The sequence below is a fragment of the Struthio camelus genome, chromosome 1 (genome assembly GCF_040807025.1).
Source record: "Struthio camelus isolate bStrCam1 chromosome 1, bStrCam1.hap1, whole genome shotgun sequence".
NCBI classification, from domain to species: domain Eukaryota; kingdom Metazoa; phylum Chordata; class Aves; order Struthioniformes; family Struthionidae; genus Struthio; species Struthio camelus.
Genome location: NC_090942.1, coordinates 146,359,743 through 146,431,831, shown reverse-complemented (window position 1 = coordinate 146,431,831; position 72,089 = coordinate 146,359,743). Strand labels below are relative to the sequence as shown.

The following is a 72,089-nucleotide window of genomic DNA, read 5'->3' as shown; positions in this document are numbered from 1 at the left end:
TGTTTGCTTTTTAAACTAGCAGTTTCCAATAGAGCAATCTAATTCAGGGAAGAGAAAACCATCTTGGGAACTTAGCAGGAGAAGGCAGCTGTTTGCCTCTTTGTCACAGCTCGGAGATGAAGTGTGCCTTGGAGTCCTGCTGTTTCTCCACCAAGCTGTGTTAGTGAGAAAACTCTTAATGTGGCTTTGGCACCTGTACAGGGTATATCCCTTCTGGAGCCTTCAGCTGTATTTATTCTCAGTTTCCAACTAAAGGAATCTTCAAAACAATACATTGCCTATTTATTCTTCAAAGATACAGTGCATTTAGAGGAAAGTACAAAGAATAATGCAATTAGAGCAAAGAGTAAAGAATAAAGAACAGGATAAGAGTAACAGGCCTACACAAAGGAAGCTATAAGGTTCCCCAGCCTTTTGCCCCCAGCTCTCTCCATCACTGGAAGAAAGAAAGAGTTTGTCCTGTTCAGTGACTATCTTCTGTATGTTTGCCAGCATGTCAGCTTTCCACTGACATCTGCTTCAGTCAAGCTCTTCTTTCCAGAGTCTTCAAGCTTTAAAATCTCTTTTCATCCTTTATGTAGAGCAATCCATTCAAGTATCTGCTGAGTCAGACAGGGTATTTTGTTCTGTATTGTTAGCTCAGCTTTTGTAATTTTAATTCCTTTGAAGTTATTTATGGCAAGTGTCTTAGCTTCATCGTTTTATTTATTTTTTCTACTTGGTTTCATTAAAGAGTTCTTTACACCTCATCCTACCACAAGAAACCTGCCATAACCAAAACATACAGTGGACTGCAGCCCACTTCATCATGCTATCCCTGAGAGCAATGCCCTTTTCTCTTCAGTCTCTTCTTAGAAGTCTTCTTCAGTCTCAAGTCACTATGCCTTTGAACACATCACAGAGCAGATACAGGGTAATTCTTAGTGCTGCAGTGCCAATCACATCTAGATCAAGTAACAAACAGTAGACATGGTTAGACCTTTTGACTACATTTTAACATATGTAATGTTACAGAATTTGGTGCTAAAATATCACAACTAAATTGTGCCTACATCACAGCTACACTGAGTGTATTATGAAAATATCACGCTACCATCAGACTTTCACAGTAAATTCTGTTTTGATTCCAGTTTCTTGCAAGACCCGTTTGTTTTGCCTTTCCTGACTCTTGTTATGAGAGTAAACTGGCTTTACTTTTCTTTAAGATCTCTCCTCTCAGACCTTCAGCATCTTAACTTTACTGTTGACAGCCATCACTCCTCCTGCTTCTTATCAGGAGATAAGAAGGTAATAAATGCTTATTTTTTACCTGCCTTTTAACACCTGAAAGTGCTTGAGTCTTAGCAAGGCGTGTGACCCTCTTTCCATCACATATCAGTCAAGAAGGATATGTTTGTTAGAAAAAGTCAAGGGAAAGCATGCTGACCTACACACAGTGGCTGTTAAGTATTAGAGCTATTTTTCTGAAAAAATATCCTTTTTCAACTAGCTTCTCCTCACAGAGAAAAATAAGTACAGCTTTTGCTATTCAACTGGCTGTACATAGTAGAAATATTTTATATAAGTTCGGTATTTTACAATCCTTAATTTAGAATTTGTTCAAAGAGACTACAGTAAGAATAAACCAAGCTGCAGGCAGGATTGTTTTTGATTAAACACATGGGAGCAGCAACGAGTAGGAGGGAGAAATCAAAATAGCCAGGGTCCTGTTTTTGCTACAGCTCCGTCTAAAAGCTTTAGAAGGCTTTGCGGGTACAGGCCAGAGGCATGAGTTGTGTTGCTTCCCCTCTGGGGAGGATAGGGACTGGCAAGGCGTGAATTGAGCAACTTGCTTATTTGAGCATTATGCTGGAGACATTTTGTAATGCCGACAGTTGCAAAAGGCAAGGTTTCTGTTACATTATGCAAATACTCTGTAAGTGTGCATTCCTTCCTATTCTGCCACTCACAGGGTAGAGAATTAGGGAAACAAACTCACACTGAAAAGAAAGAAGCACAGAGGTGATGCCAAATGAATAAGAGAAAAACTTTTGTAACTAGGACAGTGTTGTGAATACAGACGATTATTTCACTGACACTCGTTGGATTTGTGCCCTCTTTTTCCTAAAGCTATTAAAGAGGTACATTCAATGTGTGTATCGCTACACAAGCAGTTCAGCAGCAGGCTTGGTTCTTTGCCGAGGTTTGCTGGTGGAAACTATTTAAGCTTTGATTTCAGACAACTGCTGTCAGAAAGTCTTTGGATTTTAAAGTGGGGGTGCATGGCCCTGGGCTCAGAGGAGAGTATGTCCAGACTGCCATTGGAAGAGCTTAATCCGTGTTGCTCACAAATGACTTGTGTCAAGAGGGCTTCTCAAGGGCCTGTTTAGAGTAGATTTGGTGTTCCTGTAAGCTACTGCTGAGGAGATAAAGAGCCTTTGGATTGTCCTTTCAGCAAAGAAAATGCTTCACTTTGGCATAGCTGCCACTGTTGGCACTGACAGGTAAATGCAATTGTATTGATTCATTCTTTGAAACCCCATTCATGATTTTGTAACACAGCGCGGACAAGAGGAAAGAAAATCTCCTCCTCTCAGACAGTTCCTTCAGAGATCATGGCCCCTACAAAGTACACAGCTTGTGAAGGTTGGCCCTATGCTACCTACTCATGGTCACTTTGAATTTGTCATCTTCATGCTACTGCTCCTCTCTATATCAGCCTAGTAAAGGTTAAGATAATTTCTAAATAATCAAGAAGAAGGTTGTAGGGGGATTTACACGAGCTGAATGCCTTTTGATCTGATTCTAATCTTACGCACATCATTGCAGCTCCTTTAACTTCACAACTGCCACTTCTGCTTTATGCCCATAGGAATGAGAAAAAAGTAAGCCCGTTAATTAACAATAAGCTTGAACTAAGCAGCAATTCCTAACTGATGGACCCCAAAACTGCAAAACAGTGCACTGTGTTAACTCTCTTTTTAAGTGTGGAAAGCATGTCACAGGGAGAAACTGCTTAGTTCATGTAGTTTACACCAAATCAGAATTAAAGCATTTTATTGATTTATTAATAAGACACATTAACCGGCAATCAGTGAATTATATATTCAGAATCAATTTCAGTAACACATGAGGCAAACCGTAATATTAGATAAACAGCTGCAGATTCTAAGCACCCTTCTATAACTGAAAAAATCGACACTGGTATTTGAAATTTTAGTTGTTGACAAATTTATGCTGTTTCCTCTCCTTCAGATGAACAATTTTGCTTTCCTTAAATTAAGAACAGTCATAATGGGACTGGATGACTCTGAGGAATGTTAGTAAGGAGTGGTTTCATTTGCTCAGTTTCAGTTTAACTTCCAGTAGGGTCTCGGTACTGTCTGATGTCTCTTTGCTGGGTCTGCTAACAAACTTATCCGTTATTTGTCTAGTAACAAGTGGGTCTGTATCTGCATCATTCCTTGACATTAATCCTAGGATTATCTATAAAATAAAATAAATTTAAATTATTATATCATTTGTGATTCAAACTTTTAGTTCCTTTTACCCAAGTTGGAAGGTGGGAAAATATGCCAAATGTTGTTCCTAGAAATAATTCACTTTGACTTATCTGTTAAATTATCATTCATTTTGTCTTCTATACTTCATAGCCTTTTATGAAGACGTGTTTCTCATTGCTGCAACATTTCATGTTGCTGAGTGAAGGGAAAAATGTTCGTTCTGCTGCTATACTTGAGTATTTCTGAAAATAAATGGAGGGTTTTTTGGCTTTGAACTGCTAAGCCAGCGTTTAACATGAACAGCCAATATACTACAGTATACTATATTTTAGAGAAAGGACATAAATGTATCACAGCAGAAAAAGATTATATATATCCTCTTACAGCTGCCTATCTTTTATAAATCATACATGTATAAAAGCATATGTGTACACAAAAGCAAAGAGCAAAGTTGTTGCAGTTAATAACTTAGGGGTCAAATCCAAACTAGATGGATTTTTTAGTTTGGAAATAGTTTTTAAATTCTTTTAAAAGACATAGGTTAGAAAGGCTTCCAAAAGACCGACTAGGGGATGAAAGATCAAAATCAAGTCTAGTAGTAATTGCTTTACAGTTTCTCTTCTGTTGCAAATATTGTTACTGTTGTTGTTGTTTTCAGGGGTATGTACTCTCTACTGTAATAGTCTCTCTGTGATTTGTTTTTCACATTTTGAAACAGCACTATTTCAGAATAATAAAATGAATGACTGACAAAGTCGACCTTTGAGATATCTAAATTATATTCTGGGTGCATTTTGTTTTATTATAAGAATTCGTATTTAATGGTTATTTTTCATCTGTTTAAAAATATAACTTCTGGTCAATCTCAAACACGTTCAAGGAGAAAACAAACTAGCAAGACCAAAATCATCACCAAAATCAATTTTAAAATGGGCCTAATCACATTGAGAGGAAAAATTCTTCATGATTCTTGCAGGTAATCATCTCATGTTTTGAAGCATGAGATTTAACATATCAATATTATTTTAAAGTAGAGGAGAAAGTGAGACAAAAATATTCAGAATAATGCAGAGAGCTCCCCTGTCAGAGGAAGAAAGGGAGAAACAATAAGACTTATCTGATATGTCTGTACTGGTACATTGCTTAGGCCCAAAGTGTGGTCCCGACAACGGCATGTGATGCTCCATACCATTTAATGGTATATGGCTTTGGCCAACCTGCAGTCTGCTAAGCAATGCTAAGGGGCTCGCAGGGGACAGGGACGGTTCCTGCTGGGCTGTCTCAGTGCAGCCATCCTATTTTGGAAGGGAAGAGAGGTTAGCTGCATGGGTGTTTGCCAGCCAGCCTGTAGGCTGGAGAATGGTCCTTGATGCTTTTTACTACTTGCATAGACATATAGCCATGCAGTCTAAGGACAGAGTGGACAATCTTTATCTTCCAGGCAGGTCTGCTACACACATACACTATAGATTTCTCCCAGGAGCTAGATTAAACTATACCTATTAAAGAGCTAATTTCATCAAAAAGTACCAAGTCAAAGAGTCTATCTACTAAGGCTTTTTCTCTGTGTACTCATCTAACTTACTAGGAACTTGAATCCTACTTTCAGCTCAATTCGTCTAGCTTCACTTTCCAGCTATTGATCATATTGTGCCTTTGTCAGGAAAGCTGTAAATCTACCGAGTATCAATATTTTTCATATGTAAACATTCAAGTAGTTTCCCAAATCTATCTTTGTTCATTTTAACATCTAAAAAATTGTTGAACCTATGTTCATAATTGCATTTTAGTATGAAAAATTTGGCTTTTCTAGTATATAGCTGTTTTATATGACACATTACTAGCAATTTCGATTTGTCAGCTGATCAATCTTGTGTTTAGAAAATCTGCACATCTGCCAGATTGAGCCTAATAATCCAGAAAGAATTAATTCTTAGCTGAGTCAAAAATATATGTTTTTCAAATGATTTGCAGAGACAGACTTAGTTCCTCCTGCGTATTTTGAATGTTATCTCTTTAATAGTTGTCCTCTAACCAGCATGTCACAATAGGTTACTTTTCCCCCATATCCTTTCTAAATCCTTCTGTAGTTTGTTTAGAATGCTTCCTCTGATTTTCTCTCTTAGCACTTTATTTCATTAAATAACTTTCCCCGTTTTTCTAAATTCTACCTATTTATTTTTGGTGTAGGCACTTTCTGTAATTTGTTTGTTGTACACTTTATCTGACACAGACTTCACATTTTTAGGAAACACTACCAATTTTGTTTCTGTTTCTGTGTTTTAAAGAACACTGACCTAGTTCTTTAAACCATTTAGAAAAACTGAAATTCTTCATTCCCCTTCTGCTCTGTTTAATGTCGAGCTGTTTTGTTTTTCTTTTTGGCTTCTTCCTTTATCCCCTGTCATTCTACAAGAAAAGAAGATTTTGTACAAAGTTTGGTGAAAAGAGACTCGTGGAATTTCCCTTCTCCCTCAACTCTTTCTGAGGAATTTATGATAGGGAAGAATGATCCAGACCTTTCACTGGCTGCCTTTGTTGGGTGTGGAGAAAGGAAGGTCACATCTGGAGAGGCACAATAATTTTAAATCTGTGAAGCTGAAACACCATGGAAAGACTTTCACTATATGAGGTTAAATATGCTTGAAGGGCAAAATTTTCAGCCGCTGGCAGAAATCTCTGCTCCACAGAGCTGCATGATGAAACAAAGAACTTTGTTATCTGCTCTCTATTCATCTTACCATTTGCCTTTTGCACACATGGTTAATCAGTGCATCATCATCATCCTCATGTGTGTTTCTGGAGTGACAGGTCGAGAAAGGCTGACCAGGTTTTCGACTTTCGGGCTATTCCAGTAGCCTCCATCTTCTAGCTCATTTTTTAAAACTAATTTGCAAGTAGCTTTCACAGAGAAGACATATCACAGACATTTTTCCTGGCTGTAGTGCGATAATACCAGTATGCAAAACAATAAGCATGATTTTCATGCTAGCTAAATACATTATGCTTATAATTATTATTACTTAGTCACAGTCAATTAGGGTTTTAATATGAACACGTAGCGTCTCCCTGGACTGGATTTGGAATCTAATGCTAAGTACTGGTCTAGACTTAGGAGATTTGCTGGCTTAGCTCGATCTGTTAGTTGAGTAATATATTTTACTGATGGAGCCATGCTGGAAGAAGGCCTAGTAGTTATACCAACACAAATGTCCTTTTGCCAGTATAGCTTTTACCCTTTGCTTAGGCAAAAGCAAAAGCTATGGCAGAGAAATTTTTTTTCACTTTTTGGGTTTTTTTAATGTTTTGGTTGCTGTGTCTACATTAGAAGGGTTTGTTTTCATTCCCTGGGTATCATAAGCCTATAGGTTGGTGGAGACAGACAGTAAACTTGTCTGTAATTGCATCTGTCCTGATTCTGACAAATTACAGCACATATTGTCACACCTGCTCTACAAGCCATCTGGGCACAAAGACTCTTCAATAACCTGGGAATCATCTATGGAATGATTTTACTGCAAGAGAAAAGCAGTTAACAATTTTCATCTGAGTGCACAAGAAGAGTCCTTTTTAGGAGCAGCTGAATAGACTGACTCTTGGCTTTTGCTGAGACGTTACTCAGGAGCACCACAGCAACTCAGTTTCTCTAAATCTAACCACTGCTTTGCCACAGAGCTCGTTTCTCTTCCCTTTGCTTCTCCCCAGTTTTACTCTGATGCAATTAGAGCTGATCTTACCATTCCTTTAAAGTGTCTAGACGATCCCAGCCTCATGTAAATACTACAACACTTCACAGCCACTGTGAAGTTATTGTCTCACCTAAAATCCTGTGTTAGAGTTTTGGCAAATAAATATTACCCCAGAGCATTTTTGGATCGGATTTCATCATTATGTCTGGTTAGGGTCTAAGCCAAGCAACCTTTACCCTTGATAGCAGCTGTTACCCTGCTCAGGTCAAGTAAGCTATGATTTCCTATCTTCCTTAAGCTAAAATATGTATTGAATCAAAACTCTAACGCAGGTGAGCAGAGAGTCTGTATAAAGATGTTGAAAACACTTAAAGTTGTTGTGTAGGATCAATATCGGTTTAACTGTGTGACTAAAGATCAACTCCTTGCTTACTTTTAGCAGGCACCTAACTAATATATTAAGCATAAAGCATCCAGTAAATAACAGCTCCTTTTCAAAAGAATATTGGTATTTCCTACTTGATTTCAATTTTAATTTTGAATGGAATTCATGCCTTGTTTCTTATTCTCATCTATGTTTGTTTTCTTTAGGGGGAGGGAAGTGGAGGTTTAGGTAGCTGAATGCAGCGATGCCATTTCTGAAAATAAGGATAGATGACTGCTTCCTGAAAGATCGCCAACAATAACTAGTTGAGAGACAGTTAACCCTCTTCTTCTTGCAAGTGATTTATGAGACAGAAAACAGCATTTAATGAGGTCAGATGGCCCTGAGGAAGAGCAACAATACAGTTAAGCAAAATAAGCAAAAACAATAGGGAAATCTCAGGGAATCTGGCAGACATATATATTAGAGAGAAAAACTAAAAGCCCTTAGCAGAAGAAATGAGTCTCTGGAATGATATTACTAAATAACTCAGCTCTACTTTTTCCTCATATACCACTCTATAATTTCAGATTCATTTGCCCTGCATTCCACAGCAAAGATTATATATTTGACTATGCTAACATAGCGTTTGTTTCACATATTTTTAAACCCAAAACTACACAAATTTGTTCCACTATTTTATTTTTGATTCTAGCAAAAACTAAATGGTGCTTTATTTTATAGTAGCAAAATAGAAGTCTTGTTTGTGTTTTGATTTCACATTTGTAATTTCCAAATCTAAGATTTTTTTTAAGTTTTTCTCATGTTGTGTTTGCCATTTTTAAGATGAAATAATCACCTTTTCCCCTTTAAATTGTTTCCTGTTTATAGGACTAGAAAAAAGAATGTAAAATCATCCAAGACAAAGCCTAATGTTAAAATATTTTTTCTTCTGATATTTCTACAGTGGAAAGCTTACCCCTGCTCTTCATTTTTGACTTTGCACATCGCTTACACATTGCTTTGTTCATTATTTCTTTTAATCAGCTACTGAAATTAAAAACAGATAAACTCTCATAAATGAACCAATAATTCAAAAAACCCTCCTCAATAATATATCCAGCTATAATTTCTGAGCCAGCTCAAAATAACTTTTACCAGTTTGTAAAGGCTAACAACGTGTAGGTCTTTTTTTCCAGTTGCCTCTGACTCAGCCACTAGATTTCTGAAGCACAAAATTCACTTGAAATAGTATATAGACAGAAAACATGCTTTCTAAAGCTGACTTCAGAGAGAGAGAGAGAAAATTTAAAAAAAAAAAGTATTTTTTTTCTCTCCAAAAGACTAAATATTGTCCTTTCTTTCATGTTTTCCTTTATTGCATTTAATCATTTCTATTTTTACAGTAGCAGCATGGACTTATTAAAAAAAAAAAAAAAAGTCTTTTCTTATCTTGCTATACCTTTTCTAGTGAAAGCTCTTCAGGTCCATAATGGTCTCTTATCTTTTTTTTAACATTTTCCAAGACTGTGGAGTGTATCAAAGCTGCCCTGAATTTACAAAAAGTGACTCATATTCTGCAGCTTGATTCGTCTGGAGTAGTCATCTCACTAACTCCTGAACTTCTTTGTTGTCCCATTGGTAATAAAAGGTTTCATCTCTTGAGCTTAGATTTCACCGCTACAAATTTCCATTTTCCAAGGAAACCTTGTTTGACGCCCCAAAAAACTTTTAAAAATTGGGACTGCTAAATCCAAATAAAGAGGATTATGACATAAGAATATTCCCTGGGACCTCTCATGTAGTGTTTTGATCAGTTGTTTTCTATTTACACTGTGGACACATGAGTGTCAGTTTTAGTCACACTGATGTCCTACAGAAGAGCACACTGGGGTAATTGTCCCAGTTTGTTCCCAACATCTGGCTGCCAGCAGAGGCAGACAGATAGCATATTGAATGGATGTCTGTGCTGCTCAGCAAAAATAGCGTATAGCTATAATGGAACTCACTCCTTGAACAGAGGCCATATGGTCATGTCATTCTGGTGCTGTGCCTGACTTACTGAGTCATGCTGAGAGATTAAGACCACAGCTGATAGAGACAGTAGTTGGTATAGTCCCAGTCCAAACTGTGGAGTGGTGAGGCAGCACAAGCTTATGATGATACAACACAAAAGCAGGCACCTGGGGATCCTGTTTTTCTGCCTGTGGAGCAGGAAAATGGGCACAGGCCTGATCTGATTTGACTTGAATCTGGTGTGATGGGGATGAGCCAGACCTACCATTCATGGTGTACCCAGGTAGCCAGCATAGGACATGCAAGGCTGAAGATGCACGAGCAGGCAGACTCCACAGCACGTGTGGTAAAGTCAGCCCTGAGTGCAAAGATCCCAGTGTGCGCTCAGGACTTAGGGCACATCGTAGATATTCAGATATCCCAGATCAATGTGTTGCTCCAGACTTTGCTGATGAGAGGGCTGAATGCTTCTTAGTGTCCTCAGTCTGCACTGTGTGGTCATTATACTTCAGCGAACTCATTGCTGGGCTGTTCACTGAGTAGATGTACTACCTCTGTGCTCTTTGCCTTTTTGACAGCCTCCATCCTTTTTCTTGGAGAAGAGATTATTTTTTTCTCCCTTGTCACTTCATGAATAGCAAACAAACACCAATATAAAATCAAAGGAGAAACTATAGAGCCTACTCAGAGAGAAAAATATATCACTGAATGTTCCAACCCTGAAACCAGAGTTGCTCCCTCCTTTAACACTGACTGCAGCAATAGTACTGATGCTCAAGGCTGATGTGTATGGCTCAAAATGGTCTTGATCAGAAATACATCACGTATTTGTTTGCACACACAGTTTGTCCTATAGCGAGGTCAGTTTTTCATCACAGTGGTGGTCTGGCGTCCCACAACAATGCGGTGGGTGTCTTTTGAGTCATTTCAATGTCCTGCAGAGCAACCTTCTCCCCCACAAAATAATAATAGCCCAGGTTTACTCACTTCAGCTGCCCAGCAGATGCGTAAGCAATCATGTTTTTTTTTATTTTTGCAGCATTTGTTTCTTTCTGCGTCCAGTTACTATACTTCATGTATTCTAAAACGTTTCATTGGCCGATGTTTTTCTCACACAGTTGATATTTCTCTGGTCATAATTATTAGCATCCTCCTGACTCTGTTAAATCACCTTGGCATATAGACTTTTTAGATGCAATTTATCAATTTTCTAGGACCTATTTCTTCTTTTCTGTATATCAGATTTAGTATTTCTGTCTGAAACTAATTGAAAACTTTTTTTAAAGGTAGACCTACCAAAGCAACTACTAGTGATGTAGATGTTCCTGATATTTATATGTAAATCTTTTCTAAGTATTTTATATGTGTACGGACATGGAATATTGAGCTAATATTAACTATACTAGACTACCTTCTCCCTCCATTGTCAGTAAGTGAATTTGAGATGGAGCTTAGTTTTAACTATACTGATTGTCCTTGAAACAGGTCCTGATTACCAGAAGTCTTGGAAAATGTATCTATATCTGCTGACTGTCTGGTAACATGGATGTAAAAGTCAGTATTTGTCTCATGGAAAATTGAAATTCCTTTCAGACTGTTTCTTATGACTCTTCTTCTGAGTAGATAGACTTTGTGTCAGGTTAATATATCCCTATAGTAGAAATCCAGCTAAGAATGTGAAAAGAAGTGCCAAGTGCCATAGACTTCCCTGAAGTCTCGAGATTAAACATCTACTCATTTAAAAAAAAACGTGGCACCTCTCAGAATAGTAGGAGTGTTTAGCATAGCTATTTTCAATTTTACTGGGCTCACTCCAAGCTTCATTGCAAAGGAAGCAATTGCAAATCTTTTCAATATCATTTATGGGGCGATTCAGGAGAGAATAATTACTTCAGTGGTATTTAACCATAAACAATTAATTCTTAACTAAGTGTATGGAGATGATATTAAAGACAGGAATTATAATGAATTTGCTGTTACACTTTCCTCCTTTTCCTCAGACAGTCAACCTTTGAGATCCTTCTGGTCATTTCAACTAGGAGAAGAAACTTATGGGAGAAACCATTGCTATTCTTTGGATGCAGCTCTGTTTATTTGCAAAGAATATATAGTCCTATTTCTCTGAAAACATCAGCAGTTTTAAAAAAGGAGACCATTGGAAGCATCGTTTCAGGCAGCACTAAACCCACGAAGGTCTGCAGATTTTTTCTTAGGAAGAAAAGCTTAGTATTCTTTCTTATGTCTCTTCTTCCCTTGATCGTCTGCCTTTTTTTCTTTCTTAGTGTGTGTAGGTTCTCACAGCTCCTCACACAAACAGGACATGTTATTTTGCCAGTCAGTGCAGTGATCCTCTGAATCCTATAAGAGATCCGAGAGGAACTTTCTTGGGACCACATGATTCAGGCTTCACATAGGCATTGCTGTGGGCAACAGAGCACCACCAGACTTCCTGATTCATTATTTAGATGGGGAGTGGTCTATCCAAGCAGTGAGGAGGTTCTCGGATGTTAGGGAAGAGAGGGACAGACAGCATTTGGTTATCAGTCAAAAAGAATGACACTGATATCCATTGAGTTATATGTGTCTGAAGTGCAGGCTGGGCTCAGGATGAGGCCAGTTGTGGGTGATTTTAAATTGGTACTGTAGTTAGGCTTAAAACTATTTCTGCGCTTTTGGCAGGAGTCATAAACAAATACCAAGTTATGTAAAGCTAGCTGTGGTTCTGATGGTGCCAGAAATAAATGAGGACAGTTATTGTATTCTTCTGGAATCATAGAAAAAAGATCATAGTTTTTTTAATCTTTTTTTCCTGTCATAATAATACATCATTAACTGAAAAGAAAATTTCCTTTTCAAAATGCTTAGCAAACAATTAAAAACAGGTTGTATCCACATAATTTGATTTTAATACTTATAGTTCACTCCCTCTGCCCTCAGGCTTTTTCCATGTCTGTTTCTTTTAAGTGTACTGTCAATACAATGGAAATCCTGTGACAGTGAAAATCTGTGGTCAAAATATGTTGAAAAAGCAGGGAAGAAGCTCTTATCTATAAAAATGTGATGGATATTAAAAAACCACAATAATTCATACTGTTTAAAACAAACAGCCTGTGAAAATACTTAATTAAATATGGCACTATTAATGCTGATTATTCTTCTCTATGCTATGGTTCATAAATTGAGAATTAAGAAGAAATTACAAGGCCTACAAGGCTAGCATAGGCTGATCTTTCTGCAAGGAAAGCTCACATGGAAGTGCAAAACCTTATCTTCTAAAGAAAAGTCTATTCTTACCTCCTCGACCCTCTCAAACTTCCTCTCAGCCCTTCCAGATGCTAGTTTTCCTGCAGCTTTGATGGATTACCCCACCTTCTCTTGGCGGTCTTATGAGAGATACCACTAGCTCACTATAGGGTAGAATTAGACTGAGTTTTCAAAAATTTCCATAATGTGTGAATTGTTTATTGGTCATTTATTTATCATTTAATCATTCCAACACTTATTAGTGAATATACTATAAGCAGGTAGGTTATTTGTTGGAAAAGAAGACAAGATCCCTGCTTTTACCAATCACAAAACTGTTACAAGCCACTAATGTCATATAACCACAAAAAAAGCTGAGGAGATCCCAGGAGAAATGTAAGATGCATACTAGTAAGAGTAGGGAAGTATGTACTGAGATGCTGGATGGCATTTTTTCTTATTTTTTGCGAAATAACACATACCTGACATTGCTATTCAGCTTTAAATTCAGGTTTAAATTAATTTAAAATAAAACAGGTAAAAGGCAGAATGACTGAACTAAACCAAGGAATGGCATCTACTTGACAGGAAACTGAAAGAGCTTGGTATGTTTTGCCTAAAAAAATGAACTTAGGGGGGACTTTTTATAACTGAGTTAGTGGGGTAAATGCTTCTGTAAGAGACTATTTAAGCTAAAGAACAGTGCTGGCAAAAGAGCAAATGGATACACATACCTAAGGAGTCCTTTCAGGCTGAAATTTGGGACTGAGGGAAGGCTGAGGGTCTAGCTCTGACCCATAGTAGAAATACTGAACTTGGAAAAAAAAAGATGAGTCTAAAGAAAAGGATAAAAGAGCATGATATCTTTTCTGTGATAGACTGGCCTTGGTGACACAGAGGTATTTCTATGCTTTTATATTCCTATGTTTTCTTGATAATCTGAGCTGCTTTGTATATAAAATGGTTATACTTTTAACATTCTACAAATAAAATTGTTTAATTGCTATAATATGTTTATGCTTTTTCCCCTAAGAGAACTATACTTTTGCAATTAAGTGTTGTGTGAGTATGCAGGCATGTATATGTCAACGCATGTCTGTCTCCTCTGTCCTGCCGACAGCTTTGAATAGCTTTGAATCTGTGGGCTAATGTCAACCAAATATGACATAGGTAGAAGGTCTCAATATATTAAAGAGTATTTTAGTGTCTTAAGAGAAGTTGTTCTTCATTTACACCAAAATTTTAGGCACAAGGTGAAACCATCCTCCTAAAGAAGTGGCTACATTTTTCAGATGATCAGTGACGAGAGGAGATAGTTGTCTTTTAAAGACTTCCAGAAGGAAACTGTTGCTAGCAAGGTTAAATGCTTGAACTCCAGGAATTACAGCCTTCTTCTGGAGACCTATTCCCAATTGACTATATAAGGTACTGAGACATTCACTTTAGGAAGTCTGTTTCACTAAGAGAATGATCTAGGTGCCTAACATCAGCATCTAATGTCATCTTACTGTACACGAAATGTTGTACAAAGTGAGTAGATAAAATGTAAGACCTACAGGACACCCATGTCCTTCTGGAGCAGTATCTGGAGGCAAGGATCTGAAGGTGTCTGAAATGTCACTAACACCTGATGCTAGGAACATGAATTGCTCCCCCAGTGACGAAAATTTAGAAGTTAAGTATAAACGTGGTAGACTGTGTCCTACCTCAAATTGTTCAATGCCAATAGGCATTCAGATAAAGGAGGGGACTGTATGAATGATTGCCTTCACTGATGCTGCAAGGCTGCAGCATGAACAGAAGTATGTCTTAAGCTCTAGAGAATATACAAGAGGAAGTGTATTATGAATGCCCCACATATGGGAAAAATTTCACTTGGAATTTGCACCTAATTAGATACCAGAAAACTTCTTTCCTGACATGATATGTGTGTTTTGTTTGTTTGTTATCTTTTCTTTTGGAGCGCATATAAAACAAGCACAGAGAGGACTGGCTCTCTGACCCACATTTCGTTTAGGCAAATCCTGTGAGACTATAGGACAAATCAACAGGAAATCAGGCCTCAATGCTTCTGCTCTTCATGCAACTGCCTATTTTTTAATTAAATTTGTTTGGGAAAAAGAAGTAATATGATGGGGTCCTCAACCTCCATCCATTTCCAAGAAAATCATATTAGGACAGAAAGCGCGTATTGAAGCTTCAGGCTGCATTGTAAGTACTTCAGGGAGTTCTGAGCATGTGAAAACAGGATATTATGAACAATTCTGTTTTGCATCTTCCATTGGAACAGCTATAATGATAATAATAATAATTCTGTTTAGTTTGAAAGCTTCGAAGCCGAGCAAAACACTGAATGTTCATTGTGAAATACACAGCTGATTGAATTGAAATGATGATGTTACATTAGCAGTCCAAATTATCTATAATGGGACTGAAATTATGAAACTGTCTCTGTTTCAAGGAATTATCAAACTATTTGACTAGAATGTGGTATCTTAATTGATAATGACTAGCATTGAACTATACAGAAGGTCCTTCTAGAACTGGTCTAGAGAGAATAATCATGTCAGGAGGGAAACCTCACTCAAAAAGAAAAACATATGCATGTGTGTGCCTATGTGATTTTGTAGGGGTGTATGTGTGAATGCGAGACTGAAGAGGAAAGATAGCATGCTGAGATTTTCTTCAACCTTTCTTGCATTAGTGGTATGGACACATTGTTTGACTGTAATGCAGGAACCCTGGGATCAAATCTTTGCTTTGCTTGACTCAAATGAAAGACTTGAACCTTGGCTTCCCTAGGAATGTCATCCATTACTACAAAGAAATACAATTTTTTTTTTTAACAGAAAAATAATATTTGATTAAAATTGAAGCTTAGATTAACAAAATAAGAAATTGAAATGCATCACTAGGGAAGAGCTAATAAAGGAAGTATTAACTGCTCTGACCCAACTGAGCTGAAGCTGAGAAAACCCTGTTTAAGCCATTATCCTGCTGAAACAAGCATATAGGGTTTGAGAATCTGTGCATAAGCCTAATATTTCTGAAAGTAAGGACAGTTATTAGTACTGGCTTGAATCCAGAAAAATGCAGCCAGACATTGTGTAAAAACTTCACACAACTCTGCCTTTGTTCTGACCAGCACCACCTTGGAAGTCCCAGCTTTCTCATAACCCCAGACTGGCAATTATGTCCAGGTGGATGTTCACTGAGATATGAATGGTCTAGGACAAAATGACCTAGATCAGTTATGATCCAAGGAAAGATCTAGTGTTTTTCTTCCACAGTGAATAGAAACTTTTCAGTACTGCATTAATTAACAATAGATTATAAATAAGATACGATTAAACTTCAAGTTTATATGAGAGGACATACCCAACATTATTTCTCTATGATAAAACTATTTACAATAAAAGGAGGACAAAATTAGCTCAGTAACATATGTTTCAAGCCTTTAAACCTTAAAAATTTACTCAATATATTTCATCAACATTGATTTGCATCTGCTAGAATTATCCATAGCTTTGGAAAGATTAAGCAATGTGCTGAGTTTCTGGAGTACTGGGAATATAAAGGACATTGTGCGGTATTCCAGAAGAAGATATTAAGGTTGCGCATGGAGGCGTGTGGCTTCCAACAAATCCATGTTGCTGCAGTTTCATATATTTTCTTTATGTAATTACATTCCAAATCACAAATGGCTTTACATGAATTGCTGAATATGTTATGTTCAGAACGCTACAATCACATCCTGGATTCCTTTGTGCCTGCTGCTTGCTATTAGTTGTAATTTGATGGTAAAGAACTATAGTAAAGTTCCTCATAAAATCAGACAAATAATTCCATACTTTTCCCAGGTTGTTCACTGTCTTTCACTTGAATAATAGATTTTCTTTCTGGTTAGCTTTTGAATGAATTCATTAACATCCTTGATTTCAACCCAGATATGGGGGATATAAAAGGTTTTTTACACGCTGGCGGTGAGTTTCATCACATTTCACTCTCTAAGTCTACATCTATATGAGAGAGGGCTACATATGAGCCAGTCACCTAGAAGTGACCATTGGTTCCATGATTCATCCAACAAATTTTTGACATCTCCTTTAATATGAAATTAATTAGGCCCTTAGACTCCAATCAGATGAGTCCGACTCCCAAGCACGGAAACTTGCTGCCTGCATGCAGTGTTTGGCGAGTCTGACATCTAGGAACAGGACATATGGCTTCTTCCATATGATTGACAAGGGAAGCAACTCAGTTTCTCAAACGTGAGTTGGAGACGGTATGTCTCAATTTACAGAGCCCTCTTGGGCTTACGAACTAGGGGGCCTACATGACTGTAAACTGCACTGACTAAACCTCCCATCCCTCCTTTCCCCTCCTCCTCCCTCCCTAAAAGAATTTAAACACGGACGTTATTCTTTTGGCTCGCTCTTGCTTTCTGAAAACACGTCTGGTGAACAAGAGCGTGTTCACCTTTTATATAATCACACAGTCACAGTGCTTGCCAAGTTAAAAGGAGACTTGTTGTAAAATTTTGTCCTAAGACAAATCTGGGCTGAAGCTCACATCTCCCGTGAGATTGAAGGTTATGCCAAGATCCTCCTGCCAAGTCTGAGCTACTGATTCAGACAAAAATGTAAGACTCATGAGTCCAGAGAGACTGAATAAATGACAGTGGTCAGAGCCTGTTGAAGAGGGCGTCACAGCCGCAGCTGCAATCCTGTAGGCTGAACAGCAGCTGTGAGGCAGGCTTAGGGCAGAGCCCCAACTGCTTTACATTATTCCTACATAGCCTCTGCTTGATAATTCATCCTTATTTTGCTGTGTTTACATTTTCTTTTTCTTTCTCTGGCTAGAATTACTGGTAACAGGTGAAAACCACTTTTTCTCCAATGTGGAAACACAGTCAGTGCTGCAGGGTTTTGAAAAGTAAAGTGTCAAACCCAAAATATGTAGTGAATTAGAATACTGAAGTCTCTAGTTCCAATTAATTTTTTTATGCAAAGATATGGAAACGTGTTGGTCAGACAAATTATTGTTTCACACAAACTTGGAACAGTCTGCTTCATACTTAACGAAAAATGACACCCATGTACTGAAATGAAAATGAATACTGAAAGCTTCCCAGTGGACATACAATGAAACAGCAGGTAACAGAGAACAAGAAGTACTGTCCTTGCAAAGTAAGTTCAGTTCAAATTAAATTCATGCTTCCTCTGGAATTCAAAATACTTACAGATATTAAAGTCTCATTGCAGGCTTGAAATCTTGTACTTGTCCTTATTACTATTGTCAGTGTTATATTAAAAGTATAGTTTTTTTCAAGTGGTTAGCTAGCATTGTACATAAAAGCAGAAAATATATATAGCACTTCTGAGTTACGGTCCGGGACGACTTATGCTTCAAGTAAGGGAACTACTGCAACTGGAACCAGAACCCACTCTATTATCTTCAGTCTCCTGCAAATTTTGAAATATTGGAAACCTGACGCCAACATAGGACAGGCCTTTCTAAAGCTCTACATGGAGACTGGAGCAGGAAAGAGGTTCTCAGCAGTGTGCTACACCTCCTTCAGTGGCCACCCAAACATAGAGCAGAGGAGAATAGGCATTGGAATATTTTCTAACTGATGCTGTTATTGGTAGCTATGCACATAATGACAGAAGAAGAGCAGGCAGAATACCTATATAACATCATCCTAGCTTAGCTTCAAATTAAAATGATAGCACATAAGAGAAGGTGCTAACATCTTTTAAACCTGAGAATACTTCCAATAATATGTATTCAACCAGTTAGGTTGAAGCCTAAAATAAAGTTTTAGAAGGAATTTAACTGTGAAGAATATAATATAAACCTAGAATTTAACTGTGAAGAATATAATATAAACCTAGGTGTGCAAAGCTGCTGTGCTTCCTGTATTGCACTCTGCGAATGAAACTTGGACATTACTCACAAGACACATCTGTCAAATGGAAAAGCTCCAACAGGAATAGCTTTGCTTCCTGCTCTGAATGAGGTCGTACAGCAGTTTTGCAGTGTAATGAATGCATTTTTACCAACAAGTGTCTAGTGGTTGTGGGCTAAACATGTAGTTCAGATGAAGACATAAAATCCCACTATGCTTTCCTCAGTTATCAAGGACATCCTGTTATGATGACACATGGCATAATCAGGCTGGCGACAAAAATCAAAATGTTACTTTTCAAATTATTCCATTCAAGGCACCGAGAATCAGTTTGCAAGGAGGAATTTGTATTGTGCATGGGTGATAGGAAAGGCTGCTGTTTGAGGTCATATCTCGGTAACTGCAAGAGTAGCTGAAGACAAAGTGCTTTCACATCATTTCAGAAGCAAAGTTTAAGCCACTACTGGTAAAACTCAGCAGCATTTCTGAAATGGTGCCAAAGTCTGTTCTCAGCTAAATTTGTAGCTCAGGTTGGCTAAGTATCAGCTCACTTGCACCTCACCCAAAAGGAGCAACTTTTCTCAGTGCAGAATAAATCTGTCTTTCTCCCTTTAGTCTCTTTATTCTGTTTGCAGCTTCTTTAGTTAATCTGCAAATAATTAAAAAAAAATCCTGAGAGACAGTGGCCATTATTTATTTACTTTACACTAAGCATCCTCTGTGGTATATTGAGTTCCAGGCATCTTGAAAGCACTGTGGAGTTTAAAGATGCTTTCCAAACCACAGCTATTATTCAGTTTAATTTTTCTTTACTGCTTTAGATGCAAATATGTAGGTAAAAAAAGATTATGTTGAAAACTGTTATGGACTAAGAATGAAAAGCAGAAGGATTTTGTGACTTGACTCATCTTTTCTCAATTGCAGCGTTGGCCTTTTGGTTTTATTGATTCCAGCATCACGCAACCCTTTGTTTAATCTAATGTAGACAAGAATAGGGTGGGGTGTCATTTCTTAATTTGAAACAACGCAACAGAGAGAAAGAGGAAGGCATATATCTTGCATTGTCCTTGCTAGGCATGAATACTAGAACAAACTACCTAATTTGCTTATTATATTCCATCTTCTCTTCCTTTCTTTTTAATACTGGCGAGTTTCTGAGTATTTGTTTTGCTTTTTTCATTGTACAGCTGCAAAGCTGAACTTACTCCAAAAACCTGCAGGCAGACTGAAAGAATGAGGCTAGCCAGTTTGCCTTCCATTACACTGGAAGATGTAGAGGACACATACATCAATTTTCAGATCATCGTTCTTGCATAGAAAAGTAATTTAGTAAAAAGGATCTATATTTTCTATCAAAATCTATGAAAAAAGAGATGCAAGAAACAAGATAAATGTGCTGAAATATCAGTCAGTTAGTGATACAAACAGTGGTTTTGTAATGCTCCTGAAATATATGATCATTAATAATTACTATCATATATTGAATGGAAGTTTTAATAGATGATTGATTTTAAAATTATATGTAAAGAAGACACTTTAAATGCTAACTACCCAAAATTATCTTTTTAAAAATTTTATTTTGGGCTATGAATTCCTTTGTTTTTTCATCAAATGCTTTTAAAGACTCTGTGTATGTGCAGTGTTAAAATAGATCGTGACCACTCAGAAATCACCTTAAGGATGAAAATTAAAAGCAATACTCTTAAGTTTGGATGAGGTAGTCCATCTTTGTTCCAGGCAAGAAAGCTTGAGCAGCAAATGAAGTCTAAGAAAAAAATGCAATGATGTTAAATGAAGTGACGCTACCAATAAGACTTGATCCCCCATAAAGACAATAATAGATTATTCTGTCATTTTCCAGATCATCAGCCCGATGCTAGTCCTTTCCAGAAAAATAGCATTAAATATGGTTAAACATTTTTGAGTAATGTGAAAAGTCCAGCCTGATTAACGAAGTAATGCAAAAATGACAAAGTAAACGAAAGCTGAGAGTGCACTATTTTTCATAAATACTGAAGGATGGACCAACAATAAAGATCAAGGATGGAAAAGTACTTAAAACAAGGGCTAATATTGCTACTACGATTAACAGGTGTGACTTTGCAATAGATATATTAATGCTGGAAATAAAGGTCCCTACTCAAAGTTATGAGTTTCTGGAGGAATCTATCTGGAGAAGTGGTGAAGCTGAGAAATAGAAGTAGTTTTAAAATGTAGCTGGAGAAATGAATGTCATGACTGTTCCCGTTAAGAGACAGACTGGGTTTGATAAGGTGGGAGATCACTTTGTTCTCATCTTCCTGTAAACTCATACCAGAAACAAATGATACTTTTCTGTTTAAGATACCAGCTTGTGATTTTGAGAGCTTAGATTAAACTCTATTTTTGAAATATATATCCTGCACAGCTTTAGAAAAAGAAATCTGCATTTCGCTTCCCACTGCCTATACATAAAACAGAAATGATACATCTTCTTCACTTAATCATTCCCTATGTTCTCTATTTAGATCATCAGCTCATATGAGACAGCATATACAGTATTTCACGCACATTGATTTATTTGCCTGTGAGAGTTCATGGCATCACTGTTAAAATGAAGAACAGAAATATAAGTACAAAATATTTACCTTTAAACAGCATTGAAGGTAAGCTGGTGGCATTTTCCCCTTTTCTAGGGGACTTCTACAGTCAAGACCAGTGACTAAGTCAATTCAACAAATCTGACAGCTATCAAAGAGACATGATCACCTGCATCCTGCAAGGATTGCCTAACCTCTCTGAAATAAGCCATCATGCAGTCACATTCTCATTTGTCACTAAAAAAAAGTAGTTTAGCTCTGAATGCTTATGTAGAAATTTTATTCTCCTCTACTCCCTCTTGTTATTGTTCACTTGCTTGTATATGTGAGACTGTATATTCTAATTACTTGCTAACCACTAGTGGTAGAGGAGCATAGGCTTAGCAGATCATTCCAGCAGGGAATATTTTTTTAAAATACTGGCACTATTTCTCTCCTGTAAAGTGAGAATGTTAAGGTTATTTGCCTGTCTAAATGACCACATTGAATAAACTCTGGACAGCTAACTATTTTCTGAAATCTGATTATTCTTTTAATTATAGCATTATTTTCCTCTTTTCCTGTCTTTTCACACAAACATTAGTTAATTATTGTTTCAGAGAGAGAGGAAATCAAGATCAAGCAAATTATGGCTAAATATGAAGCAAGCTGTTCAGACCATTTAATAGCATTTCTAATTTAATGGAATGTTTTCTCTCTTATTCAGACCAGATTACACAAGATTATGTGTACAGAATAGCCATAAATTCCCTTTGAATCTAAGATAAATTGGAGAGGCTCACCATCTTCCAGGTTTTAATAAAGTATTAACGTTGGTTCATTTACAGATTTTTTGGTGAAGAAAAATTACTACAGTCAAAAGACTCCATTCCTATCACTTCCCCCACACTTGGCACAGATGTCACTGACATTTTAGCAATAATGACTGTTTGGCAATGTACCCTTAGAAGGAATAAACAATAGCTTATATCCTGAGCTGTTCTCGTGACAGATGTTTAATTGAAAGCTTTGCCCTGTCTGACTACATGTGCATTTACTCTCCTTTAAATCTAGATTAATCTAGTTAAATCTTTTTTTTTTTTTTTTAATGAGTCCTTTTGGAGATCAGGTCAGGGTTTTAAATAATGAGTGCCTCTCTGCAGTACTATGTTTTGCAAGAGCTCTTTTCCCAAGTCCTATTTCTTTTCTCCAACTAGAAAGAAATATTTCTTTTGAAAACTGAGGGGAATTTTCTAAGACTTCATGTTACCTTTGGCTCCCAAGAAGGAACAAATAGAGAGATATTGCAACACAATTTAAAATGTCATCGAAGATTAAAATTTCACTGATCAAAATTTCAACTATTCATAGAATATCTACTGCATAGGTTAACAGTGCAACGTAGCTCATCCTTATATAGCTTCCTAGTAACATGTATGGTGGGAAAAATCTTTCATAATGAGGATTTTCAGGTTACCTGTAGTTCTGGCTTAAAAACCAAAATAAACTTTTATTCCTGAATTGGGGTGGATGTTGCAAATGTTAAAATTTCTGGAGAAAGAAATCTAGAAAACCTCACAGGAAGCAGCCGAGAAAAGCTGATGACCCAGGAGCCCTATTTCAGGGGCTAAATTGTATGTTGGGGCCGCTGGAAATGCTGAGATGTACTGTTCCGAGCTTTTAAAAGAATGCAGGAGATCCAGTGGTCGCAGCAACTAACCAGAGGAGCTGGAAGGAATTCAGGCAAGGATCAGATGCAGGTGAAATATTTAGATTTTAAGGCAGAGACAAACATTCTTCTGCTTAGCTCAGCAAGTATTTAAGCATTTGTGCAAAGCAGAATAGCATCAGCAAGAGAAACTGAGAACTAATCCCAGAAAACTTGACATGATATCAAATGATACATTCTTTGAGTGTATATTTTTATTTATATATACTATTCTGGATCAGAATACTAATCACTTAGTAGTACTTATCATATTAATCACTAAACTACCATCTAGAAATCTGGGGAGGGGAGGAAAGGAAAAGGAGGAGAGTTTTGTCTCCTTTTCTATGAGTTTGGCCCCTTTTCCCCAAGTACTGTTCAGTTGACAGTGTTCAGAAAATTTTATTCAATGTTACGGATATTTTGGGGATGCCTGAGCCCACATTTTTTAGAGAATAAAGTATGCATTAAATGAATTTAATAAGTACCAGCTCAGTTTGGTTCGTGGTTTGCTTCTTTAGCCTGTCACCACAAGCATCTGACAATTCAATATTTGCTTAAATAGGCAGAATGAGCATCAAGTAGAGAGTAGAGAAACCGAGAAGAGAGGAATTGATAGGAAATGAGAAATACAACTGAAGCTGTTTTAATATCTTGCTTTTCATACAAAGACTTTCCCAGGAATAGGAAATTTAAACCAAGCAATTCAATAGCTCTCCTTTCAAAGCCTATCATGCACAGCTATCTCATTACCTAAAAGCTTCAGCATTGTGCAGAGACATTCTAGGCAACACCACTTCCATTGCTTTTCAAGATTTCATTATAATTGCAGATACTGTATCACATTTGTTTAGTGGATTTGATTATAATATACTAGGAGATCTAGGAGAAAGATAAACTTGAAGAAATACGTTTTTGAGGCCCTTGTAATATACAAAGAGATTAAATATCTTAGTGCTGGTTAAAGTCTGGACAACATTTTCTCATAACTTGTTGGAAGCTCTGTTCTGTTGTTTTGCTGGAATCACAGACTTACCACATTATTGAGTATTTATGTTTATATAAGAGAGTCTTCTTGCATCACTAACTCAGACTAGGTGGCACCCAGTGGTTAAAGGGACTTGGAGTACAAATCTTGCAGTATAACAAAAAATTGGACAGAAAACAGGTGCTGGTGGTGAAGTGCGCAATTCTGATGTGGTCTAACTGGAGTCCCTCACTTTTAACTCTTCTATGAGGAACGCTAGGTCTGAATTGGAGTTGCCATGCTTGTTTACTCGAGTTTAGGGTCTGGGAAGAAATTAAGAAAATCTGGAGTTCAGTTTTTCTTGATGAGTGTTATCTCTTTAACAGGTAACAGTGAACCCACATTTCAAATTTAAATGAAAAATAGTTTTCATATATACACTTTGCTCTTGCAGCTTTATACTGTTCTCTTGTATTTTTCTACCAAAAAAAGAAAGGCGATAGTAACAACAAAAGAAAGTTGCTGATGGTATAATTTAAGTTGGGCAGATTTCTGGAAAGAAGGAAATAGGGCAACCTTAATAAGGTCTTTTTACCAATCAAGAAGCAAACATGAATAACAGGCAACAAACACAGAGCATGTAATGTGAGTAGCAGAAAGCAGCACTGAGAGAGCTACTGGAAAGTGGGTGAACCTCACACGTTGACGAGACAGAGTGAAGCACCAAATTGATTTCAGGCAGTTAAACGTGCAGCAAAGGTTGCTTCACCACAGAGACTTCACAGGCATATCTGTGCTACAGGTGAGTCAGAAACATGGAGAAAATGACAGCGGCCGCTGGAGGAGCAGGATGGTTTGTTCAGTGCACAGAGGAGATGGGACATTCATTTCTAGGGAGAATTAGGAAAATTAAAGCAGCAGCAGTAGCAGGTAGAAACTGCTACCAGCTCAATAGCTACGGTATCTCTCAACTTGAACTGCTTTATGCAGAGCATGGCATAGCTGCTTGCATCTTGAAAAAAGCACACTGTACTCTGTCATTTCACAGTCACTCATGCCATTTAATGTCAGCAGCCATTATTGTATTATGAATCACTTCATTTTTCCTCTGCAAATATTGCTTCTTTGGGAGTTTATTTAATCACAAAATATTTTCAGAAAGAGGGTTTTAAGGCATATCTTCTTAGCAAAAACTCCCTTTAAAAGAGAGGACTGTAGATAATTCCTGCTTATAACAGAAATATATGCTTGTGTAAAGAGGAGCCGTTTCTAGGAGTATCTATCAGATTTCATAAATGCTGACTCTAATGTGTTCAAGAGGACGGAAAATTGCCATGCTGCTATACCCAGAATTCGAAAGTGTAATGCAAGCCTATTCTGGACAGCAGCATCCATATTTTTTCATATTTAACAGATATAAGGATCAACAGTTAATGGGAGGGGAGTCATGGGAAACTGGTAAGAGGCAAAGGGAATTTTGACACCTGGCAGAATGCAGATAGCAAGATTTAGAGAGGCAAGACTGGAATATAGCTCTGCTGTAGTCAATAGCCCACCTGGTCTCAATCTGCCACTCCAAAGGGGTAGTGATTGCTGCAGTCATAACTGCCCATCCTGTGCAAATATCCCAGAGGTCCTGGAGTTTCTGAAAAGGTATCAAGTGCCTGTATTTAGACAACTGATTACTGACCTTAATCAATAGAATATATTAAGAGCTGCTCAGCTGACCAAAAGATGTGTTTACCTTAGGGTGTGCTGAAAAGATCTTTAGACGCCTTTGACTTTATTCATCAGATCACTATTGACTGAAAAGGATTAGACACCCACTACACAAATAGATATCCATTTGCCTGCACCTATGTTGATACTGCAGATGCTGTAGGGAATATTAAATAGCACTAGATATTTATGTGTAGGCAACTGAATCAAGCTCCTAAATATACATGTCCGCAGCCTAGTGTTGCATCCCTCTAGAAGACCATATAAACTGAATGTGTAATTGCAATTAATAGCTAGCTGACATAGGTAACGCTTATTTTAGAATCCAGAAGATGATAACCATAAAGTAATGCAGTGAGGAAATTTGTCAGATTTACACGTTGTGTTCAAACATTGACTTCTTTGAAAGAAAGTACAATAGGAGTGAAAATAAAACTGTTTTACTGATAAAGGATAATTCTGTCAATAATGGTGTATCTGCATAGAGCAGATAACAGAAAGGCACAGTTAGGCATAATGGGGAAGTGAAAAGGAGTGCTGGACTAGGAGACTGAGATCTAGAGTCATCTTCACCTCTGCCATTGACTTGATCTTGGAAAAACCACTTATCTTACTTAATTTCTGTTCTTTTCCCTTTTCCTTCTGCCCTCTCTACAATCTTTAGTATTTAGACTGTAGTTCCATCTAGCAGGGAAACTCTTTCTACATGTATGCCTCACAAGCAAGAGGTCTTGGTGTTACCTTAAGTGTGTAGGTGATAATTGTATTTACGAGGTGATTCTGTTACGCTTTGGATATTGGCATTACATAAAGTCAAAATAAAAACTATTTCTGAAACCTATTACTAGCCTTTGCATATTAAACCCATTATAATGAACAACAAACAAAACACACATTTTACACCTCTTAGAAGTTATAGATTTTTTTGTTAGAAAAGAGTAAAAGCTTCATTCCACTTAGCTCACCTCTGTGGTGTTGACATAAAATATATCACCTTTAAAAATTAACGTCCTGTTATATTCTATCTTAAGAAGTTTGCTCAGAGGGACCTGCATAAAATGGAGATTAAAGAACACTGTTTTGGACAACATCCCATTGAATCTTACTCACGTCTTTATATTCTTTCTTTTGTTGTTTCCTATTCCAAGGCCACACACATGCGTAAAAAAAAAAAAAAAAAACAACCAAACAAAAGATGAGGAATAGGTGAGGAAATGTAAACTACTGTGCCAATGCATATAGCTACCAATTTTCCACGTTCTCCTTGTCCACTTGCAGAGTCAGCTTGACTTACCCTGTAATCATCTCCCAGCAGTGAGCCAGTGATTATAGCCACGGGGACCAGCTTCTCCTTCCCTTTTATGTAGAGCCATGAAAGCAGAAGGAAAAGACATGACAACAGCTGAAGAAAAAACAGCACCTCTGTGCAAGATTTACTCCGTTCTGGCCTTAAGCCTGCTGCTGGGTAAACAGCTATTCTCTGCTTCCCTTCCCCACTGCTCTCCCAACCAAATGGCCTTGTGGGTGCTAAGTACCTTCTTCTCAGTGTGATTAGAAGGCACTCAGCATCTGACAGGATTGAGCCTAGAAAGCATTTTATGATTGTAATTTTTAAAAGTTTTACAGAAAAATTGTGAACACCTACTCGCCAGACTTAGCAGAGTATTTTCGCAGAAAGACTAGCATTCTCTTTAAAATATTTCATGCAATTGCCACTTTCTTCTGCAGACAATATCTGATGTTCAAATCTTCTAGCTCCTCACTAGGAAGAACAAAAACTACTACCTCTTCATTGCTTAATAACACTATACATTTGTCAGTGCTGCAACACACTGGAGCACCGTGCTTCAAGTAACGTAAATAGCCATCAGATGGCCTTGCCTTCTGTAATTATTTTGTTAACAATAATTTTAATAGGCGTTGTCTTTTATTCTGAACAGGTACAAAAAGATGTAAATCAGTAGCAAGGCTGAGACTTGCTGTCTATCTGTTATCATAATTTAAAGATCATTTCATATTAGAAGACAATTTAGCAAACAGTAGTGAAGACTGTTAACAGGATAATTACCTATGACTGATAACATCTATTCTATTTCCTTTCCCTCTATTAAATAAAGCAAGATATAAAGCATAAATTCCCTTTATAAGAACTGCCATACTGACTCAGGTCAAAGGTCCAGATCAGGGTCCTGTCAGTAGCAGAGGCTAAGTTAGAGAAGTGCATAAGAAACAAGGCAAGTACAGAGCAATTCTTTCCTTGGTTATTGCATATGGTTAGTCATGCTCAGTGGTTTTGATTCTTCCAGATTTCTGTTTAATCCTCTCTGAACCTTTTTATACTTCGGACTCCAAACAACCTGTGATTGAAAATTTCAGTTTATGTAACCTTGAAGAAAAAAAGAAAAAGAGAGGAAAAAAAAAAAAGAGAGAGTATGGATAAGCAAGATCTAATGTGGTGATTAAATATGAAGTGTGACAGCCAGGGGAAAAACTGATAGCAAACAAGCTAAATATTATTCCTACAGTGCTATATACCAGAAACAGATTCATCTTACTGTTTTCTTATAGTATTTGCTTAAGATAGATGAGATTTCCCTCTTCCCACCACTCAAGACATAGAGCAATTTTGAATTAGAATTTACAGAAATAAATTGTGCCCTAATTCCATAAAAAAATATTGAGGATCTTTCAGAAATCAGATTCCAGCGTTGCACCACGACAATATGATCTTGCTCAAGAGCTGGGCTGCCTGGATATTCCCACTGACTTAATGAAGGATGTCAAAACTTCAGAATTCCCAGGGTATCTTCAGAGCGTGATGAATGGATGTGTGTTGGAATAATATGTAACTGATTTCCCCTACATATGCTATATTAGTTTAAGTGAATGAGAATGAATAAGTATGCTTGTGTCAAAACAAGGGAAGAAAAATTTGTGGACATTGACCAATATGAGGGTAATATTTCTTTATTATACTACTACTTTCCAAGGGAGCCACTTCCACATAAACTCTAAGATGCTAAGAAAGAGCTTGAAGGGCAGGCCAGAGGATGGTCACTTCCCATAGCATGTATCTCACCCAAGCCAGAATAATCCTTGTTGCTTATTAAATCACTGTCAGATATAGTTATTTTAAAATAAATTTTAAAAGGCAGAGGAGAGTAGGATTTAATAATGTTCTAATTTTCTAGTAAAAACAAATTTGGTTACGGAACTCACCTACCGATAAATGTAACCCATTTCTATATATGAAATAAGAAACATGTATTCTCAAAGCAGTGTTCAGGTTCAGTGAGAAATAGTGAGTTATATCTCATAGACGCATTTGGCACACAACAGGTTTGTATTTTGCCTATACATTTTGACAGATGTTTGTCATTTTAATGCTATACGTTTTGTATCGCTATCCAAATCATTTTACTTTTTGTGGCTCCATTTTTCCTTTCATGGTTCATTGCTGAGTGCCTAAAACAACAATGAGAATCTTTCAGTTCAGTTCAATGGAACTGTGCTTATCTATCATTCCCTGGTGGAGAAAGCTGGAGAAAATACAATAGAGTCTGTTCTATATCATTTTTATGTCTACAGTTCTTTAGTGGGTATACAGTGCTAGACAGAGGTGCTTAAAAACAGCACTGAAATCAAAATTTGTAGTCCTGAAAATCCCTGCCTGGCTTCTCAAAAACACTCCAAAGGGCCTGCTGACTTTTACTTTATGTAGTTCAAGCACCCAGAGTTCTGTTTCTTTATACGTTCAGGAGTTCTTCAGGTTTGGCAGTGCTGAGTTGGGATGAGATCTCTCTCCCACACTCAGGTAAGGATCCTAGAAAACAAGACTGCTGTGCAAAGAGCTCTCCTGTGTGAGACATAGCCAGGACATGCCTATTTGGACAGTACCCAATTATGGCAATGGATGAGTCTCTTTAAAAAATAACCGGAGAGGAAGCCTGGAGAGTGCCCCCTGTGGCACCGTTGGGCTCTGAGTGCTCTGGCAGCCCCGCTGCCGCCTCGGTCCCCAGCTCTCGCCCATGGACGCCCCAGCCCCACATGGCACCCGGGCATGTACTGAAATGTATAGTTGGAGCATTTAGTGACAGCAGGGTTCATTTTACTCTTCTTTCTGAGGAAGTTAAAATCTAGCGAGCGTAGTCCTCTGTTGCAATACAGTTTAAAACTATTGTGGCCAGAGCAATTCTTTCCACTTGTGAAAGCAGAAAACAGTGTAAGCTTGAAGGTAAGGTGAGATAAAGAGCCCAAAAAGGATTAACTCGAAATAAATGAATTGGGGACTTACTGGGGAGAAGAGAGTTGAACTTATTCCCCTGTTCTGAAGGTGATTTATGCATTTGGTGTTAAGGGACAAAGGTAACAGATATTCTTTGGTCTCCTCTCAAATGAGTAACTCCTGATTTCTCTTCTGTGTTGTTGAGCAGCTTTCGGAAGTCCTGAGCCTCCTTGATGAGGCTATTCATAGCATGGCTGTTGGGAGTATGAAAAAGTTTATACCTTTTCAGTCAGAGGAAAACTTTTTATCTGTTCTGCCACATTCAAGTAACTTCTAGAAGTAATTCTTTATGGTAAGGGAAGAGGGGAAGAGTCTCAAGAGAGCAATAGCAGCCCTTGTCTTGAAAAAGAAGTCTATACACTTTGGTGAATGAGAAGACATAGATGCCTGTCTTAAACACATCTGTAAGCGTCACGTGGTTCACGAAACATGCATTATGTTCAGATCCCTGAGCCCTGAGAAGCTCAGAGCCGCAGGGCTCCTCTTCGCCCGAGGATTTCCTCCCAGCCAGCCGCAGGTGAGTGCGCTGGCCTTGCGGAAACCCCCCTGCAGCAGCCAGACTAGTTTGAAATACACTATGAGACCCTTGTATGGGAGCCTTGTATGAGACCCAACTCTCGCATGTCCTCTGCTGGTATATGCAGCCTCTGTATCTACTAACATGGTTTTGTCTTCACTTTTGAGATGTAGATATTGCAGTGCTTAAAGCTGCAGTCAGTGTCTGAGCCCCTTTTGGGTTCTGTATCTTTACATCTCTGTTAATAAAGTAATGCCTGAGTGAATTATATATATAGGACCTTTATCTGCTATTACTCAAATAGCTGTGAATCCTAAGGAAAGCATTTGGAGTTGTTTTTACTTCAGTAATGGCAAAACTGAGGATATTGCTAATTTAGGCTCTTTCAACGATTAGATTTCATGGTGATGTTTCATGGGGATATTTCTTCAAGTTAGGGCCTTTGGCAAAACATTTAATTAAATCTTTTACAGATAAAGGAGCATGAGTAACTTCCTAGGCTGAGTTTTATTGAACATATACACACACACACACACACACACACACACACACACACACACACACACACACACACACACATATATATATATATATTGCTTGATCAATTTCTTTGATGGAGGGAGAAATACTTAAAGCAGGGAATGAGACACCAAGTATGGCAACTCTCATAATATCTCACCATGGGAAACTTCTTCAGAACAAAATGTTTTTTGCGTATAGGCCTCCAAGCAGTTTCTCTGATCCAGTTTCAGTTTTGGCTTGCTTTTAAGCAGGGACAAATGGCCTAGAAACAGATTCCTCCTGCATTTTACGAAAGATTACAAGGCCTGTCCGGTTTCTCTTTAAAAAACTTTCAACGTTAAATGCACGGATTGTTACAACCTGTGGAGCACATTCTCAAGGCTCCGGGGGTCCCGGGGGCAGCCCTCGCTGTCCCTGTCCTCCCCCCCCTCCCCTACCGGCCTCCCCCCCTCCCCAGCCCCGTCCCCAGCCCGGCCCCGGCCCGGGGCCGCCGCTCGCTGCCCCGCGACGCCGCAGCGGAGCCGCCTCCAGCCCCGACGCCGCCTCCAGCCCCGGCCCCGGCCCCGGCCCCGGCCCCCCCCCCCGACCCCCACCTCGGCCCCGGCCCCGCGGCGTGCCCGACGCCCCCGACCCGGGGCGGGGGCCGCCCCCGGGGCCCTGAGCCCTCGGGGCAGGGGGATGGAGCCCGGCGGCCCCTCCTCGACTTACTCCCGACACCGGTGCCGGCCCCGGGGAACCCTGGCCCCCATTTAGCTACTGTAATCTCAAAGCCTTGAGACAGTATCTTGCAAAAAGAGAGGCTATCCTAGAAATATTTGCTAATTTATAATAATGCGGTTTAGGTTTGAGACTGCCAGCCCCCTCTGTATCTACTACATACAGATTAAACTGTATGCGTAAGAACAATTCGGCAATTTCTCAGTTGTCTGAAACTTGCCTGCGCTGGATTACCGTTCTCTTCCAAGAAGCACAGGTGAATAAAGTTGCACTTTAAAGCACAAAATTAAAGACAACCAGAATGAGTGGCATGCATTAAATCATGACAATGCTTTGCGGTTCCCAGGCTGTAATGCACTTTGTAGTAGGAAATTAATCAAATTTCCAATGCAGTGGGGAATGCCAACGCAAAGCGTAAGCAGAGAAATGACCTGTGTGAGTACCTGGTCTGCTTCCCTATCACTGCAATATCATTCCCAGGAACATATTTTATGCATACTGTTTCCAGACTGAGACAATATCTAATATCCAAATTTACCAATATTTTAAATAATGGGAGCTTTGCCCCCCCAGGCAATAATTGAGCTTAAGTGGCCCTCATTATAAATTTTTAACCATTAGACTGAGTTCTATTTTCCCCACATTACTATTAAAGTGGAAAAGGCCTTTTTGCGTGAGAAATAACATCTTAAATGAACTATAAAATTGCTTGGCTTCTATTTTTACAGAACTGGGCTGGACAGGACACTGAAGAAGTCAGCATGAACTAAAGCTTAGACTAGATTTTATAATCAGTCTGGTTCATCAGAAATTCAATATGCAACCACTGTGCACAATTTGTCAGATGCATTTTTTCAAACTTAAGTGCATATTCATAAGCTGCAACATGTTTTAATACCTTGAGAAGTGAAATCTGTAAGTTTAAAAGAGTATCCGTGAGGTAAGGTTGGATTTGGATAATCTCTATTTTTGGTAGTACATTAGAGAAACAGTATATTGACTTCAAATGTTCACATGGAGTTTGCAATGTCTATTAGAAAAATGCTTTTTGTTTGTAAGCTGGGCACATTTAATATGGTATCACTGAAATACAATAAAAAGCCACAATGCATTTTATAGTCACTTTTCAGAGTAGAACCACATGTTAAGCATTTATATGACAGTCTGCAATAGTTCCTGGCCTGAAAGTGTTTATTAGTTACAACTGGTTTGATTCTGATTTCCTTGCATGTTGTGTAGTCATTTACACCTGTACAATGATCTATTTCACTTCATGTTATGTATTTTTTATGAGGTTTTGGCAGCACACAGGGGTCAATTGAGCAATACTTTACTTTCAGTCTCTGCATGGTGTGCAGTCAGCTTAAAGGTCTTTTACCACTCCTCTTCATAAACTCCTGAAGGAAAGGGCTGTAACTAGAGAAAAGAGGGCTTGATTACAATATTGAAATATGTAAGACAAGTGAAAACTAGACGCATTGAATGAAAGGACAGGTCTTTCACAGATCTTCCCATTGCATTTTTCTGCCACTTATATGTCCTTCAGGACTCTAGATTCCATTTCATTTGAGGTACATGAGGTCATAAGTGAGGTGAGGACTTGTCTTCACTCCTACAATGTAGCTAAGGGCAGAAGATCATCCCCATATGGGAACACATTGTGTGCTATTTCTGTATTAAGCCAGTAAAGTACCCTTGTAAAGAGTCTGACCTAATTTTCCTTCAGTCACACCGATATTTTTATTTTTTCTTCCTTTCTTGCCATCTTTTAAACATCTCAGGGCATTTTTTTGGTGTCTCTAGCTCCAAGGATTATTTGCAAGCCTAGAGATATAACACAGAATCTGTGTTCATATTTTATGTTTGAAAAGTTTTTATATTGTCATTAAAATTACCTGATCTACACTTATTTTATTTTTGATATTTATAACACTGAGACTATCAAATGCATCTGGTACCTTGTAAAACACAAAAAAAGGGAATCTCACAGATGACAAATAGACCACTCACCAGCATTGCTATGACAATCAATGATTTATTTTTCAAAGCAAAATACTTCAGCTCAGCACAAACTCACCAGGCAGGCTGCTGGAACTGCTGACTGTGCAAGCTAGTTTGCCACCCTTAATTTTAACTGGAACTGAATCAACTTTTCCCTAAGGAAAAGAAAAAAAAAAGAAAGAAAAAAAGAAAAAAAAAACATTAGCTGCTTTCCCAGAAGGGCAGAAGGGAAATGGGGAGAAACAAAAGGTTTAAAACTTTTCATCTGAATGGATGAACTATTATGTATGTATTGTTTACACACACATAAATGCTGGAGCATTTTTGCATCTTAACAGTGAGTCATTGTTGGAGACACTTGGGAAAAGGATAGGTTTTAACACAGCGTAGATTGTCACTCCTTCTTCCAGAGTTTCTCTCTCACTGCAGGACACAGGACTGTGTTAATTTTGATGTGAATAAAGTTCCTAACCCTCTCACATCCATTCATTGAGGTTGAATCATCTCTGCTTACACAGAAAAGCTCATATTGAGAGTAAAGGACTACTGAACTGGAATTGTCTTTGTTTTAGGAAGAAGTCATTCCCTGAACAAAGGGGGAGCACTGGAAAGAGAGAACAAAGCTGAAGACCATAACAATCCCTGAAGAAAAAGCTTTTAATCTAAAAATCACTGGAACAAATCCTTAGTAGTACCAGATTTGGGCCACATTGTCCAACGGTAAAATGGAATTTCATTCTGATTTGTACTAAATGACAAAAAAGTAGAAAAAGTCACAGTGCTTTCTAAGATGAGGGAAGTTAACATTCACTAAAAGTACAAGAGTTCTCCATCCTCTGCCAAGTGGAATATTTATTTTATTTGTGCTCATTTTATACTGAGAGATTTACGTCCTCCTCCCACCCCCTGCCGCCTGTAGGTGATGATAAAAATATTAATTTTCAATTACATAGAAAATAAATGTAGCCTGAAAGGTATACATAAGCAGTTCGTAATATAAACATATCATGCACTACATGGTGTCCATTTCTTTTGGATCTGTTGCAGCATCTTCCACAGCCTGTCTAATCTCCTGAAAGTCACAGCCTCTTTTCATAGAAAGCAAAAAAAAAATTAATGGCCTTATTGGAAAACAGTTTTCCAGTAATCTGATAAAAAATAACTGTATTAGATTACCTCATAGTTCCAGACAATGAAGACACAGGATAATCATAAAATCTTCTGTAACTTCCAGCCCTCTTTACATACAAAAGTGGAGAATAATGTTTGATACACAGAACAGTTCTGTCTCTAGAACTGAGACTCTAGTTTTGACTCTTGGCCGCTGTCTCGTGACCGTTTACATCTACACAAATATTATGTATAAAATTCTATTTGCATCACTGAGTGCTTTTTACCTCAGGAGTGAAATGAAACTGAGATTGTCTGTAATGCTATTTCTCTTTTAATTTATGCATGTGTGTCTTCTGGATTAAGAACCTTGTAACTGAGCCAAAGAATTTGGGGAAGGAGGAGTCTCTGTAGTATTTACAGGAAAGCAGCAGCAATCTCTCAAAACATTGTGACAGAGGAGGCCAGAGCTGGAGGGAGACCTGCATTGTGAAATAATGCAAGAGGTGTACGTGATGAAATGATTGCAAGAGGTGATGGGCTGCAAGGAACAGAAACATCAAGACTCTTTCCAGCCAGAGTAAATCAATGAACTAAATCAAAAGGGAAGGTCCTGATCCACAACATGGCAGTGGCTGGTAAACTCAATATATTTTTCCTTATGCGGTGGATCAGGTCATCAAGTTTGCATGCATGTGTAACTCTCTGCTAGACTTAGAACGGTCCAGGCATTCCTCCGTGGTACTTGCGTGGTATAAATGCAAAGCAGTTCACAGGTAGAGACAAAAAAACCTGTCAGTTAGTCCCTGACACTCAGAATGGGGTTAAGATGAAATACATTGATTTAAGTTGTGGTAACTCCACAAAGACTCAGGCTGAGCTTTCAACTCCCATTGCTGGTGGCACTGTACTATCAAGTGTATGTTGAAACATACATATTAGAGGGTGCTATAGACACTAGAAATTGTTTATAGTGCCCCAAGGCTCCTTGTTTGGACCACTCTCACAGATTTTATTTGCATGAAACCTAAGGTACCAAGCATGAACTCTGAATTGCATCTAAGTCACATCAAGCTGGAGTCGAGACGGGTGCAGCTGTACAGCTAAATCAAGACCTGAAAAGCACCCAGATGCAGCTCAGAGATGTGTCATTTTCTGGGCTGAAGGTCATAGCAAATAACTGTTCAGCAGTTAGCTTCACAGTCATATTTTAGTCAAAACTACTATCTGATGGGGTGTAGTAACTTGTAGAACAGCAGATGCAGGTAATCATCTTTTGGTCTGAGGAATGAGTATTTTGCATCTTTGCCATGAACTGAATGCTTTGTACTCCAACGTTAGTTTTGTATGCACTTCTATCCTCAAGACAAAGGCTGTCTTTTATTGATCTGTCTTCTGAGAAAAGTAGAATTTGTTTGCAGAAACTTATGCAGAAAAATGTAAATTTTTCCCACGGTGCTAATTCTTAAAATAATAAAGGCAATGAAACTATAGTTATTGGTGTTATGGCTATGCTCAATTTACAAGCCATGGAGAAGTTTTGATAATGCTTATGTAAAACACTAATTTTGCTTTCAGCTTCCACACTCCAAATGTATTAAATCAATGCCATTAATGAATGCTATTAAATCAATGCAATCTTTGTTTATTCAAGTAAAAAATATAATGCAAGTATGGAGAAATTCTTCCCAAATAATAAATTTTGATCTTACTCATCCTAAAATGTTTATACAGTAATTCGTTTCCAATATTGGCAACAAGAACAATATTTTAGGGTAATAAAATATTTCTGAACACAGACTATGAAACTGATTATACTTGGGTGTTGCTGTTTGATTTCTAGTTGCTGTTTGAGTAGCCAACAGAGGATCAAATCACTCTGTCATGGCCCCTTGGTGTTGAAAGGTCAGCAAGAAACTCTGTCTGCTTTGCATCTGGTGGGCTAGATGTTGCATGAAGACTGTTGAGGATAATTTTTATGCACCTTAGGAAAGAATAAATAGCGAGACAGTATATACAGCACGGGGCTTACTGATTAGCCCTACAAAAACATTTAAACAGACAACTTGTAGCATCTTTGCCATGAGACATTAGCACTACACCCAAATGCTTGCATTAAACTATATTCACACACCACCAGCAGTGCATTCTTTCTCTTCCATGTACTTTCTGCCAAGCTGTAACTACTGGTGTCTTCCTGGAAGTTTGGTGAACAATACTGTGCTGGGCTTCCCAGAAAAACTGGGAAAATCTTTGCCCATCACTAAACCGAAAAAGCTAAATTGTTCTCACAAATTATCTTCTTCTAAAACTGCAAGGCAAGTCTAGACTTCCTTATAATAGTGGTAGTAACAATGGAGACAAAAAGGATTGACATGTTGTCTGCCAGGAACAGATGATAGCTCCGGTCCTCATGTCTGCACCTTGCTCCTGGACTGCCTAATGCAGTCCATGCAGACAATCTACGCTGTGTTAATGCACTAGCGACTGTTTGAAATTCAAGATAGATTTTCTGTTACAGCTGGACCAAGCATCTTATTCAACTTTGCTAAAGGAAACTTTAACATTGAAACATACCAAGGGAGTGTATTTGGACTCAAGTGAGTGAGACAGCTGTTTCCAGCCACATGCTCCTTCCATCATCCAGCTGCTCCTGGACTGTACTCCTCACAGCTGCTCCCAAATTTGTTCTCATTGCATCTAGACCAGGAAACTGATACTTATCAGTGAAAAGAAAAGGGAACAAAAGCAAGATTATTGTTGCAGCAAGCATGGGTTTTTAATTACAGCACTTCATAATGCCATATTTATTTGAACTAGGTGGGAAACTTTTTTTGTGTGTTGTTGTGAAAGCTTTCAGGAGTTGAAAACTTCTTCATGGTCTACATTTCAAAGAGTCTAAGGTTCTCTGAGGTTTTCTGCTTGAAAACACAGTGAAGGCTCACCTCCGAATAAGGAACAGCTTAGTGATAGAGACGAGCTTTGAGGGAAAGAACACTCACTTTTGCCATGTAGTAACTTGGCCATCAAATTTTAGTAATTTGGGATAGTTAGCTCCTCTTCTTTCTGTTGTGGCCAGAATAGTACAGTCTCCTAAGAGGAGGAAGATCCAGCATTATTAAAAGAAATACAGATGAATAAAACACAAAAGGAAAAGTGTGGCAATTATGTCAAAGACAAAACTTACGGGAGGTCCATACTGCTTTAATTTCAGCTTTATAACCAACAGGGATGGAAAAGGAATACTGATATGACAAATGGGTGAAGTGTATTGGTGCAATGTCAAATTTCTAAGAAATGTAAACAAAAGGCAGTCCGTGGTCACAGAAGAATGCCAAGCACCAATAACTTCTAAAACAGCATCATGATGGCTCTCTCATAGCTCTCGCTATGCAGTTTTCACATGCAATACAGGAAAAGGCAAGTCAGTCTCTTTTTTTAAGAACTGTATTCAAGGAAAGGGAATGTTAGCTTTTAGAAGAAAACAAAGAAACAGACCTTCCCTCACTAGTGCTGATATCCAATGTGCAATCTCCACTATATACTCATATGATATCAAAAGCTGATCCTTGCAATTTTTTTGCAATCAAGAGTCTTCAGTGAAGTAAATGAAGTATATATAATATATATTTCCTTCAAAACACTGAACCGCACATTTGTTAAACCACATCACAAGGGGGAGGAAAACAGCTATCGGTTTAGTATCTATGAGCACAGATAAAGATTCCTTAAATAAATTATGCTAGATGTGAGTGCTTTCTTTTGCAGTTCTGTCAGCAATATTGGCATTCTATTCTTGCTGTCTAAGACAATTTGGCTTTCATATTTTTTAAAACTAATTTACTTCACTCTCCCTATCAATCAATGTAGGGTGAACAGTGAAAACATCTGTAGGATTTAAGCAGGGATACATTCATACCATTTTAATTTGTATTGTTTTTCCGTGAAAAAGGAATGAAGGGAGGGAGGACAAGAGAACGGGTGGAAGGCAAGAAGAAAGGAAGGGGGGAAGGGAAGAAGGAATGGAGAAAGAGAGAGGGAGGAAGGGCTGAATAGGTCATAACGCTGGAAGAAAAAACATCTCCCTGAGTAGAGTTAATGGGTGAGTAACCATCTTTTTCTCCACCAGTTCTTAATGCTCTTACCCAATGTTTGTCAAGTACAGAAAGAGCTTTGTGAATTTAGGTCTAGTATTGAGTATATCTGCCAAGAGAAAAGAACTGTTTTGAAAACCTAGAATGAAGCTTTGATCAATCAAAAAATATTACATGAATAGTTTGTGTTTCAGCAAAAACTAATCAGTAATTCATTCTAAGCTCATTGCCAATAGTTGCATTTTTATGTCAAGAAATGGTAACCCAATCTCCCCCCATTGAAATCAATCTTAACCACATGTGCGTTATAAAAGCACAATTGTGTTTCTCATGCAGATGAAAACTTTGGCTAAAATGGCAGTCTAACATCGTACAGAGGATATAAACAATAGCAAAAAGAGTGAATGAGTATGAGAATTTAAGTATGAATTTGTATCCTAAATATCAGTTAGCCTCACAGGTTCTCTGGCAGACTTTGGATTCCTGAAGTGTTTGAAGATTCATTATAATTTTTTATTCCTTTTGCTAGTTGTTCATTCAGATCTTTTTTCTGGCCTAGTTTATTGTATTTTTATATTTCATCTAGCCAAGTTTATGATCCTTTCTATTTTCTATAATTTGATAGGACTTCAGCTTCCTAAAAAATGATATTTTCTTCTAATAACCTTCTTTGTTTACCCTGCTGTTTAGCCATGCTAGCTGCCTTTTTGCTCTTTCTCAGGACTGTATCAGTTTGTATATTTTGGCCTCCTGCTTCCAGTATGGTATCCTTAATTTTGTCAGTATACCTTGTAAAGATTTAATTCTCTCAGCTGCATTTTTTAGCCTCTTTTTACAAGTTATCTCATTTTTATATCATTCACTTTCCAAATGTTGACCATAACTTCAATAATATTTTTGAGCCTTTTAGGGCCTACAGGATTGTTGAATCTATGTTTTGGTTGCTGTTATACAGCGACCTTTTCAGCTGCAAGACTTTGAATCAGATCTGAGTGCTACGGAAAACGATGAATGTTGGCCATCCATGCAATTTCCAAACCATGTGCTGTTCTGCATCTACCATTTTTATTCTCCTGCTCGCTTTAAAGCATACTGATGACCCTCTTGATTTTAAGTACCAGTAGTTTGTTTCCATTATGGTTCAGGTACAGCCTATTCTTTCTGCACAAACAGAAATTTAATCCAGAAATTTTGTTAATGCCTAAAAATTGGCCAAATGTGGCTGAAATGGACCGTTAAATTAAAAGTATAAACAATAATAAGGAATAAGGAACGATACACAGACACATGTATATACTAATCATACAAGCCTTACTTCCAAAAGTAAAAAAGGCTGATCAAAAAGGTTAAAATGCAGACTTTGATAGATAAACCAAATAGTGATCTATTTTTCTGTCTTCTGTGAGGAAGAAAGCTTAGCTATTTTTAAACCTTGTTTCCGTATCAGTTTGCCAAATGCTATGATTGCTTACGCAAAAGAGATGGAATAAGGTATAAAATACTACAAAATAGTCTAGTCCTGCCTAGTTCCATAATGTTCTTGTAGTTTCCTGCAGGCTTTTTGAGAGGTTCAGTGTCATACTGTGGCAGTCTTCACTGCATATGACGTGCATGGATACGCACATACACGCACACCTAGCACTCATACACAGTGAATGATTACAAAATTTCTTAGCATGCCTTTCTTACACTATTTCATGCAAGAATTCGAATCTCCTTATGCATAATTAAAAATGAAAATAACACCTTTTGAATATTCAGAATGAGAGTAAATAACATCCTTTTTTGAGAGAAAATTGTTTGAAAACAATTTGTCAAATTATTTGTGATTAGCCCTTGAAAGGCATCTTAAATAAAAGTCAAGACCTATTGGTATCCTATAAGATTTATCCCGTTGAAACTGTTACTCAGCAATCGTGTTTACAGGAGTGATGTGTGCTTCACAGAGAACTTGCACTGAGAAATCTGACCATTCACCACTGGATGAACACAATTAATGGGACTGTTACACAGTGTATGAGATATAGAAGTATCTTGCCTGTGTTCACCATTTTTCGTATTTGATTAATCTTATTTAAAATTGCCAGATGATCTATTCATGATTTTCCTGTTGATTTCTGATGGAGCTGACTTGCATCATAGTCAGCTCTCCGAAATGACACCGTGTATTGGATATTTTCTGATGGCTTTCACTGTGGAAAATTAACAGCAGAAATTAAAAAATACTTTGATGCTACTAACAGCATTTCATTCTTCAGTTGCAGAACAAATGATCTGCATTTGTGTTGTACGTTCTCAATGGCTGCTGAGAAGTTATTCGGTTCCTGATGTTCTTTTGCATTTTGATGATGTGAAAGATCTTGCAGTTGTTGAAGCTTGCAAACATAGAAGGCATATTGCCAACCACATTCTTAATACAGTCAGAATAGATGAAAATCCCCTATTTTTACAGAAATGAGATAGTACTTTGTAAGTTTCCAGGCTAGCATGAAAATCGAGATACTGAAAGGGAAAACAGTCTCACTAAGTCTGTGTGGCTTGCAAATTATCTAAGTGGAATTGTTTTCACTGTTCAAATAAGGATCCCTCTAAATACTTTCTGAAACTAAATTAGCTATATTAGATTATGAAACTAAATTAACTTTATTAGAGAAAGGGAAAAACTTAAATTGTTTAATTCTGCCTTTGAGTATTCAGGCATGTAGGAAAATGTTTTAAACTTTAAATAACTTAAGTTCATATCATCTGGTCATGAACTGTCACTAAACACAAAAGACTTCATTCTTCAGGGTGTGCAGTATCTTAGTAACAAATATGATTACAAAGTGTATTCATAATAGCACAACAGAGATGGTAATAATAGAAAGAATGTGGATATGAATATGATTTTAAATATATATCTAAGTTGATTGAGAGGCATAATGGGTGATTATATTTTCTCTTTCTCTTTCTGCAGACATAGTAGGTGTCTGTGAAAGTATGGGTGTCTGTTTGTGAAAGTATGGCACAAGAAAAATGGAAATACTGTAGAACATCCCCTCCCCTCATAGACATACACGTTTGCATCATATTCTGACTCTCTCCACTCCTCCAGTAATACTGAACTATGAAGGAAAACTCCAAGACGTCTGTGGAGGGCAAAGAGAAATGCCTTCATATGCTTATTAGTTGCTGAGACAGTCTTCCTAGCAAGCAGTACCTGTAAGTGAAGACCACACAAACAGAGTCTTGTGAGTTGAAAAACCAAAGACCACTTGGATCTGATGACAGTTACACAGAAAACCTAAAGATAACAGAAAGCACATATTATTTTTGCATGCAGTGAAAACCTTATGGAGCATCCGTATTGTTACTTGCTTTCTTTTCATTAATGTACTGTGGTACCAAACTTAGCTTGCTATTGTGTTTGAAATAACAACTCCAAGCAGCTTCTTATTGTTGTATTATCCAAACAGAGAATACTAATATGAGCATCTATGAATTTCTAATGATGTTCACTGGATTGTTTTGCACATTGTTTAAATAAAGATTAGAGAACAGTAGTGAATTCTAAAATTAAGGGCTTTGGCTTCAACGTTTCCAAAGAGAGGACAACCAACCACTGCTGGAGATGGAGCTAATGGCTCAAGCCAAGCATCTGAGTAGCTTGATGGAACCTTTCCCAGAAATGGGGTCAGTAAATGTTGACCGGGAATTAGGGTCTGTTTACCAGTCTTCTTTTACTACAAGGAGTAAGCTTCTTTTTTTCTTTATTCATATTTGTGTCTGTTATTCACTGAAGTTGCAGCCTTTGTGCCATGTGTCACAAGTTCAAGAATGGCTTTCATATGCGTGTGTAAATCAGCACCAAACAAAAGAAAAAAAGAAAAATTAAAGCATTTTGGAGAAAGTAACTAATAGATAGATAGTAAAAGTCGAAATGGAGAAAATGAATACTTTTTAACATAAGAAAAATCAAGCAGAGGTATAAAATCATGTTTTAGTGCAAGCTAACCATGAAGATGAAAACTGGTTGGAGACTAGTTTGTCACACACATACAAAAAAACCATACTGACATAGTTGCATGCTTCTGACAAAGAGATAATAAGCACACTTTATTTATTTGACATCTGTGCTGGCCAAAGTATATGCCACAGCAACAGTTTAATAAGGAAGTGGCGACTCAGTGGAATCTCATTCTGGAATGCCATAAAAAGTTCAGAGAAGAAGAAATTCTCTTCTTTGCTCTGGAATTTCAACAAGAACATAAAAACCTGTTATAAAACTGTCCTTATTGGGCTTCATCATTGTTTTGGAAAATTCTGATAATTGGTACAGAAGTAGTCAAAAGTGTGATTCTACTGAAATTATTTGGTCCAAATGCCCTACAGAGAACATAACCTAAGTGCCATATTCCTTGCCAAAGGAAAATTTATTCTGCAACTTTTTTTGCAATTGCAGCTGCCCCAGACAAAATCAGGGCAACTCAATGTTGGTACTATGTCCATGGCAGTGCAGAACTTACTGCAAAAAAGGCAACTGCTGGAGTAGGAAGCTCATGAAATCTCCAGGGTGCACACAATCCCCACATCACTTAACGGAAAGACAGCTTATGTGACTAGCCTGCGTACCACAGAGACCACAATATGGACCCGCTGCGGTTTCTGTAAAGTTTAAAGAACTTACCACTGTGCTTTACACAGTGTTACAATGCTTCCCATTCCTCCTCTGTATGTACTGTAGCACACATTACCTAAAAATTAGGCAGCTAATCTAAGCCCCCCTCACAGACGCTTCAGTGGAGGAAGGCTGATAGTTCCAGAAAGTAATCTATCCATACTAAAATAGCTAGGATGAGTTGTGCTGTAGATGCACCTCAGTATTCACTACAGAATTCACTTATGTGAATATAGCCAAGACTAGAGCAAGGAGCGAGCTCAAGTCCTAGCAAGTCCCCTGAAACAGCTCTTTCCATGCAACATCCCTTAGCTCAGGCCTGGCAGCTATACAGTTTTACAGGAACTCGAGAGGTTTACAGGCTGCCTGAGATGATGATCTGGCAGTAACAGTTTAGGAAGTGACATCTTTGCAAAGGGTTGATATGACACACAGAAGTAACCACAATGCAATTAAATGCACTTTGGGTTCATGCTCAGGCACAGCACAGGCCTTGTCTACTCCTTTGGAACTCCTTGAAGGACCCATGAGCATAGTCTTGAATTCACACAAGGAAATATGGATTCAAATGCCAGCTCAGAGTCACACCACACGAGTGTAACCTAAGTGACACCAAAGATGGGATTCTTCTCACCTAACATTAGGTGTCTACAGAGTAAGTGTTGAATCAGATGTGAATGCAGTGGACGATAGGCTGAAATTAGTTTCTCTCTAGGCTCTGTGACCGCATTGTCTGCATGTCTACTGACTGTAATCAACCAGATCAGATACAGCGATGTGGTATCACTACATATACATAGGTATACAGCTAAGGTTGGGCAAGAGGAACCACAACCCAAGAAGCCTTCCCAGGAGGCAATATAAGAGACATATGGTGAATACAATCATACAGTGCAGGTCCCAGAAAGAGCTTCAGACTTTCTGTTGTAATTTCTTTTGAACTTCCCTGTGAATTAGAGAAAACCTAGAAGTCCCTAGTGCAACTTCCAGAAGTTGTCCCTCTGACGTACACTTGTAGAATCTATTCCTTTTGCAGCTTTAGTTATTTCTGTAATTATGGGAACTACTTAAAATCTAGTTATCACCACTTTTGGACCATAAAAACAAGAAAGCTGCTAGATTCCCAACATATAAATAAAACTGTTTGTATTTGCATACTTAAATCTTTTAATTTGATCTCCAAGTAAAGCTCAAACAGCCAATCTATTAGCTCATTTTGGCTTCTTTCATGTCTGGTTAAGGCCCAGCAGAATAATCATTAGTCAAAAGAATTTGCTAGTAATCTTTGAAAATCCTCAGAAAAACATGAGCATGCAATGCATCAGTGACTGCCAACTTGCATATGCTCAAAAGGATGTGCGTATAAATAACCACAATAAGGCTGATCTTACAGATATTTTTACAACTGCTGAAATTACAGCAGTGTTTCAATGGCAGTTGTATGAAATGTGTGCTGCCCTAAATTGAATACAGTTTTGTTCTATTTTAAAATCTAGATTTTGATATAATGGAAATATAAGCCTATTTGCAGAAATTTAGTTATAATATCTTGGAAGAATTACATGAATAGTACAAACAGTGCACAAAATGAGATGAGTAACATTTGCTCCAAACTTTTCTACCATTTATCTTCCGAAGTCAGATGTACACACCTGAACATATGAAAAAGAATGTTACTGTACTCTTTCTCTTTTTTTTGAAGTGTATGTTTATGTTTTGGAAAGCAGCCTCTTTTTTTTATGATTCACCTATGACAATGATTTGGTAGCTGACAGAAAGCTCAGTGTTTCTCAGAAAATGAGTTCCTAGCCTGTTAAAATTTTCCAAATGCTATTTCTCCGTATCCAAAATGAAAAAAAATGCATTTTAAAATGAGCACATTCTGAAACAAAATGCTTAGGACAATACTCTGTGCTTCAACTGTTTAATTTTGTGAATTCAGTATGATGCTTTCAAGTATTCACTCAAAATAAAGTTCTGAATACCACAGTTTTAAAACATTAAAAGTATTTCTAAAAGTGTCTAAATGGGACAGAAAATTTAACAGCACTGTACATTTTAAAGGTTAATGTAGAAAAAGTATTTAAACTTGAGAGCAAAAATTCTCCTTCAGTGTCATAAAATGCATCCTAACTACATTCCTCTGCTCTCCTTTCAGCCCTGATATTTCTAGGCATGCAGATATAGTGGTGGGCTGCAGCTGAGACGCATCATGAAACTCTGAGAAGTTGTTTTTGCCTTGAAACTTTTTCTTTATTCTCCTGTTACAAGTCTAGTGAGCTGTCATGTTCTTTATGAATAGATATTGATTCAAATGTATTCACCATAAAAGTGAAGTTACCTTATAAAATTGTTGGCTTGGCCTCTACTGTGTTGAAAACAAAATATTCCATCTTTTCTTGGCAGAATTAGTGATTATCTAGGCACAGCCTCAAAACTCCACTTTGCTAAGATTATTTTTTCCTGTTTTCATTTTTAAACAATGTTAATTCAGTAGCTATAATTATTATAATTACTTACAGATGAGCACAGAAATGTTTTATACTCTAGATATTATTATTATTTTAGAAAAATAAGAATAGTATTAGGATTTCTTTTCAGGAAAGATGAAAGTGATGGAGAATCAGTAGGCCTGGACTCAAAAGAACAGCATATTTCAGTAGTTAGCTAACTAGCTCCAGAGAAGTGTACAGAAACTGAAAAATACCAATTCAGATTTTAATGAGTGCATAGACCTATAGGCAAAAATGTAACTACACCACTGTTGGTTTTGGGCCACTTTTATAGATTCACATAAATGCAGAATAGATCATTAAATGACTTAGTATGACTTCCTTCGAGGGTTTCACATACTGCCTGCTTTCTCTTCTTTTGAGGACAGCAACCTATGTTTGGCTAACACTGATCTTCCAGAAGCAGTGAGCTGTGACTTTGGGTCTTGGAGAATACATCATGTCACTTGGGATATCTGGACGATGTCCTACCAAAGGCTATTGTAAGATAAGCTAGGTTTCCTAAGCAGCCCTTACTCCATCTAGAATCGTTCCACTCATACTTTGGCCCGTCCGTGGTAAGAGCAGATAGGGCATTAAAGTCCTATTTTCATTAAGAAAACAAATCTATTGTTTTCCTAAATTGTTCTGATTGAGAGCTCTTCTGAGAAGCTTCTCATGACAGTGAGTTTTCAATAGGAAAGCAAGCAAGTTAGTAAGTACTAGAGAAAAGAGCTTAAAAGAGGTATCTAACACTGGCACCTTTTTGCAGTGACCGCTCAGTATCAGGATGTTAGGCACTGTTAAAGGGAGGATAAAGCTTTAACGGTCTTCAGGTTACTGATCTAAAGGGCATCCTTAGAGAGAGTGTTCAGGCACCTTGGCATCGCTGGTGGGAGGTAAAGAACTGAGCCCACCTTATCCGACTGGACTTTTGCTAGCTGTATGGAGTGCGATTACTTAACACGTCAGCTCTACCCCGTGGCTGACATTTTCTGCAGAGAATCCTTTTGCTTATGTAAAAAAATTAACACAACAAGTTTAGAAAATTGGCTAACTGGTTATTCACCTGAATTAGACTAATTCACTGAAAAAGTGAATGTATTGCAGCTTATTTTCAAACAATAAACTCGATGTTTAAAATTTCAGCTATTGCAAGGAAAAACCTCCTGGAATCTGCTTTTTAAGTGAAGAATAGAAATATTACTGTTTATGCACCCTATCAAGTCCGTTTGCTTTTGCGTGAGTACTCTCAATAACACTGGAGGAAAGAGAAAGAATTCTCAGAAGATGTTTGGTGACTAACTGTAAATAATAAATAAGGAATCTGAAAATGTAGCAAACTACACTCATTTCATCAACAGAAAGAACTAAATACATCCAACACATTTTTGAGTGTATTCTTCACTCTATAATTACCACCAGATATGTGTGAAGAACTGAGTAGAAATAGCTACATATGGTACGCAAATGAGAATGTATAAGCTATTAACTGCACTGTCATATATCATAAAATCAAACTATTAGAGACATAATTGGTGCCAATAATAAATGTGGTTCTTAAGATCTACACCCAGGCTGAAACAGAGTTCGTGCAATAACATACAAATGGGTAAATAATTCAAATATTCAGAAAGAATAGAAGAAAAATTATTTAAAAGAAAGAAATTATTTAAAAAAATACAAAAGTAATAGATCAGAACAGATAAAACTCAAAATATAGTGCTACTGAACAGCAATGTGAAAAAGTATCTGATAGCTACAAAGAAATCACAAAATTCAATGAGCTTTAAATTGTATACGACTCTGAAGATTGTAAACAAATCACTGCTGTATTATGTGTCATACCTCTGCTAAACCAGTGCTGTTAGTCTTTTAACATACATATAAAAGATCCCGTTGATTAAACTCTTCTGCACATGAAGAAAAGTGAAAATCTGATATTATTTATTTTTCTGCAAATTTATCACAGGTGGGAATACAACTTTCCTTTCTCACAAAATGATATCCGGTGAAGACATCAACATCTCAAAAATGCATGCGACATTTCAGAAAAACATTGTAGCTCTTCCTGCATCATGTCTTTTTTGAGGAGACCACCATGGTTCTATTCTACAAGCTCAATTTTGGGTTTTGCTGCAAATAGCTGCCAAAGAACAGAGATGCAGTCAGCACTCAGCAAACTTAGCACTGTGCACCTGCTGCAAATCCAGAGAAGCTGATGTTTTCCCACTAACTTTGAAGGACTTGGGTTACACTGAACAGCAAATTTGATTGATGTTCATTACAAACTTGGTGTTGTGGTGAGGTCCTACAACGTGTGCAATCAGATAAACTGGCTGCTGTTGGTGGAGTCCTATAATGCTTCTGAAAAAAAATGGAGTTGTGTATCAAGTTGCAGGTCCAAGAATTGTATGCAATAGTGGTGTTATTTTGAATTTAATTACTGTCACCCCATTATTTTCTTCCTTTATTTTATTCCATCACTTTTTGAACATACGCATCCTACAGTGCAGCTTCTCAATTAAATTATTTAAAAGAACTTATCTTCAAACATGCAGAATTATATAATATCTCCAAATCAAGTGGAAAGGAGGGTTTTATAATATATATATATTTAAAAGGATGTGGCACTACCTCCATTGTAGTGTAAGAAATTACTAGAAGTCAGATTTCATTTTTGCTTTCCCATCTCAACCTTCTCAGTCAGAAGAAGCAGAAGGCAGAAGGCTGGAGGCTGCTGACATATCATGATCTAATATAAATCCCTTGGTCATACCATATTCAAGATCTGCAAAACATTCACATTCTGACAGAAAACTGAACTAATAGATTCACAGGAAGCTAGGTTTTCCACTGACACTAAAAATCTTGGTGTTTTTTATTGATATTCTCATTTGCAGACTAAAACCATTAAAAATGCATCTGCACAGCTGAAAACTAAGAAGAAATTCTGAGACTTCCAGCTGTGAGCTGAATTAAGGCTTTTAACAGTTACTCATTTTCTAGCTGCCAATTTAAAATGATCTGGTTATTATATTTTTCTCAGAATAAATGTCATGTCTCCTCTGAGGATTTAGAAGGTGTTCTGGTGATGGAGAGACCATCCTGTAATATAAGACACTATCCATACCGCACTGAGCTTTCTCCACAAGTGATTTCTGCTCACCAAGGCATTCATTCATTTCCATCCACCTGGGACATTTCTGGTTAGAGTCTTCACTCTATAGTTTCATGAAGCTACACATGAGGAGCTGAGCTGAGCCAGGGCCTCTGGGCCTTGGATGGAAAGAGTTAAAGCAGAGAGCTTGAACAAGAGGATGAGAGAGTGCGGAGATGTCTGTAGGCCCGGAGGAATTTGAGGAGAATAAACATGGAATCAGGAATCAGAGCTGGAAAGGTGTAAAGACTAGTGTGCAAGACGGAGAGAAAACTAAAGTTTCAAAACAGTAGGTTTTTTTTCTAGTTAATTACGAGTTGTGATTACAAGCCAAAATTAACAATCCTAAACTGAACATAAGTCATCTCAAATGTCATACTAATGAGTTATCTTATTTCACTCTGTCTTTTAACTTTGGAAGATTGAATGCTAGTAGGAGATGCTGGGTTTCTTTTAATCTTGTAAAAGAAAGGCAGGTTAAAAGCAAAGACTGAAATAACACAGGAAACACTCCCCATATTTTCTTCCCACTAATATATAGAAAAAATATAGATTATACAAAATATACTGTCTGTTGGCTGCAAGTTTTCTACAGCATACTCTTACTCTATTACTGACTTTGACTATAACCAATGCCAGAATGGTCTAAACTGATGTAAAATATTTAATAACCCTGAAGATAACTTTTTACATTTGTTTTATGAAGATATATTTATTACTTAGATCAAAAGCAAGTTCAGTATATGAATACAAAGATAGATTTTTTTCCCAAAGAAAATTATATAATGTACTGCAATAATATCCACAATTTATTCTTTTTCTCTCTCTTTCTTTCTCTTTCTCTTTTTCCCTTCCCCTTCCTGCCTTCCTTCCTCCATATCTGTCTGTCTGTCTGTCTGTCTAACCATCCTCTTGTATGCAAGAGTTCAGACTGGATAATTCAGCTTCTCCTTTTGGTTTATAAGCTATGAAAAGGTTTTGATACCTCCCAGTAAAAGGAGGGGGACTTAAGTAAACAAAAGAAGATAACAGCAAGTTTGAAAAATAAACTTCAAGGAAATGGAGTTTCTACAGTTCTGGCATGTGAATAATTGATAAAAGCAGACCCAAGAAAAGAAGATGCATTGGATGTTAATATACTCTGTGGAGAAGAATGGGAAAATCTGTTTCAAAAATGTGATTTGGAAAAGTCACTTAGTCTCCCTTCAGCTCAGCTTTCCGAACCGTAAACTAGGAAGCTGATGAAAAATGTTTTAAGAACATGTGCATGCTCAGGTGCAAGGCACTTAACAGCTGCCTGGGCTTATGTATCCTAATGACAAAGGGATACTAAAGTTTTGTAGTCCCACATTCCGTTGTGCTGACTCTTTTCCAGTGTTTGGAATGTCATCCTTCATGTACAAGTTCCCCTCCACGTTAGCCCAATATGTTGGATTTAGTAACCTCATTGCCATTACAGTTCTAAGATGGCTTGGATAGGATTTTATATAGTGAGGAACAGCATATGGAGGAGTCTGTGTCACAGATGAAGTCATTTCAATGCGGAAATTAACGCTGTTGCTGCTTGCTGCTCTCTCAGCACATTTTGAGATGCTTGTATCAATAAAAGCCAAAAAAAGATCATGGGAGAGAATGTGTCTAATGTCTTGTGCAAGAAAAGAAAATAGAAAGACTTGAGGCAGCTTTCCCTTGCCACCCAAACACATATCCATACAAAGACAGAGGGAAACACTAAGGATGCCATAAAAGTAACTCTTCTGTCCTACAAGTTGAACATCTGGAACAGTCTACCTTTGACAATTCTGGGTGCTGACATAGTTTCTTCATTAAAATTTGTACTCAAGATTCTCCTACTTTCCTTGCAAATACTTGTAATCATTAGACACTGTAGATTTTAGGACTTCATAAAATGTTTGTGGCTATGTGACAAGGCAAGCATTTGTAACTTATTTGTTTAATAAATTTTGTTTGCTGCTTATTGGTTATGTTTTTCCTACTTTTTTTAATGTATCCATTTTATGTATAATCGTCACTATTGCCACCTTTAAGCAAATTTGACTCATGCTACAATCTTGTACATGATGCTTGATTTGAGGAAGGATGATGAAGCCTAAAATAGGGCTTTAGGCACTTTAAATTAAAGGAGCCAAATCAGAATTGCTTTAAGTTATGTGACAGCCATGTTCAAATTAATCCAGAAAATAAGATGCTATGGTGTGATAAATCTCAAAGCCTGAATCTTTACCTAAGGTTTATTTAGGGAGACTTTTCCAGGAGATAGACAACTGAGGTTGGAACTGCTAAAGCAAAAGAAGGCAATGAAGCAGAATAACCGAGCTTTTTGCACACTTATTTAGTGCATCCATTTTCTACGACAACAGCTGCATTTAAGAAGAACGACTCAGGCTTATTTAATAATTCAAACATAACAGATGGAAACAGCCACTCTGAGTTGGTGACTGCAATCTGCATCACAAGTCAAAAGAGGCTCATGCAGTAGCTGAAAGTCAAGAGCGTTCAATCTGAAGAGAAGAGGGACTGCAGAAACACAGCTATAGTCAACAGTACCTCTTGACTAACTGTCTGTGGTTACCAAGTTCTTCAGATTGCCATTCGGGGGACACCTAACCATGTCTCGAGCGCTGTTCATGGAATGGGAATACTTAATTAATTTTTAGGTGCAATGCTAGGACTAAATACTTAAAATATTTATCACTAAACTGTTTAACTCTTAGAATCTTTATTTTTCGTTGGAGTTAGCCCCTCTCTCCTTCAAGACAGGAAAATTAAGTTTTTCTCTTTAACATAAACTTTGAGATTACTACAATGCTGAAAAGAGATAGTTGGAAGTGGTGACATCCACCTTGATGCTATACTTTTTGGTGTACAGTGTAGGTGAAAAATGTTTTCCACTGCTTATGAACACTATTAATTCATTAATGTGAAATGACTTTGACAATGATAGTCGCATTTGCTTAGGAACAAGCACATCCTCCATGTTCTTTCTAGTGTGAAATGCTTCATTTCAGAGAAGATGAAAAGCTGATTTTATTATTGGTTTTATAAAAAACATCACAAAGCTATGGGAAAAAGTATAATAAGAACTACGGAGTACCTACATCATGTCAAAAATAAATGAAGTTCACATACAGGATTTGTCAGACACAGTTCTTGTCGCATTTTATTTTATTTTTTTATACGCCTCTTCCACATATTTCAATGTGGACTTGATAAAAATGCTGCTGTTTTAAGTTACTTAAGTTAGTTACGAGAAGAACATGCATGAATAATGAACTTCAAATTAAAGGCAAAAAATAGTAGATGTTAGGAAACAGCAGCTGAAAGGAAAAAAAAACCCAGTGTTGTAGCTACTTAACTAAGACATTTTAGCACATGAACCAATTGGAAGGTTCTGATAAAATAACTTCACATCATAATTCTGTCTCTCCTTGGATATAAACTCAAAATAGTTTATACTTTGCAATTACAGATCCTGATGACGGTTTGACTCCTTCAGTACAAATATATGACTTCATTTCTTTACTGTAAATCAGTGCTTTTTTATTCTCCTTCCTATTTATTCCTGTAGAGTTCAGAAGCATCAAATCATCTATCTGAGCAGTTTCCAACATGAATCCCAGAGCTGAGGAATGATTTATACCAGAACCTCATGTATCAGCAGTGCTGTACTTTTTCTCCAGAGTTTTGTCATATCCTGTTTTGCATATCTGAAGTATAAATGTATTTTCCACAGGGGCAGGATACGGTTTGTTTTGATCACCATCCGAGAAACACTCACAAGCCAAATGAAGAAAAGCAGACTGCAAACTTCTTTCTCCACAGACTTTGATAAATTATTCTAATATGCAGAAATTCATATGGAAGAGGTAGGGATGGTTCTGAACTGGAGTGCTACCACTTCTCCCTATTTGGAAAAATCTGGATCTGAGCTTTATCGTGCATTCCTATTTCTGCTTAAAAGCAAGATTTGAAAATGCCTGTTTGTATGTGATAGCTAGATGGAAAGTTTCCTCTTACTGCTTTGGAAGAAATTGCTCATAACATGTCTATCCCTCACCAAAAATGGATTTTTGCTCACTATTATTTTTTCCAGTACCTCTCCTGGCCCATAGGATGGGAAAGTGATGGACTACTCCCTGTTTCAATTTTAATCTAAATTTGCTTTAACTATGCCAGTAGTACAGGCATGCGTCACAAATTGCAGAGTGTGCAGACCCAAGTTGCCAATTTCCAGATTCACAAAGTGTTTGTCTGCACAGTCCCTGTGTTCTGGGCCCCTGGGCACCTACAGCGGGGCTCTCGTGGAAAGGATGTCTTTCTGCCAAATTGATTTCTATACAAAGGAGATGTGGAAATACGGAGGGATAGTCCACACTAAGGTCTTCTCCTGACATTTAGTCAGCACAAGGTCAGAATCTGGACACAGGAATCTGGACTCCTGGGGTGTCAGTGAAGCACCTCTGTTTCACAGTGCAAGCACAGCTGCTGATCATTAGGTCTCCGATTTCTATCGACCTCTCTTCCTAAACAAAGATGAAATGGAAGAGTTTGAATAGTACCACTGTTCTGGATCTGAGCTAGCTCCTCCAGAATTAGGATCAGGCCTTTAAATCTGGTTTTACATGGACCACTTGAGGCACAGTGAAGCTCATTAGGTTTGTTTTAATGCTACACAGCCTTAGCCGTACTGCTTTGGGGATTCAACGGCAATATAGCCACATGAACAAGCCATTATGCCTGATATAATCAACGCTGCTAGAATGTGGCTGGCCGTCATAGATATAAGTTGTACTTTATCTGTTCCCAAAATATGTCACCCACAAATGGTGGACAGCTGACAGTATTTAAGCACCATGATCTTTTGTTCCTTCAGGTGGATGCCTAGATCCAAGACAGGTATGGAAAAACCTTTGTGAATCAAGGCTCAAGCATTTTTTTCTCTCTCTCTCTCCTTTCATTCTGCTCACGTGTTTAGGAGTAGCTGTTTCTCAGGATACAGAACAAGACAGTAATGTGTTTCAGATACAAGACTTAGAAGATTAGGATTCAGTTCTGAGCCCTTCCATAGCATAAGCATATATACAGAAACTCTTTTGTTCATGAACTGTGTAAAAAATAAGGCAAACAAATTGCACAACACAACCATATTTTAAAAATTTTAACTATAGGCTGATATACAGGCTTCCAGAGATGCTTGGAAAAGGGCAAAAATGGAATTTGATACATCTGTGAAATGGTAATTTTTTTTCTCTTCTGTATCAACTGTCCACAACCCATCCCTCACTGGAACAATAATCTGCTGTTAATGTTCCTTCCTTGCGCTTTCATAACGTGCTATGTGAGTTGTATCTCAGTTCTCACTGTCCTAGTTTAAGTTTCAGATCCTCCTTCTAAACAGACTGCCAGGATTAAATAAGCTCTGTCAGTCCTGGCTTGGAACTCAAGTTTTCTCTCTTCTAAGTATAGCTGGCTTATAGCATCTTCTTCTGTATTATCCAGTGTAGTCCCACCGAAGGGGACTTTTTCTTACTTTCAACAAATAGATGCACCTCTATAATATTGTTTCCCAGCACCTAGTGGGAGACGAAGGAAGAGCAATTTTTTTCATTGCTCCCTGTCTTCAGCAAAGCATGGCAATGCTTATTTTTTAATGGTTCACATGCAGTATTATTTGACCATATAAGGTTTTGATGAATTGAGACATGAGTCAACACGCTGTAACCAAGTCAACATTGAAACACAGTGCCTGCAAATCAGCAAACACTGTGGTTGCTTTGACACAGATCTATGTCGTAACAAAGCATGTACCAGGCCGCAGCTCAGCAGGCTACACTGATTTCTGGATGAAAAGTTTCAAGTAATAGTTTAAAAAATAAGTAAGAAACTAAATACCTCCATTACCTAATGGCTTGATGTAAAGCCTGTAGAAGTCAATGGAAAAGTTATTACAATGAATCCCAGTTACCTGTTAATAAGTAAGTAGATAAAATTAGGCAAAATATGAAAATGTGTGAACAATAAGCATGTTTACTGCTTTTCATGCCTTACCCTCCAAAAAGTAATTCCATGAATTTACAGAAGTTTCCATGTATTTTTCCTTTTTAAAGCCTGAACATTTCACAGAATAAAATTTTGCCATAGGGCCTAATCTAAAGTGTATTGTCACTAATGGAAAAATACTCCTTAATAATATTTCCCCTTTTTCAACATTTGTTGCAGCTTTGTGAAGGTGAAAGGATAAAATTGGAACACAAGGACAAATTAATGCTATAATTCAATATTATCTATATTAGAATTTATTTTAGAATTATATAAGTACAATTTTAATATTCTCAGGTGGAGTAACTATTCATTTTGATGTAGCGATCTAAATATCAGTAATTTATAATTCTAAAATATTAACATGTAAAGAATTTAACCTTGCAGAGCATTACTTGATTTGTGTAAAAAATAAATCAAGTTTCAATATTCCTCATGAAATGAAGGAGGACACTTCTTTCTTCACTGCTCATATGAGCTGGAATGATATTTAAAAAGCAAATAGAAAGTAATAGGGAAAAAATGAAACACAACCCAGCCCTTTGGCTATATTTTTCAGTAATGCTAATAACTGTAATGCTAAATACTGAGCAATACTGTGCTACATCTATGATGCCTTTATTACAGTGGAAAATAGAATACCTTTTTGGCTAGTTAGTTTTCTTCTGATTGAAAGGTCAACTTTCTGTTTGGCATTGAGCTGCTAGAAAAGCATTAATGAGCATGGATATTAAATAAGAAATAAAAACATAGTATTCATCTCCTGAAGAAGAACTGCTAAGCACAGACAGGATCAATGCCTTCTGACAATAGAACAAAGCTTGGTTTTGCTCACTGTGATTAATAATTTGCCTTTTTTCTTTACTATCTACTAAAAAGACTATATTTATAAGCATTCTTATCATTTTTATCTTTGTCCATGCTTGCACATTCTTATCTTATTTAATACATTGTTTACATATTTTGCTTTATAAAAGCACTTAGGTCTAGGAGTGTCTTTTACTTGATGTATGTCACCAACGTGGTAGATTAAAAACAACCCAGCACTCAGTGTGCTGATCAGGCCTCAGCTGCAGGTAAGCTGCTTATTAGAACGTTTACTAGAAGTTCATAGTAGGTAGTGTCAAAGGGAGGATAGGCACTGATGATTTACAGGCTTCAACTGATGAATGCCATATGAATGGACCTGTATCGATTCAGTCCAGTGCATGGACCAACCTGGGTCTGGTCAGATCCAAAGATAAATATATGCCAGTCACAAATCTCAACAGCACAAGGTAGTGCTAGACCTAAAGTTTTTCATCTCTATTCAGAATAAACATGGGTGTTGATCTGTAGTCTTCCCGAGAAAGGGAAATCTCTCTTTGGTTGATGACAGTTGGAAATATCCACTCTCAGACCTGTCTTGAGTGACAGCTGCTGGGTCAGGATAGCTCAGGTGTGCCCCATCACAGTCAGGCTTCCAGACAAACTGTTGATCACTTGTTCACATCCTTTGAGCCACTTGACAAATCTAGAAGATTCATCAATACCAAAGTTTCAGTTTCTATTTAGTTTTCCCTGATCAAATAAAAACTTAGTATGGGATCCTGGATTGTAGAGCGTGTCTTTCCCAGTGTCTTTCCCCTACAGTTTCTGCTGGTTTTGAGGTAGCTCTAGGCTGGGATGCCAGAAAAAAGGTCAAGAGAACCTTATTCAACTTCCTCTTTGTAAGACTGATGTGCATACCCCATTTCCAACGTATTATGCAGAATATCAGCTGGTAGTCCTACAGCTGATACTAGCAGGAACTTTCAACGTGCAGATGAGTCACTTAAACTTGGTAAACCCCTATTTCATTGGGTTTAAGAAGATATACAAACACTTATAGGCTGATGTTGAGCCACACTGAACAGGACTGATTTACAGATTTACTAGTTTTACAATGGGCTTTGGACTACTTTCTAGTTGGAGGAAAAACAATATTATTCATAAAACAGTATCTGGAAGGGAGATATGAGTGATATGAGGAAAGAATTTCCAGCTCACTCATGGCAATGCTGTGAGAGACTGTTAATGGAGAGGTAATCTCTCATCTCTACAAAGGCAAGTGAGCAAAATGAGTACAGTCATGACATGATCGCATTCTCCCCCATATTAACGCTTTTACCATGGTATTGTAGATCGCATAATTATGAGACTGAACATTATTTCAGAGAAGTTTGTGCAGTAGGTGGATGCTTGTCCTCACATAGCAAGACACTCTGCTTTGGCAAGCTATCTCACAGCCTGCTGGCTCAATGGCCAGAGAGGTTGTCAATAACAAAGATTATTAATGGTCCAAACTCCAGAAGGATGAATCCTGAGTGCCCAAACAGCCCCTGTGGGGCATAATAAGAGTACGTACCTATACCAGGCTTCATTAACTATACTGAGGCACCACTGTCATCTTTGATTGCAATGAATTCATAAAGATGGCAAATACTCAATACTGAGGAAAAATACTCTTGAAGAAAACCAATTTTGATTCACAGAATCACAGAATCACAGATGGGCTGAGGCTGGAAGGGACCTCTGGAGATTATCTAGCAGAATCCTCCTGCTCAAGCAGAGTCCTCTAGAGCACGTTGCTGAGGATCATGTCCAGGTGGGTTTTGAATATCTCCACCGAAGGAGACTTCACAGCCTCTCGGGGCAACCTGTTCCAATACTCAGTCACCCTCACAGTCAGGAAGTTTTTCCTCAGGTTCAGATGGAACTGCCTGTGTTTCAGTTGGTGCCTGTTGCCTCTTGTCCTGTCACTGGGCACCACGGAGAAGTGTCTGGCCTAATCCTCTTGACACCCCCCTTCAGACCCTTATGCACATTGATGAGATCGCCTCTCGGTCTTCTCTTCTCCAGGCTGAACAGGCCCAGCTCCCGCAGTCTTTCCTCAGAGCAGAAATGCTCCCGTCCCTTCATCATTTTGGTAGGCCTCTGCTGGACTCTCTCCAGGAGTGCCATGTCTCTCTTGTAGTGGGGAGCCCAGAATTGGACACAGGACTCCAGGTGAGGCCTCCCAAAAGGGCTGAGGAGAGGGGAAGGATCACCTCCCTCCACCTGCTGGCAGCACTCTGCCTAATGCACCCCAGGAGACCGTTGGCCTTCTTGGCCACAAGGGTGCATTGCTGGCTCATGGTCAACTTGTTGCCCACCAGCACTCCCACGTCCTTCTCCACAGAGCTACTTCCCAGCAGATCAGCCCCCAGCCTGTCCTGGTGCCTGGGGTTATTCCGCCTCAGGTGCAGGACCCTGCCCTTGCCTTTGCTGAACTTCCTGAAGTTCCTCTCTGCCCAACTCTCCAGCCTGTCCAGGTCCCTCTGAAGGGCAGCACAGCCCTCTGGGGTGTCAGCCACTCCTCCCAGTCTTGGACCATCAGCAAACTTGATGAGGGTGCACTCTGTCCCTTCCTCCAGGTCACTGATGAGTAAGTTAAACAATACTGCACCCAGGACTGACCCCTGGGGGACACCACTAGATACAGGCTTCCAACTAGATTCTGTGCTGCTGAACATAACCCCCTAAGCTCTGCCATTCAGCCAGTTCTCAATCCACCTCACTGTCCACTCATCCAGCCCACACTTCCTGAGCTTACCTAGGAGGATGTGATGGGAGACGGTGTCAAAAGCCTGGCTGAAGTCCAGGTAGACAACATCCACTGCTCTTCCTTCATCTATCCAGCCAGTTGTCTCATCATAGAAGGCTATTAGGTTCGTTAATCATGACTTCCCTTTGTGAATCCATCCTGACTACTTGTGATCCCCTTCTCTTCCACATGCTTAGAGACGGCATCCAGGATGAGCTGTTCCATCACCTTTCCAGGGCTTTCTTCCAGTCCTCAGGAACCTCTCCTGTTTTCCAGGACCTTTCAAAGATGATGGAGAGTGGCCTAGCAATAACATCCGCCAGCTCCCTCAGCACTCGTGGGTGCATCCCATCAGGGCCCATCATGGACTTGTGGGTGTCAAGTTTGCCTAAGCGGTCTCTAACCCAATCCTCCTCGACCAAGGGAAAGTCTTCTTTTCTTCAGGCTTTCTCCCTGGTCTTCTGGGTCACGAATTCCTGAGGGCTGGCCTTGACAGTGACTGAAATAAAGAAGGCATTCAGCAGCTATGCCTTCTGTGCATCCTTCGTCACCAGGGCACCCGCCCCATTCAGCAGCAGGCCCACGTTTTCCCTAGTCTTCCTTTTGCTATTGATGTATTTGAAGAAGCCCTTCTTGTTGTCCTTGACATCCCTTGCCAGATTTAATTCCAAATGTCCCTTAGACTTCCTTGTCACATTTCTGCATGCTCTAACAACATTCCTATATTCCTCCCAAGTGGCCTGTCCCTGCTTCCACCTCCTATACACCTCCTGCTTATGTTTCAGTTTTGCCAGGAGCTCCTTGCTCATCCATGCAGGTCTCCTGCCCACTTTTCTTGACTTCTTCCTCAGAGGGATGCACGGCTCTTGAGCCTGGAGGAGGTGATCCTTGAATATTAACAAGCTCTCTTAGACCCTTCTTCCTTCTAGGCCTGATCCCATGGGATTCTTCCAAGAAGGTCCCTGAAGAGGCCAAAGTTAGCTCTCCTGAAGCCCAGGGTTGTGATCATACTTATTGCCCTGCTCGCTCCTCACAGGATCCTAAACTCCACCATCTCGTGGTCACTGCAGCCAAGGCTGCCCCCAACTTTCACATCTCCAGCCAGTCCTTCCTTGTTTGTTAGTACAAGGTCCAGCAGCACACCTCTCCTCATTGGCCTCATTGGCCTCTCCTCCATCACCTGGGTCAGAAAGCTACCATCAATCCTTTGCAGGAACCTCCTGGATTGTTTGTGCCTAGCTGTGTTGCTCCTCCAGCAGATGTCAGGGTGGCTGAAGTCCCCCGTGAGAACCAGGGCCTGTGATCGTGAGGCTACTTCCAGCTGTCTGTAAAGGGCCTCATCTACTTCCTCCTCCTGATCAGGTAGCCTGTAGTAAACCCCCACAACAGTGTCACCCTTATTAGCCTGCCCTTTCATCCTTACCCGTAAGCTCTCGACCTGCTCATCATCCACCCCGAGGCAGAGCTCCATACCTTCTAGTTGCTCCCTCACATAAAGGGCAACTCCCCCACCTCGCCTTCCTGGCCCGTCTTTCCTAAGAAGCATACAGCCATTCACGAGAACATTCCAGTCTTGTGAACTATCCCACTATGTCTCTGTAACTGCAATGAGCTCAAAGCCCTGCGCCCACAAACAGATCTTTGACTCTTCCTGCTTATTCCCCGTGCTGCGCGCATTGGTGTACAGGCATTTCAGAGAGGTGCTCAAGCATGCTAATTTCCCAGGAGGGGGTGCAAGAGGATCCCCCACAGTCATGTCTTGTAGGCATTCCCTTGGCTGCACGCGCTTGCTGGAGGTATCCCCACTTGAGCCCTGTTTTGCTGTCTGGGTGGTCTCTATAACTCTCCCCTTCCCCTCTCTTTCCTAGTTTGACCTTCTCCTTACCAGGCTGGCCAATCTGTTGGCAGAGATACGTGTGCCCCATTTAGTGAGGTGAATCCCATCTCTCCCAATCAGTTGTCGATCTTCAAACAGGGTCCCATGGTTACAGAAACCAAAACCCTGTTGCCAACACCAGCGGCGCAGCCAGTTGTTTACTTGGAGAATCCGCCTACTCCGCCTCTCATCCTTCCCCCTAACTGGCAGGATCGAAGAGAAAGCAACCTGGACCCCCAGACCCTTGACCACCATCCCCAGAGCTGAAATCCTTTTTGATAGTTTCCAGGTTGTCCTTGGTATCATTGGTGCCCACACGGAAGAGCAGCAGGGGGTGATAGTTGGACATGTGGACAAGCCTTGGCAGCCTTTCCATGTATCTCGCATTCAAGCCCCCTGTAGGCTTCAAGCATGGAATTAGTATAATAGCCACGAACATTAACGATAACATGATGTAAATGTGCTGTATAATTTGAAATAGCACTGATTGTGTTTAACAAGAGCAGATGTCTTTAGAGATAAATTATAGCAAACATTTCTATTTATTATGCAATCTTTTCCATGAAAGTTCTGTAAAGTTTCAGTTGATTTATTCCAGTTTCCAAGGATACAAGCTCACTTTACTTCAGTTGGTTTTATAGATTTTTTTCTCTGATCAGCTTTTCCACTTTGTAACGGAAATACAGGTGACCATTTTAGTTAATTACATTTTCTGACAAATCAGCTATTGCGATTAAGTGCAATAACTCTTTGTTAACGTCATCATCTCCTACAAATACTTGCAACTGCCTTCAAGCCACATGGGTCCAAAGTAGTATTTAATTATTATTATTATTATATCTAGGACACGTTTAGTGACTAAATAACAAACTCTTTCCCAGGGCACCCTCCAAAGAAGACTGTCTTTGCATTCTGTGTATTACCCTGAAAAAGAAACACAGCAGATAAAGAGTAGCTTAATTATTTAAGCATTTCAGGGCCTTTTCTATCACAGAACTCTAACTCATAAAGCTGTTTAAGCAAGGAAAGTCACCCAAATGCATGAATATTTTCCATTTCAGGCTGTTCTGTAACACCATAAATGCACAATGCATTTCACACCCTCCTTTCTGAACAAAAAAAACCCTCACATATTTTTCTATTTTAAGTGAGCAAAAGATATAATAATCAAGACGAGTAAATTCTATCATATCATAAACATTTAGCACATGATATCATTTGAAACAATTCATTAGTAGACAGTGAAAATCTACTGAAATTGGATATTAGTGGTCCCGTAGGATAGATAATGAAACACAGACTTCTTGTCAGTACTGTGGTCCTGATGAGCAACAGTAGCCAAAATTGATCAAATGGGGTCATAGTGTTGAACTAAGGTCGGTAAATGGAAGGTCAAAACATCATTCTGGTAAACTAGTATAATAAACATAAAATAGATTTTAAGAGAAAAGAATTTATTTCAGAAAGCCTAGAAGCTCCAGAGGAAAACAAAAACAAAAACAAAAAACTCCTAAGTTTACAGATCTATAGGCCAAAAGAAGGCCCAAATATAGTTTCCTAAAATGTTTTTCCAAAAATGATTTTAAACATATCTATGACCAACACAAGATATTACCCTAGAAGTCAAGCTAAATCTTCTTATAAAATACAATTGGACACACACACACACACACACACACACACACACACACACACACAAGAATGCTGTATGATTTAGTCATATGCTATAACTTTCTAAAAAAATGATTTTGATTTCAAGGAACTTGTCACAGCCTATGTATATTTTTTTCAACTATGACAAAAAAGATAATACACTACTCTAATAAGATACCACACAAAGAGGTGGTGACCCAGCCTTTAAAGAGATAGTATTTAATCCTCAAATCAGAAGTAAAAGTTGCTTCGTCTGCATTAGGTGTGATGGTTTCAAGTAAAATTCTGTATTGATTGCTCTGGTCTCAGTGCCTAGTGCATGGTCTTCAGCTGTAGACCATGTACATAATGGTACAAGCATGTTAATGGGTCATAACGAAGGAACTCATTTTTCACTCCTTTACATAGTTTGCATTTAGCTTGTTATTGGCTTCCAAGAGGCTAAGCTAATCTAGGTGTTCAGTAAGAGTAGAAAACATGAATGCTCCATGTATTCCTCTGCAGCGTTATATTAAAAACGAACATAAACATAAAGCTAAACCAAACCTTTCTTTTTTTCAATAGTACAGAGTATCTTGGATGTATTCCTGTTATTAGACATCCAAATTAGTAGGAGAAACATTTTTAGATTGAGCAGCATTCTATGAATTCTGCTGATGGTGCTGTGTATGCTCAACATCTCTTTATTATAAGCCAAGTTCAAGATCATGTGTGAATATGTATACACAAATCCTATATATGTGAACAATTGCTTTCAAAGTCTTATAAGTTTTCATGTGCGGTTGAAAAATGACTACCACCTTCATCTCTGTGAAGATACTGTGTAAACTGTGTTGCTTTCTCACATTAAACAATGGAAAGATCTCTGAGGAATTTTCTGCTTCAGCCTGCCTACACCTCGTCAAATAAGAAATGACAAGTAACAACTTGCCAACTGTTTCCAAGTGAATTGTTTTCTATTAGCCTAGTAGAATCTCCCACTGATTTTCATGTATTTGTTTTGACTCATTTGGTATTTTAGAAAGGAAATCACCAGAATAGTACATTGGAACTGAACAAATATTTCCTGCTTTTAAAAATAAGCAGTTTAACTTCACCAACACAGAGACAAAAAGCATACACGTATGATAAAAACTGAGTTATATTAGTGTTAAGTGGAAAGGCAAATTGCAGAATGGAACATGTGATAATTCCCATAGCATCATTAATAACCTTGGTGGATCCACAGCAGCTGAGCTGGCACCTCTAGAAACTTTAGAGACCTATTACCTTACATGCACTGAGCTGATATTTTAGGCTGATTTTAGGTAGTGCAATACAGAAAATATCCTTAATTCAGACAAACATTAAGGTGGTGACTCAGTAGGTCTGCTCATTAGCTTAATGTGAGTTTTAACTAGATGGAGGTTTCAGTTAAATGTTGAATGATATCCCAAAACAAAGAATATAGTTTACTTATGTAAATGGCCAATATAATATTGGAGTTCCTAAAGAAAAGAAAGCAAGACTCAAGTTAAAAGTTTTTTTACAAGAAGGACAGTCTTGATCTCCTTTCTCTGACTGATATTCGCCATCTATCTGACAGACTTAGTTTATCCACCTTGTGGATTATGAGCTCTTGTGGAACTGTTGGGGGTTATGTATGTCCTACAACTTCCTTCATAGCTGACAACCATAAAATAACAAATAGCAAATTACTTAAGTGCCCCAGGGCGGGGGGAGTGTGTGTGTGTGGGGGGGGGGGGGGGGCTGCATATTCTTGCTGATCTCCCAGAACACTTGTAAGCTTATTTCATTTATTATTATTCTGTAGAGTCTCCAGACACGAGCACAACCATCCTGGGTCTGACCAAAGCTCCATCTTGTACTATATGACATTCCCGCCTGGGACAAGTGTTAAAATCTCAGAGAAACGTGTTAGTGAACTAGCATATCGTGATACCTGCTGTGTGATTCTTATCTTGCAGTTACCAGCTCACAGTTAGCTTTTTTTCTTAGCTGTAGGCACATCTTCACATCTCTGACCACCATTTGAACCTTCCTCTGTACAGTGTAGCAACACATTTATTTACTGTTTTCCATTTTTGCTACTCATGTGTTCAAATGCTTGGAAAATAATTACATTTCTTCTCCTTTTCTGCACAGTTTTCAAAATTCTGTTATTATTTGACAATATCTAACAAGAACATTTATTATTTATTCACCTTCTCCATTTTACATATGATTTTACTGAGCCCTACCACACCCTGTGGCCCACTTGCCTATTTCCCAGGTTGTAAGGTTACAATTTATTTAATCTCCCATTTATGGAGATAGCTGTTTCTTACCACTGACTCTAGAGAGAGCCTAGGTATTGAGCTTAGATAGAATTAACTTTCTGGACTACGGAAGAAAGAGGAGATGAATGCCAGCCAGGGTTGCTATGCAGTTTTTCTTTGCTGCGTTCTGCACTGCATCCCTGAATACTTTGATCATGTACTTACTCTGTTTTTCTACTTTGGCTTGTGTTGCTCTGGCTTGCAAAGTCTTCTAAAGTGGTAATATTTCTTGCAATTGTTACAGCATTTTCCAAATTCTGGACATTGCTTGAACGTGTTTCTGTCTCTTGTGCACTTTGCTTTTGTGACTTCTTGGTGTTTAATCTGTGTATTTTTACTTTATAGAATCTCTTTTCCAGTTTCCTGTCCCACAGCTCAATCTGTCTGTGTGCCCACATTTTGCTTTCCTTCCAGTATTTTTAGTATCACATAAGTGTTTCCTGCAGATAAATGCAGACTGACATAAGCTTCACATTTGCTTAATTCTTCATCTTCCAGAAGGCATTTCTATAGTTTTGATTCTTTAATTCCAATTGCTAGCTGCTCTGTGATAATTAAATCTGGCAAAGTGCCACAATCACATAGTTTTCTCATTAATTTAAGGTCAGTCAGGAATTCCTCAGAGAACTTCTCCCCTTGTGCAGTTTCATGCCATGTCTGTCTTTTCAAAGAATTCATTTTTCCTGGGAATACAATATTCCTCGAACTTCCCAACTTTCAGAGTTCAAGCTATCATTACAGTATGCTACTAAAAGTACCAGTATCTTCAGATCAAGCAAAACGGAAGGACATACATGATGGGTAGTTTCTGGTTCTGATTCTAGTTGATATTTCTTTGGGAACCCACATGATGGAAAAGAAAGCCTTTCAAAATTTACAGATAATACTAGGGAGGAGTAAGATGACAAAACTACCCAGAAGACGGGTTAGGATTTGATTTTGATAAACTGGAGAAATAGCCTGAAGAAAAAGGGCACAATAAGTCCAAATACAAGATTTTATGCTCATGAAGGAATAATCAAGAGCAGAAACACAAGCTGTAAAACAAGCTGTTAGCAGTTCTTTATAAAAGAATCTTGACGTATTTTTGGAGCACTGTCTTAAGTCAATCATGTCATGCTGTTGCAAGAAAGGCACACAGCATACTGAGGTATAGAAACAAAATTAAGAAACACGACATATTTTTTCAGTCAATACTGCAATGCTAAGGCCTTAGCTACAATAACGTATCCAGTTTTAGACACAACACTTCAGGAAGACCAGTGAGACTGATCTGGAGATCAGAAAAACTGACATTGGGCTTATTTTTTACTAACCAAAGAAAACTGAAGGAGGACATCATACTAGTCCACAAGAAAGTAAAAACTGTTTCACAATGCTCTATAAAGAGGCAAGGGAAAAATCTTTTTTTCTGAATTCATGGGCAAGAGCAAGATAACACAGATTTAAGCTACAATAAGATTCAGGCTGGCCATTAGGCATAGAAATAAGGTTGGATAAAACGAATAAAATGTGTGGGGAAGTTGTGTTGTTTCAATTACTGGATGTCTTTAAACGCAGATAAGACAAATGTGTACTGATACTTCTTAGGGATAAGGATAAATTAGAATTACCATATGATCTCTAGAAATCTTTTCCAATCCTATATTTCTGCAGTGCTGGGATAATAGTCAAGATTACACAGTCACTTTTTGTGAATCTCTTCTGCATCGTTAAATTTGACTGTTTACATATATATTTTAGTTCTTGCCAGGATCTTCTTCCAGGACTTTGCAGCAATGCTAGAGCGCTTTAACTCTCTAGGCCTCTTCTTGCCACTCTCCCTCTGTCTAACCAGATCAAACTGTTCACTGTTTTCCTAGTTATGAAACTCTTGAAGATTTACCCATTCCTATCAGCCTACCACTAGCTTTCAGATGGCTTTGTCACCGCTCTGAACTAAAAACCCAGAGTTAAACCTTTAGGGTTCTGATAGGATAGGATTCACGCTACCAGCTCCACAGGATGAAAATGGACAGTGGACTACCTACACATCCTGAAAAACACTGCATAGGATGGGGCTGAGATCCCATCCTTCACCAGTGTTTGGATGTGTGACTCAGGGACTGGTGGGGGTTATTCTATCCATTCAGGGTTTAGAAACTCTCTGAGTGTGGATACCTATAAAACATTCTTTGAAAGAGCTGATGCACTTTCCTTCTTTCTTTCTTTTTTTCTCTTTTTTTTTTGCTTTTTTTTTTTTTCCCCCCTAAGATATTGCTGCTAAAGGAATAGGAAGTGATGCCCCTCCTTAAAAAACAGCCCCTTGGTGGGAACACTTATGTAGAAAGTGATAGGCCAGGATTCAATCTCCTCCTCAGCCAAAGAAGTGACAAACTTATATCTTGCATCTTCTAAGAGAGAAGAGCCAACCACTAAGGGGGTAAGCCTAGGAGTCAGAAAATTGAAAAATTTGTTTGTTTGCTTGTTTTACTCCAGTGACTAGTCAATGTGAAAATGGGTGAATGGTTCTGGGAACAGTGAAAGAATCTAGACTTGTGCTAGAAACAAAAAGGAAGTCAACAGAGATGGTACTGGGATGAGGAGCGCTTCCCTTTCTTCACTGTGTGCTGGAACAGCCAGGCAACATACAGAAGGTCAGCTGCCTCTCTGCCAAAACACCTAATCTGGGGTATGGAGTAGATGGAAAATAGACACTTTGGGCGCCTATGTTTGGACAGCCCTGACTCCCTGCAGCACTAGAAATACAGCTACAAGGGAATTTCCAGGTCAGAGAGGAAGACATTTAATGATTTCAGGTGACTTTAGTGCGCCTTGGCTGTGGCCACTTTTTGAGGGGGGTTACCATTTCAGCCTTTAGTGCCTTAAGTCTAATTACACGCTGGTTTTGTACCTAAAACAAAGTCCTCTCAGGAATTTCAATCCCTAGGTAAAAGCACAATCATATTAAATCTTGACTGTCAATTTTCTTCAATTCTCCTTGAAACTCCATTATGTAATAATTATGTAATGTGCATTATGTACTATGGAAGCTAATTGCTGATGTCATTTATTCTCATCAAATCAATGGGGTTGTACAAATGAAATTAAAGCAACATTCTGCTCAGTTATGCAACTTCCATGATATTTGGATTTCCTTTTGCTTGTTTCTCTTATATCAAGCTGGATTGACTGTCCTTTTCCTAATGGAAAATTGAAGGTATGAGGACTTAGCATTATTATTTTTTATGGGATCAGTTATTCAAATCAAATAGTAAATTAGTAGGAAGGAAGTTCTGGATAGGTTCACTCATGTCAAATGGAAAAAAGGCCATAGGACAAGCTTCCCACTGTGTACACTGAAAATAGAAGATTATGATGTGCTCCTTTGTTTCCTAGATCACCTTATTTTTCTCAGTGCTCATTTTGCCTGGTGGCTTGCAGTATTCTAGAACTTTTGAAAGACAGTAATAAAGCCTTAAGGTTATATGAGCAATCGAAATCAGCAACAACCCTGGACATTTTAAATATGAGAGAGGCTTATGACATCTATTGAAGTGTTACTGTTGTGACCGACAGGGTTTGATCTGGTATGAATGCAAAGGGATGGTGACCAGTATATGCCACAAATCAGTCACATCATATGCAAAAGGAGTAGCTTTTCTAATTCTGGATAAACAGGCTTCTATGAAATAGTCTTTGCCATTCCAGGCACATTCACTTACAGCTTTTAATCCTATTTGTGGAAATTTTAACAACATTTATAGGCTTTCTTTCTCTCTGTGTTTATCCCACACCCACAGTCAAATGTTTTCCAATTGTGGAAAATCTTCCAATGTGCTGGAAATAGCTTGGGTTCTGGCAAACACAAAGTGATCTGCAGAAACTGAATTTTCATGCACAGTGTGCGTAGTCCAGTAAGTTTGTTTATTGTCTGTGGAGAGAAGCTTAACAATGGGAGAACTGTTTTGTGAAGAATACACAGAATACATTAAGTTTGTAAGGATGAAGGTGTCAGAACCAGGGCAGCAAGTTTAAGGCAACTGCAGCCCTTGCCAGTCATAAAAATATACAGTATGTTCTATGTACATGGATCAGATGAAGTATCTCAGGATCTAATTCTTTCCCCCATGAACTACTTGCATTCTCCTGTTTCCATATTATTTAAGGCAGATTGTCATCCTATATGAAACAGTTTACATTCAGTTATGTGTATTCTTTAGGTAATGGGCACAACTTCTGCTTAACGCTAATAGCTGCTGCTGTTAAATACATTAATAGAAAATGTTACCATAACCCAGGGAAAATAAACACTGGTTAGGTACAACATGCAGCTTGTGAATTTATTAGCATAAAATCATCTCCAGCCCAGAAATAGTGGCAGGAACACCTTTTTATTTAATCTCAAACTAGCTCAGCTTAAGCACACACCAAACCTACTTTACTGAGGAGGAAAATTCCATGTCACTCCCTAGTATTAAAATTAGCTTGATATGAACTATCTGGTATTGATTTATATAATCCTTCAGGACTGAGCACTGTCCAAAGCTGGATATAATTAATTCTGTTTATTAACTAAAATTTATAGGAGTTACAGTTCTTTTCTGAAGGGATAACAGAATCACACCATCTCAACAGCTCTTTACAAACATAGTATTTAATAACAGAACTGAATTAGTCCAGCAGTCTTCAAAGCAACAGTCTTCATTTTCAGTTTGGGATGCCTAAAATTAAGATGTGGCTGAACCTCTAGGTAATTAGGGCTCCGATTTCTTATTTTTCTGTTTGCCATTTCATATCTTTCATCCTTTGTATTTTTATTTATTCAACACTATCTTAGTATGCAATATCTTACTACTATTTTTTTTCTAACAAGAGTTTATATATTAGTGTAAAATAGGCACTGTGAGCAATCGTTATAACCATGATGAACATAACTTCTACTGATCAGATGCATTTGCAGGTGACTTTACCTAGAAAGGAATCTAGAATGAAGAGAAAACATGCAAATGAACATAATAGAAAAAGAAACCCTACAATATCATTACTTTGCTGCTTTGTCTCACTGTCTTACCTTCACGCTTTTTGTGTTAGGATATCTTACCTTTTCCTTGTCTATCTGGTAACAGCTTTCTCAGAGATTTGTAGAGATTTGAAAGAACCTTATAATTTCTTTCTTTTTAATATAGAAAAAGCTAAAGCACTTTAGCTCTCCTGAATCAACTAACACTACAGTACCTATTTCTCCTGGGAGAGGTAGTGTTACTTGCTGCTTGAATATAACAGCGATATCTGATTATTCCCAGCTGCTGGTCTTTTGTCTGCAGATTCTTTCACGTTGGTTATTCCATTAACAGTACAGTCAGTAGGTGTAAGTAATAGCATACCTCTGTGACAGTAATTGAATAAATCTGGTTTCAGGGCCGTCATTAGTGATACTTAACTGATAAATCAAATTTTGATCTATGTAGGGCAGAATGAAAAAAGGAGAAAAATGTTGAACTTTTTACCTAACAGAATGGAATGAAAGAGCTGACCTACATCTCAGATGCATCTACTCTGCAGAGCAAAACGTAAAGCAGACAGACTAACTGTGACAGTATCATTAGTGAAGGCACTAATGATACCTGTACATACAGAATGTAGCTACATCTGCTATTCAGCGTTAAGTGTTATAAATGTGTACCCACATAGGCCTAGAAACTACATTGCATCTTTCTAGCTCATCAGTGCTCTTCTGCACTCGTTAACAGCTTAATATCTGTCTCTTCTGAGGGCCTGAGGACCTCAGGGTCTCTGCAGAAGACCCGGACGTCCTATTGCCCATCTTTTGGACAGACAGCCTCTGAGCTGTCGGCTGGACTACTCTGCATTGAAACCCCACAGGCAGATAGCCTCGCGGCTCTGTCCCATTTTTGCTGAAGTAATGGGAAAGCCACCTTTCACTTCAGTGATCCTGGGTATGGTTTAAGATGCAGCTTCAAGGGAAATAGGTAAATGAATCTGAGAAAAGGTCTATATATGCTTTATTGTGATCCAAAGTACAGCTTTAAACTTCAAAATAAAGGTGGGTTTTGTTAGTCTGCTTCCAAGCCCAGAAGACCAAACGAGATCGATAGTCTCCCATATCTTTAAACACGGAAATAAAAATTAAATTGTTTACCCTTTTGCTATTTTGAGATCACAGAATAGCACAGCATCCTTTCCTATGAAAACAGGAACCTCCCTCATCACAACCAAAATATCCAGAGGTGGAAATAACTAGTGCCTTTTTCTCCCTTCCCTCCATTATTATAACTCATTTAGGCTTCCTCTGGGAAGCCTAAAAGAGGAATGTTTTTCTAAGATTGTGAAAAAGGGAGTTGCAGCTTGCTAAACTTGGGTCAGAGGGTCATCTCACCTATCAGGAGCAGCACTGACAGTAGGGCAGGAAGGGAAGGGGGAGAGAAGGGAGGTAGGGAAGTCAGGACATGAAACACTGCATTGAAGGGTTACTGGGGGCAGAGAAGTAAAATAATACATTGATCCTTATACCAAATCTGTGCAAATTATCATAATACAAAAGAGCAAAATTATTAGAAACACATAACGGTGGTCCAGAAGACTTGAAAGAGGTAAAAGCAGAAGGTAAGTAGGGAAGGCAGTCGAGGAAAACAGTGTAACAGAGGTGAATATAAATGAGGTGAACAGGTTCTGGAGATGAAAAAAGTGCAAGCCCTGCTAACTTTAACAGAAGTTACACATTCACATGAGGGAGGAATTCAAGATCTGCTGAAAAATGATATCCAAAGTAAAAGGTCTTCTCAGAAAGCAGCCTGCAGGTAGCTGAAACAAAAAACCAGAGATGGAAAATGCCCTTTGAAAAGTTCTAAATAAAACCATGTAAGTCAGTAAATTTTCAGTTATTTGCTGAGCTGGGGAGCATGAGGGAACTCTGCTTTAGCCTTAATATGAAATCTCGGGGTTTTTTTCTTTGTACAATGACAAACAAAAAAATTTTTAGCTTCGTAACTTCAGATTAAGTTTTGATTTTTAAAACTCTTTAAAAACTTTCTAAAATCACACTTCATTATTTTTTAAGTACAAGCCTTATGAACAAAATATAGAAGTACTGTAAGCAGCTGGAAAATGTAGAGGTATTATAAGAAATCAAAAATGAAATCTTTTGACTCTTCTGATTTTCCCCCAGAAGAAAACCAGTTGCGGAAATTTCACCAAGTTCTGTAAAAATTTTAGCTCCCAATAAATGACAACTTTGTGTGAATAAGTAATTGTTTGAAACAAAAATTAAAAATACATTTTACAAAACTAATCCATGAGAACACAACATATTTTTCATCCTTCTTATTTAAAAGATGAACTTGGACACACTTCATATCAATCATAA

The 72,089-nt window shown here is 38.2% G+C and overlaps 1 long non-coding RNA gene across 1 annotated transcript; it reads right to left on the bottom strand.

The window, feature by feature from the left end:
* Window positions 1-32,868: 32,868 nt before the first annotated feature.
* Window positions 32,869-38,412, bottom strand: LOC138065806 (uncharacterized). The gene is made up of 4 exons (XR_011138875.1): window positions 37,812-38,412; window positions 37,387-37,528; window positions 33,776-33,854; window positions 32,869-33,114 (listed from the first exon to the last, which is right to left on the bottom strand). It is a non-coding gene; the product is annotated as an uncharacterized lncRNA (long non-coding RNA).
* Window positions 38,413-72,089: the final 33,677 nt, after the last annotated feature.